General features: G+C 40.1%; 1 protein-coding gene across 1 annotated transcript; it reads right to left on the reverse strand.

The window, feature by feature from the left end:
• Nucleotides 1-4710: 4710 nt before the first annotated feature.
• Mtap (methylthioadenosine phosphorylase) lies at nt 4711-52203 on the reverse strand. Its single transcript, XM_020186510.2, has 8 exons — nt 52067-52203; nt 41580-41666; nt 40388-40446; nt 36754-36921; nt 17932-18034; nt 15111-15350; nt 10928-11050; nt 4711-6245 (listed from the first exon to the last, which is right to left on the reverse strand). The coding sequence occupies exons 1-8, from the start codon at nt 52097-52099 to the stop codon at nt 6207-6209; spliced, it is 852 nt and encodes a 283-aa protein (XP_020042099.1). The 5' UTR covers nt 52100-52203; the 3' UTR covers nt 4711-6206.
• Between the last annotated feature and the right edge of the window lie 19886 nt (nt 52204-72089).

Raw genomic sequence — 72089 nt, forward strand, 5'->3', positions numbered from 1 at the left:
CCCCAAGGCTCCTTCTCATGTCACTAGAGTTATGGTTGTTGACCCAGGGTTTTCCCATTCCGAAGAGGGCCCAGGACTTGGTCCAGCTGACCTCCGAAGCGCCTGGGCCAACTGAGCCCTGGTCCTTACACTCCTGGGACCTCCTTCCGGACTCGCCCGAGATGCTCACACCCCTGGCAAACCCGGGGGGGGGGGTTTGATTATCTGGGGTCATCTGCTCCCTCGCAGGTGCTCTCCCCACCTCACTTGTTGACTGACAGTTTGCTTCCTTTCCTGGACCGGGAATCTGCTAGGCAGCTGTCTCCAGAGCCAGATCAGTTTGCTGTTGCACACAAGGAGCTGCGTGACAAGCTAAATCTGCCTGAGAGACCCCCAGAAGCGGTGCCCATGCCCAGTGGGGAACAGAATCAGGCCCCAGCTCTGCCTCTTCTACTCAAAAGTAAGACTCAGACTGTCAGTCTAGATCAGGCTTCAGATCAAATATTTGATGTACTTGTTCCACTTCTTGATCATAAGAGATCAAAAAGAAAAAAGTTTATTGGTTTACCCTGGAAACTGAAAAAGTATGTAGCTCAGCATCACGGACTTGATGAGACTGTGGTTGGAACTCCATACCAATTTGCAAACCTTCAGCTTCAGACACAACCCTTGCAGGATGATGACACAGATCCAGGTCTGAGCACAGCTGATTCTGACAGCCCTCCTCTGAAACCTCAGAAGAGCACAGATGAGCCTCCAGAGCCCCTTGAGCAAGTTGAACCTTCTGCAGTCCAGCAAGAAGCCCCAGTTCAACAACTTGGTAGTGCGGAGGTAGAGCAATCAGTGCACTGTGAGGTAAATGCTCCATCTCCAAGTATGAATGAAGCTCAGCCCTCAGACTTGCCAAAAGTCACCGTGAAACATATCGATCTGGAGGTTACACTAACTCCAGAGCCTTCTCCAAGGCAGAAGCAGGCCTCAGAGAGTACTGAGGACGTAACACCCTCATCCACCCAACAAGAGGCTCCAGCTCAGACTTCAGAGCTCCCTGAAGACACTGAACCTTCTGGAAGCCAAATGGAAGCCCCAGTTCAGCCTGCAACTCCTCTAGAAGAAGTCAAACCTCCTGTTGAGCAAGATCCTACAGATGAAGCTCCAGAGTCCCCTATGGAGAACACAGCTCCAACTCTACCAAATCAGGAGGTGACAGTTCAACCTCCAGCTCAGGATGAAGCTCAACAAACTATCTTGCCCAGTGTTACAGGTAAGCCTGTGGATGTGGAAACCACCATGACATCAGAGCCTACCAAGAAGGCTGCATCTTCTCTAGCCCAGCCACAGACCCCAGCTGAGCCTTCTGAATCTCCTGGGGAGGCTGAAACTTCTGGAACCCATCTGCAGTCCCCAGTTCAGCCTCCAGACAATGGTGAGGAGCTTCAACCTTCTTTAACCCAGCAAGTGGTCCCACCTCAGCCTTCAGGCCCTCTTTCAGAGACTGAAACTTCTCCCAGTGAGCAAGAACAGCCAGCTCAACCTTCTGAGTCTTCTGAGGAATTGGAACCTTCTGGAAGCCAGATAGAAGCTCCAGTTCAGCCTGCAAAGCCATCTGAGGAAGTCAAGCCTTCAGCTGAGCAAGAGGTTCCAGTTCAAGCTCCAGAGGTGACAGTTCAAGCTCCCATTCAGAATCAAGCACAACAGGATAACTTGGCCAGAGAAACAAGTAAGCCTGTGGAGTGGCAATTACCATAACTCCAGAGCCAGCCCAGGAGGCTGCATCTGCTCTAACTCAGCCTTCAGAGTATGCTGAAGGGGCAGAACCTTCTCTCAGTGAGAAGGAACAAACAGTTCAGCCTTCTGTGTCTCCTGGGGAGGCTCAACCTTCTGGAATTCACATGGCTGCTCCAGTACAGGCCTCAGAGCATACTGAAGAGTTTGAACTTCCTCCACCCCAGCAGGAACAACCAGCTCAGTCCTCAGTGTCCTCTGAACAGTCTGAAGCTTTGAAAAACCAGCATGAGATTACAACTCAGATGCCAGAACCCTCGGAAAAGGATGAACTTTCTCCAGTCAATCAAGGGGCTACAACTCAGCCAGAAGAGCTTCCTGAGGAACCTTCTCCAAGCCAGCAGGAGAGCTCAGTTCCTCCTGTAATGCCCCTTGCGAATGCTGAACTTTCACCAATTCAGCCACAACTCCCAACTCCGTCTCCAGAATCCTCTGAGGAGGCTAGTGATCTTCCTTCATTGGCAGATAGCACATCACTTTCACCTCACGATCTGTTGTAAAGGATGGCTGTTTTCAAGTAAGAATCCAAGTTCATGTTGTTTTTGTTGTCCCACCACTGTACAACTGAAGCAGTTGTCTTCTTCTTTGGCTTTTTTGTTTTTTAGAAATCTTGGTTGCAATTTAATCACAGAATTGAACTTTGGAACATTTCAGGCATGGCATGGAATGCAGTTTTTACAGCAAGTGTAAGTGGAATAGAAGATAAGCATGTTTCAAAACTTAGTTATGTCTTTCATGTAGTCTCATAGATATTGAAAATGACCATTTAATTACATTGCATTTTTCAGAATTCTCAGTTGTAATCCTCTGACAACTGTCGAAGATTCCCATCTTTTTAAATTGCCAGCATTAATGTACCTGCATACAATGAATAGCCAAGCCTGGTCCTGTGTATAATTTCTTATGACATATATGGCATTTAAAATGCTTTGCTTTTTGGTGCTGTCTGAGAATTTTTTCATCATCAAAATCTCTATTACAATACCAGCACCATGGCTTCAGCTGCTTCTTTTTGCGACCCATAACTGCACTCTACCAACAAAGTAAAAAAGAAGAGAAAAAAGAAGGAACAAAAGCAAGAAGAAAAATCACCCGCTTTTCCGACCCAATGGCCACACCGCGTCCCACAGGAAGCTGATACAAAATGGCCGACCAAAGTTGATTTTTGAGCAGTAGTTCAGAGGAGGTGATGTAGTGAGCCATAAGGTTATCTAGGGAAATAGTTTTCCAAGTAGGGGATGCAAACCAAATACACTGGTGTAAAAGACAGGAGAGGGCCTGGCACAGTCTAGGAAAAGCAAGAAGGCCAGTGGGGCTAGAACACAGTGAATTAGAACAGAACTGAGAAAGGAAATCAGAGATAAGGGTGCAAGTGCAGATCATGTAGGGTCTCAAGAGCTATTGTGAGGATTTGGACTTTCAATGAGTGAAGTAGATTTTGAGCAGAGGAATGATGTATGTTTTCAAAGGATGATTTTGCATCCTGGGCTGTGTTAGGAAGCAAGAGTAGAAGCAGGAAGGCCTGATAGGCTATTGTAGTGTCCAGGTGCAAGGTAATACTGGCTCAGACTAGGCTGAAGGCAGTAGCTACAATGCAGTTTCTTGGAGGGTTGAAAGGAAGAGCCAAAGACTCCAAAGTTTCGATCTGAGGAGCTGGAAGGATGGAAACTGTCAATAACTGAGGTGGGACAGTGCTGAAAGAGGCAGAGGGGTAAGATGGAGTCCCAGGACAGGGAATATTAAAAGATCACAGAAAGCTGGGTGTGGTGGCGTATGCGAGTAATCCCAATTCTCAGAGCTAAGGCAGGAGGATTGAGAGTTCAAGGGCAGCCTGGGCTTCACAGTGAGACCCTGTTTCAAAAAACTTTAAAGAGGTCCAGGAAAGGACAAGCAACCAGCAAAGGAGACTGAGAAGCATCAACTGCTGAGGTAGAAGGCAAAGCAAGATGTAGTGACACTGGAAGCTAAGTGAGAACTTCTCAAGGAAGTAGGGATCCAGTATACCAAAATTAGAAAGGGTGAAGTCTAAAAACTGTCCATGAGTCTTAGTAACAAGGTGACCTTGAAAATAATTTTGGTGGTGCTGGAGATAGGACAGTGCCAAAATCTCAACTGGACTGAACTAAAGAAAAAAAGAGGAATCAGTGACAGTGACAACACGTAACTCTTCAAGGGGCAATGAAAGGCAAAAAAAAAAAAAAAAAAAAAATCACTTTTTCTTTTTGGTGGTAATGGGGTTTGAACTCATGCTTTCATGCTTGCTAGACAAGCACTCTACCACTTGAGCTACATCTTTAGCATAATAAGACAGAATTTTAATGGAGGATTGGTGATGCATACTTCGCATGCATGAGGCCCTAGGTTTCACCCCTAGCAAAACACACACACACACACACACCACACACACACACACACACAAATGGGGAAATAAAACATATTTGTGTGATGAAACAATCCAACAAATGGGGCAAAATAGATTATGAAAGGCGTGATAGCCAGAGTAAAACTGCAGAAAGAGTTATGATAGTGGTTTTCAAATTGGTGTTTCCAGACTAGCAGCATCACTTATAACTTTTTAGAAATGCAAACTATCAGGCCCCACCCCCAAGACCAGGAATAACTCCATTTATTTGACAAGTCTGCAAATGAAGCTGCTAGAACGTACTACTGAATCAAGAAAAGTACCTCTCCAAATTGAAGAGAAATCTATTTTGTAAAGACAGCAAGACAAATGCCAATGTTTTTGCCTTGACATTCTCACATACCTACTAAGAACGAGGGAAACTAAGGTACTGAGTGTATCACAGTATGGTGAAAACAATCATGGGTTAGACCTGGAGAACACTGGTTCACATTTCTCAGGTTCTCCACAGATCTCTAATAACCAGAGTTGAAACCACTGCTTCAGGGAGTCAAAGAGTCATAATTATATATAGTCCAAATGGCAACAGTAGCACAGGAGAGTAACTGTTTATTTGTTTACAAATAGCAGCCTATTATCTTGGAGTCAATCTCATAGACACAAACATGTGACCTCACAGACTCTTTAAACAAAACATCCTGTATTCTGATTGTTCATGTATACTGTAGACCAGAAAAGGGAGAAATAATTCTGAGGGGGAAAAAAAAAAATATATATATATATATATATACCTTCCCATGAAAGAAAATTTAAGAAAACAAAAGAATTCCTATAAAATCAATGATAAAAAGTTTAGGGAAAAAGCTTTCATTCTTTTTATTAAAAAACAAAAATTACCAGCTCATGTAAAGTAACCTGTAAACTCATAAAAAGCAGTAGAAACAAGTATTAATTTAAAAAATGTCTGATACATATGTATCTAATTTTTGAAGCAATTTGACTTTTACACTACTTCAGTAGTAAACACACAGCTTTTCTTAGGCAGCTGTTGCAAACCCAAGTATTGTTCTGACTCTCTGGTCACCAATAATCCTTCTTTTTAAGTGAATAAAAATGTTAACTTTCCTAAATGACGCTCTTCTTTATGCTGTCATCTAACTTTTCTTTCATTACCAAAACTGTTTTCAAGAACTTGATCTTGAGAAGTCCATTTTTATTTTGTAACTTGACTATTTTATTACACTCCTATAGAAAAATGTGAAGATACAGAAAGACTCAAAGAAAATAAAACTGACCTATTATCCCTCTCCCAAATATAATCAAACATTATATATATTCCCTTCCAGTCTTTTTGTACATTACCACAGCATTTTAAAATTAGCACTGAAAAAGGCTTATGTACTTTTTCCTTTCATATTATAAAGTAACCATTTCTTTTGGACGTTAAATATTATATGAAAATATGATATTCACAATCAAGTTATAATTAAACTATAATTTACTGTTGGGTATTCAGATTATTTTGAATATTTGCTATTATAAGCAACACTACTAAACATTCCTTATTTGTAATTCTTTGTATATGTCTCTGGTAACTTTTTAAAGAGACATTCCTAGGAGTACTCAACAAAGTGCCTAAGAACTTTTAAGCCTCTGAAGCATCTTACCAAATTGTCCTCCAGAAAGATTGTGCTACTTTATGGTCACACCAGTAAACAGCCAGAGTCCCATTTCTTTCTTATATATTCCTTGGCAACACAGAAAACTGGATATTCCCACAATCTTTATTGTTGCAAATTTAACTGGGGGAGGTGAGAATGGTATCTTCTTGTTTTTCTCTCTAAAATGTGAGATTTTCCCATGTGTACTGGCATTTGTTTTTCTTCTGTGTCCTGAAGCAGTCCAACTCTTTTGAATGGGAGTTTTTAATATAAGCAATATCTTGTCTTTCTTACCACATGTTCTTCTTTTGAAGGTAAGCACATGAAAGCTACACGTCTTTCCCATTTTATTTTTTCTCCAGGTTAAGCAAAATGACTAGAAGTAGAAAGTCTTCTTTTCTTGTTGGCAGCCATGCTATTTAATGTCTTGGTAACAAAACAGAAAACTGGGCCATATTCTGAAAGGAAGAAAGTAGGTAGAGATGACAAGTGCTGCAGGCACTAGTTATCTGGGTTGCTTGCTTTAACAGATGAAAAAACAACAAAAAACCTCCAGATTTTGATTTTTGTGGATTAGAGTGAGGACTGATGGACAAACTCTTTTTTTTCTTTTTGGGGTGGGGGTTATTTCAGGATGGTAATTGTGTCCTTTTGATATGCCCCATTGTTCTTTATGTACCTACTTGCCTTTGGGATGACAAGGTGTCCCCAGGTTCATCTTCTACTTTCCTGACCCAGTCCTGGAATCAATTATTTCTCCAAGAAGCCCTGGCTCATTTTAGTGAATAAGCATATTTAGAAATCAAGCACTGGGTATACAAGATATGCTTTTAGCTCTTAGATTATCATTGTTCCTGGGAGCTCTCAGTAGACTATGATAAGGAATATGTGAATATAGATCCATTGATCCAGAGGCTGATTTACATCTCTATTTTTGCTCTTCCACTTAGTCTATACCTACAGATACTACTTGATTCACGATGGTATTACATCACAACAAACCCATCATAAACTGTCATACTCCCAATCTCCAAATGTGCCTGCTAGGAACACAGTGCACTGTAAAGTGCAGTGATCTTGTGTCTGACTGGGAGCTTCATCTTACTGCTACTGTCCAGTCTGGCTTCAGAGAGTATTATACTGCCTATAATGAATCTGGGAAAAGATCAAATTAAAATTGAATGCCTATCACTTTTGTACTATCAAGCTGAAAAACCACAAGTTAGGGACAGTCTGTATACTAAAAACCGTGATTTCACACTGATACTTTAGATTTTTATCTTGGCTTCCTTCTAACTTTCCCTCCTGCCCTTCTGGTAACTCCTTTGTCCCTAAGGTGAGAAGCATTGATCCTATTATACTCAGTATATTTACATATTTGACTGTGCATAGTCAGTCTCTTTCCATTATTCCCACGAGGGTTCCTTGTCACCTCATCTGCCTGACTCACCATGGTAGCGACTCCCTGTCCAGCTTAGGGTCACTGTGGCATCCCCTGAACCTCTGGTGCAAATGCTAACCTTGCTTGGCCTGACCTAATAGTTTTTAGATGAAATTTTTCATAAAAGGAAGGAAAAAAAAAAAAAAAAAGAAAAGAGGCAGAGTGAAAAAACAAAACCCCACCTGAAACCCCTCACTTGCCTGTGATGGGAGGTCACCCTTCTTTCTTGCAGGCCTCAGGATATCAGACAGTTGAATGACCCTGCTGTGCTCAGCCTTCCTCCCTACTCCACTCTGCACCTTAGTCTCCTCAGTGAAGTGAAGATGACCACAGCATCTACCTCTCTCCTTTTACTCTCTGGCAGCACCCCCCAAGTCTTCCCAGTTCAGCATCCTGGGCACCCATTTCCAATCCCACTATATAGCTGTGAGAATCCTGATATGTTGGGCCTTGAATGGAGGGCAGAGCAGACCCTGGTCCTTGCTCCTGGCTATAGCAGATCTGAGCTGAGTCCATGGCTACCTGGTGCCCCACCTGCCAATGTGCCAGTGGAAGGACTGGGCTTTGCCTCAAAGGGATTTCCTACCTTCTTCAGATATGGGTAGAGTGGGGCCCTGGATGATTTTCTGGAGCAGGGTTGCACGCCTTCCTTCCTTCCACAGCCCTATCATCATAGGGAAGGATCTCAGGGTAGGAGGTCCCTGAGCATTTGGACTTCCCAGAGAGTAGCCCTTACCCTTTCTGCTGGCCTGAGTCCAGGTTCTGGCTGTGTAGAGGCCTGCAGCTCCAGGATAATTGTGAATCAGAAGACCAATTATGCTTGGTAAAATTTGCTCTGTGCTGCCTCCTCTGCCTGACATACCTAAGGATTAATAGTTGGCACTCAGTAAACTAACTATGAATATTCACCTTCATTTATGTTTCATGGCCTTTGCTCCTGGAGGCCTGAGGGACTGCTATAGCTCTAGCCCCATTATAGCTCTGACAGATTACACTCTTGGCTTGTGAGCTGCTGGAAGCACTCCCACCTATCCATAAACACTCACTGGGGGGCAGGACCCAGCAAGTCATGTGCTGCTAACTAGGGAGCTACTGGGGCATAGAGAGTGAGAGGATAGATTCTTTACATAGGACATGAAGCTTGCAGCATGGCTCATTTCAGAACTCAGGAGCCAATGATTCTGATGACAGTCCCAATCAGAGGGAGGGTGAGGAGTTGTGAGCAGCTGGGTTCCTGGCGGGACATACACCTTCAATAAATTCTCCAGATCAATTTTCATGTTTGCCAACATTTAAAAATCACTAACCAGATGTGAGACTTTAGGTACAACTTTTTTTTTTTTTAATACCAGTACTGGAGTTTGAACTCATGGTCTTGTGCTTGCTAGGCAGGTGCTCTACCATGAGTCACTCCTTCAGTTTTTTTTTTTTTTTAAATAGGGTCTCACACATTTATGCCTGGGCTAGCAGCGACTGTAATACTCCTATTTATACTTCCCTCCTAGCTGGGATAACATGCATGCACCACCATGTCCAACTTTCATTGGTTGAGATGGGGGTGGTGTCTCAAGAATTTCTTGACTGGGCCAGCCTTGAACTGCAAACCTCCTGATCTCCACCTTCCAAATAGGTAGGATTACAAGTGTGAGCTGCTGTACCTGGCAGGCACAACTCTTAATGCTTGGTTCATGACTTTCCTTTCCTATAAAATGAGGTTAAAAAGGCTTCTCAAAGGACTGTTCTGATAATCACTCACTTTCACCCACTTTACATGCTGGGTTCAGCCCTTATCATAATCTCCCTGTGGAAAAAAATATAATCAAAATTTTAATGTGTCTGAATGGGTCTTTATCATTATGGGAAGTCTTTGGGAAGCTAAACCAGAACTTGACATAGAAGGCATACAGTGTTTCTGAAGTGAACTAGTGAGTAATAAATGATGTACATTTCAGTGCTTAGAAGATGAAATACTATCCAGAATAAGGGATTATTAAGTGTTCCTTAATACTCCAGAATGGAGGCCACAATACTCAATTTTGTCTGTAGCAGCAATTCCTCATTTTTTAAGTGTCTTTGAAGAAAACTATACATACTAACTAACCCTCTTCACAATGCCACAATTTCATAAACTTCCCCAAAACAACATCGATTACTGTCATCCAAGCATTTTCACTTAGGAAATTATCTTCAAATTCGAGACCTTGGTAGAAGTGGGTTTAGCTGAAGAGCCAAAATCTCCCACCTCTATTCCACCCTGCAGGTAACACTGGCTCTGTAGCAGCAAACATGAGCGACACTTCCAGCAAACCACCATGTGATTCTTACACACTATAGTTGTGCTGCCCAACTGCTTTATACTCAGTGTACTCAGCTAAACGTAACTGGTTTTAAAGCCTGTTTTTCATTTAAACCAACGCTCAAAAATTTGCAGGATTTTTTTGTTTTCCTTTTCATCATAGAGAATAATAATAAGGGCTTCCTGTATTTCAACTAGGATAAAAATACTTCACAGGGGAAAGGGACTATCATTTATTCATTAAATACCATTTACGTGCTAGGTATACAGTGTTGAAACTAACAGATGTGTTTCCTCGAAGGGAAGGGAGATCATGAATTCTATCTTCCTGACTCTGCCAGGCGTGGGTGAGTAACTGTAGTCACAGTGGTGTGCTGGAGCCTGTTGCACTAGCTTGCAAGTGCTGCTTCCCACCTTCACAGTAACTTCTTGTTGGTAGTTTCAAATTAGCTATGCTAGAGCATTTATACCAAGTAAATCAGCAAGCATTATAAATCACTTATGACCACATAGTGTCCTCATCACACTAAAAATGTGGTTCTCATTCCTGAGCTCCATGGTGGTAATTCAGGTAAGGAGGGCCTCCATCAACCTTTCAAATCCTCTTTCATCTATTGTCATAAGACAGAATATAGGTATGCTCTAGCAGACTAAGATATACCCTGTTTTTTGGCAGTACAGGGCCTTGCATTTGCTAGGCAGGTGCTCTACCACATGAGACACATTCCCAGCCCTAATACATACCCCCTTTAGATACCAACAGAAGGTAGAAACCGAACAATGTTGTTAATCAAGAGAATCACAAAATGTCCGAATAAAAATCATGCACTTTAACCTTAGCTGCCAGCTTAAATTATATTCTGGGAATTAATACTAGACGTGGAAAGCTATCAATCTGCATCCTGCCTTATGATTATCAATTACTGTCTTAGTTTGATGCAACATTGACCATAAGCAGATATTCCCTGGCACCATTTTTGTGCTATGTTAAAGTTTTGGCCTTAATGGTTCACCACCATTTTGAATGAATTTACCAAAATAAAAATAGTTCTGAAAACAATGTAAGCAGTATGTAGAGGACACACTGTCAATCTTCTGCAGTAAAAGTAAGGATACATTCCAGTACAACTTCAAGAATATGGGACACTAGATGATACAACTAAATCTCCTGACCTCAGCCTCCAGTGGTCTTTCATCATCAGCCAGAAAATACGATTGCTCAATCTCACAAGTGGTTGGTAGAGTTGGTATAGCAGTAAAGGCATAAAAATTTCTTGAAATGCACAAAATACTTGAGCAGATAGACCAAAGGTAAAAATGCAAGTAAGAGGGAAAATAAAAAAAAAAAAAAGCAGCTGAGTTTTTATAGAAGTGTCTGCTTCGAGATGGCTGAGAACACTTACCTTCAGGTTATGGAGAGTTTCTGACCATTCCATTGACCCTATCTGAGGTATGGTAGTGAGCAGTAAACTTTTGGCTTTATTGGCATTTTCTTTCAGGGTCTTTAAAACCCGGTCCACTGAAACCTAGAGACATAACAGCACAGCATTTTACTAGAATTTAAAAGCCTATTGCTTTGCAAATAACATTTTCCTGAGTTCCAACCTTGCTATGGGATGAATGTATCTTTATCAAATTCATCTGTTGAAATCTAACCCTCAATGTGACAGATTTAGGAAATGGGACATTTGGGAGGTGATTCTGTCATAAAGACAGTGTCCTCATGAATGGGATCAGAGGTCACAGAGAGCTCCCTAACACCAGACGTCCGTAAAGAAGTGGGATCCCACTGGACACAGAATTGGCCAGTGGCTTGATCTTGGACTTTCCAATCTCTAGAACTGTGAAAAATAAACCTTTTTTGGTCTAGAAGCTATCTGGTCTGTGGGATTTTCTGCTAGAGCAGCCCAAAGAGACTAAGACAAATCTGACCTATAGAGTCTATTTATTCTAAATTCAATCCCTTGAGTTCAAACACTGCATTTATCAAGATGATTTTAGTCCTAGGGGAGAGGTCTTAGAGAAACCCAATGGTACCTCTGAAAAGTACTGACAGATTTCAATATGGTGTCTGAGAAAGTATATCCGACATACAATGGGTTAGCATGGTCTAAAAGTAAAGCTGTTCTCCCCATTCACAGTAGAATAAGTTCCAGTCTTAAAACTGTTGCTACATTGGATAACTAAATAAAAGCAGTACTTTCTCTCAAGAAAGGTATTCTAACTAATAAAGAAGAACCTCATGGAACCAATGTATCACCATTTTAATGAATCTTAAAAGCTAAATTAATGAATTAGCTACTAACATCACAAACTAATCAACCAGCCAACCAAACAAAAAAACTCCAAATAAAAAATCCCACTCATTTTGTGTATCCAGATGGAAAAACAAAACATTTATTTATGATACCTGAATTTTATCAACTATATATAGCTACCAACTTACAGAAACTAGAGGATAAAGAAACCCATTAAAACTATTTTTTAAGGAGCTTTCAATGATTCATACTGGGGGAACTCAATAGACCTTGGTTTTGTTTTTTTAGAAAATTTTGTCTTTTTTTTTTTTAAGACAGGTTTCACTACGTAGTCCAAGCTGACCTTGAACCCACAAAACTTCTGCCTCTGCCTTGTAAGTCCTGGGATTACGAGCAAGTGTACATTATACACATGCTAGAAAAGTTGCAGGAAAAAAGTCATTTATGACATTTAACTGGAAACTAGAATTTTGTTCGGATGTATGTATTAATTATTGTTAGAACATAATTTAGTACTGTTATTTTAGAACTCTCTGAAATGTTTCTGGATTAAAGTCATGGGAGGGAGGTTAGATGAAATGTGATCGGTCATAACTGACATCATCATGGTTAAGGCTGGATGTGGAGACACCTGGATGCTTATACTGTTGTCCACTTTTGTATATGACTGAAACTGCTTCATGAGGGAAAGCTGGAAACAAGTGAATATAAAACTGACCCCTGGGGCAGAATACTTGTCATGCTTCACTATGCTTAGAGGAAGTCTACTGTTAAGATGATTCTATCTTTCTAACTGCTTAAGTGTAAGTCCAGATGGTTCCCACAACATAGATGTGCTTAGACAAAAATAAGCCCCATCGCAGAGGGAAGTTCCTATTACTATGTGACACAAAGTGGTGGCCAGCTGGGCATTTGCCAAATACACGCAAAGGCATTGTTTCAGCTAAGTCATTAAATGCAGGGACATAAAGTGTCCAGGAGATTGACCTTATTTTTACTTATTCCCATATACTTTTCCTGTGACTGATATATCTGCATAGACCCTGACTTCTCTTTTCTTTGTTCTTGCCCTCTTGGGCTCCACCCAAAATGCCCTTCCTACTAACCTGTGACTCACAGCAGAAATTTAACGCTCTGTTCAAGGTCCAGCTCAAACCTTAAAAGTTATGTTCTTGGCAAACTTTGTTACTACTCCCTTTCCCCCCACTCCAGTGTGGTTACCATCTTCCTATGAGCTTACTGTTCTACATGTACTACTTACTTTAATTCTCCCAGAGATCCTTCAAGGTCGGAATAATAACTGAGTAACTCCTACCCTCAACTCCATTACCTGGCTTCATCCCACAGAAGAGTGAACAGGATAAGTACATTGCAGAGTGCCACAAAGAAATAGGGCAATTAAAATTGGGAGTGGGTTTAAGCAACTCTAGAAGCTTCTTGCCATGCGAGGCAGCACATTTGGTTTAAAGCACAGTGACACACATGGCTGGCTGAACTGATGTTATTTTCACGTGTGTCTTTCTTGTGGTATTTACCGTATTTGACTTCATGTCTTTCCTCTTACACAGAGCTGTTTTTCTGCTTTTGAATGAAGTAGCTCTGACTGACTGCTCTCCAACCTCTTCTGCAAAGAAGATGTATGTTTTGAGACCGAGCAGAAAGCTACAGGCAGGAAACAATTAGCTCTCAGGAAGTGGCAAGGGCTTAAGTTTCCTAAAAATTGGAAGCATCTTCTTAACATTATGAGGCTGGACTGTCCCTTAGGTTACAAAACTGCCAAACCAACTACCATGGTGTGACTTAAGTCGGTATTTGCAAATCTCTTACATAAAAGGTATCCTGGTACTTAGCAATAGTGTATCACCCCAAGGAATCAGGATAAAGCATTCATTAAAAACAAAAAATCTGGGTTCATCTATGTCCCAAAACACTGTACACATGGACAAAAGATGGCAAGAATATCTAACCTTGTTTTATGCGAAACTGGGTATGAAATAATCAACTCTTTGACACAATGGTTAGAGCCTCTTTGGAGAAAGAGTCACCTCCCCTAAATGTGCTCAATCACCCTTATATATCTTCCTTCAAAATTCTTTCACTGTAGTTTTGTACCTTTCTATATTTTAAAATGACAAATGATTTTGTTTAAACTTTTCTTCCCAAGTAAAACGTAAGAAATGAAGAGGGGAAGGAATATTAGATTAAAAGACTTTGGAGGCATATCATTAACATATAATGTATGGATTATAAGAGATCCTGATTTGAAAATTATGAGATCAGAAAGAAAATGTAAAAAGTCTGGATATCTGATTATAGTAAGAAAGTCATTTTCTTAGTACAATAATGGTGTGTGTCTATGTTTTGTTTTTGTTTGGTTTTAACTAAAAGAGGACTTTAATAAAAATATTTATTTCAAAATGAGGGCACGGGAGGGAGAAATAGGTAAGGGTATGGATAATTATAGAAGGTGGCTAATGGGTTTCATGATGTTTAAGGTTTTCCAAAATGAAAATGTTCACTTTGGAAGCCTCACCTCAGAGTTCCAGTGTCCTCAAATTCTAGCTGGACTTGCTAGAATTGTTTTCCCTGAATAACACCCTGAATTGACCTTGAACCTGAAATCTTTAACTGTAGTGCATGGCCCTGCTATAGCTCAGCCCCTGCCCCTATCTTTTAGTTACTCTCAACTCCTTTCAATCATGCCCTTCTTTCTCATCACACTTAAAAGAAGCACTTTCAGACTTCAAGTACTTGATTTGGTCAATTGGATAGGTACTTTTGTATCTCACAGTGTTTCTTCATATGCTTTAGTTTTCTTATACCAGTTTGTTTAACCTCTACTCTCCTTAAACACAATCTGGCTCTTTGAGGATTTTTTTATTTGTTGTTTCATTCTTATGCTGAGCACAGCATCCAGCTATGGTAGGCTAAACAGATAGGGACAGTCTTCTTCCCAGGAAGAGGCAATCTTTTTTCCCTCTTGAAAATAAGTGCAATAAATGTAACATAGTACAAGGAAATTATAATCAAAATATATCTTTATCCTTAAATTAAAGCTCAACTCTCAATGATTACTAATGCATCTACATGCCTAGAATGTACTCTTTCGCTATTGATTCTTGAACAAAAGAGTCCTTTTTTTTCTAAAAAGATCTTTGTTCTTATCTTCCAGTGGGATCTATAGACAATATGTGGTAATACCTAATGACAACCTAACTTTGCAGAAAGGCTCTATCAGAAACAAATGCAAAATAAATAGTTAAGAGCTCTCTTAATGGCTCAAGACACTCAAACCCACACCACATGCTCAGAAGAGAATTCCACCTACTGCTTCTTCATGCTCCTTCCAGCAATCATAATCTGTTGCCATGGCAATGCTTGCATAGCAAATTCCAGCCTCCTTAGCAAGAATCACCTCTGGAACAGTGGTCATATTAATAATATCCGCCCCCCAGGTGCGGAACATGAAGCTTTCTGCCCGGGAGCTAAAACGAGGCCCCTCAATTGTGACCACTGTCCCCTTTGAGTGGCAGCGAAGTCCTAGCTTCTTAGCAGTCTCTATGAGGACCTAAAAAAAGGAAAACCAAAAGCTCAAAACATACAAATATATGCAGAGTATGAAAATTTATTTTTTCCTAATGTTTAGTAAATTCATTGCATACTTTTTTGGTTTTTTTTGACTATATTGCCCTCAAGAGAGAACCCAGAAGACCACAGAAAAGTATTATCTAACCCTGTACATCTATACAATCCTTTCTTCTCCCAGACTTTGCACATAGAGCTCACAGCTACAAGAGCAAACATGAGACATCTCTGCACCAGATGTTCTACGTGCTTTACTACTATTCACTTTTTAACAACTTTAGGAGACTAAGATAGGCTATGAATTCTGATTTGAGCCTTAGCTCTTGATCTTTTAGGCTCAGTTAAGAGGCGTCTCATCACTCATGTCTCCTTAAAGAGTTGTGTTGCGTTTTATTCCCTAAGCTTCTGAGAAATTAATGTTGAATTCTGTTTTATATTGAAACTGTTCCCTTTGGGAAAGCTTTGTTTTGGTTAGAAAGTGATTTCTCTTGCCTGTTGTCACTCCAAGCACATAGGATGAAATTAGAATGAGTTTGTATATAATTTTTCTGTCCAAGAATAAATTTATCTTAGCATTTCTTTAATGTAAGGTCACACACAAGTTTTTAGGAAGTTTTACCATTTTGTCCACTGTTTTAATTAATAATGAACATCTATCTTCAGGTTATTAATTGTTTTCATTTTTTTCTTAGCCTTTGCTAAGATCCCTCCTCCCCCCTTGTTTTGAGTATTTTTTTTTTTTCTTGGTGGTACTGAGGTTTAAACTCATGGTTTCACACCATCTAGGTAAGCACTCTATGACTTGTATCACATTCCCATCTCTTTTTGCTTTAGCTTTATTTTTCAGAAACGGTCTCACACTTTTGCATGGGTCTGGGCTTGGAACATGATCCTCCTACAGCCTCCCATATAGCTGATATGTCCTACCATACCTAGCTTTTAACATCCCCTTTTAATTAATGGGAATAATAATACTGGGTAATTCAGAGTGTGAAGAGATTAAAGATTAACTAAGGTAAGGTATATAGTAGCACAGAATTGTGCTGGGACTATTATAGGCATTTATGTATATGCTAAACTGGTCCTTTAATGATTATTAGCACTGGCAGCTTCTACACATTTATCAAATAATTGGCAAAGGTCCCTGGGATATCAGATATATAAAATGAAATGACTCAAAGTCAAAAGAAGGTGCCAAAAGAGTCCTAAGTTTTACCTGCACGTGGTCTTAACCACATAAGCAAATTAACCTAACATTATTTCCTTACAAATAGGTCATACTATACCATGGCAACTGGAAAAAGAATTTTAACAAGAGACTTGGCAACCCCAAAGAACCATGACAAGCAGTGGAAAATGAGCGGTTCATTATACATCGTATTTATTATATAAATACTGAACGTAAGATCTCATTTAATTAAAACTTTTCCCTAAAGAGTTGGCTATAAATGCAAGGGTCCAAAATATCTATCTCCTCTCCCCTCTCTTTTTTTCAAAGTTAAAGCAACCAACCTAGTCCTGCCTTCATGAAGTGTCTTCAAAGAACAATGGAGCTATACATGTTTTGGATAAACTTCAAAGTGCTGCTAGACATGTGTAAAGAAAGATCATAGCCACTATGCACCACTGGCCTGTGACAGGTTAAATCTTCACCATCACCCTGGGAGGCAGATATCATAACTGTGAGGAGGAGGAAAATGAGACTTATGTGTTGACCCAAATGACAGACACTGGGGGGGCCTCACCAATTAAACCAGAACCTTGTACTCCCACTAGAATAGATAACAGCATCTTAAGGTATAAGAAAAAAAAAAAAAAAAAAACCAAAACAAAACAACAATAACAACAAACCACAGAGTAAGAATTCAGTTCTGAGGTTAAGATGATTTCACTTGCTTGTGTTGGGTAATCACAGATGTACTGAAGTCACCACAGTCCTCACAAAGGGACTAAGAGTACTAGATGACCAGGCTAAATCTATTTAATGTCTCAGGACTTTTAGATTATCTCCTGAAATGATCAGGTAACAGATGTACATTGTACAAAACATAAACAGTGCAAAAAGATGTTGTTTTGGAAAAGTATTTCTCCCATCTTTCATAGGAATCCAATTCATCTCTCCAAGCACTGTTACAAGGTTTTAGCTTTCTAGAAATACTCTATTTGCTTCTAAGTATTTATATACTTATCTCTATATACACACAGATTCGTAACACAAATGGTAGTATATGGTACAACCATTGTGCATCTTGCCTGCCACTTGACAATTCATTGTGACAATTCTTCTTCATGAGTATATGAAAGATATGCTGGTATTGAAAGCAAAAGTTATCCTGACAGCAAAACTGAAACATGAAAAAAAGATAGGTTGCAACTTTGAGTGCTCTGGCGTACAACGATGGAGAGTATTATTAGTAGAGGGAAAGAACTCTTCCTAAGACCTTTAATACAAAGCAAACTCGAGGGACAAAGAGGGCCCACTTTCTCAGCCAACTGATCTAACTGAGACACCACCTCAAGCCTTTATGCTGTATTCTGGTACACCTTCCAGAAAGACTACAAACCTCTCTCGTTTTAGGGCAAAATGGTTCAGCCATTGGAATATGGCACACTCCTCTGGAACAGGAGTGACTTCCATCATAGAAGGTCTGAGGCCTTATGGAGGTCCTACAAAAACAAAACAAAACAAAAGGTTTTTGATTTTTTTTCTTTTTTAAAGCCACTTCTCCATCCTCTGAAGACTGGTGAACTAGGTCTAGGCAACATCTTGGTCTTCATTCCAGAATCAATAGCAGCTGTGAATAAGATGAAGGCAATTGTTATAAAGTAGCTTCAAGATGCTATGCGATGGGGCTTTTCAGGCTCTGGACCTGTGGCAACGTGCTCCTCAGTAGGAATTAAAGTGTGACCATCTGGAATTGTGAATACAAGTCAACCATGGGCCCAGGGCGGGCAGGTAAACAGTTATGAAGTCAATATAAAAATATTTCACCAGCACAGATGCAGAAGATTACATATACCCATGGCGCAGATTCCCAAATTCCCAAAATTTTGTCAAACTTGCTTTGTTAGCTTTCTCATGGTTGCAAATCCTAAGCTTTAACTCAGACCATATCCAAATCTCTCTGATGTCATAAAAAACTTTGTTAGATTTAGGGTCCAAACAAGGTCTTTACCTTGCACTTGACTGCCATGTCTCTAAATTAAGAGTAATTTCTGCCTTTATTTTAATAGGCCATCGATCCATTTAAGAAGCTGTCCACATCTGGGAATTTGTCTCTTGCTGCATTGTTTAGCTTGTTCCTCTACTAGTTACCACTCTTAAGTCTTTTAGTTCAAGTTTTTTGGTAAACGCTTTTCTTTTTTTAGTTAATGGGGTTGAACTCAGAGCTTCATGCTTGCTAGGCAGGTGCTCTACCACTTGAGCCATGCCCCTAGCCCTTTTTGTTTTGGTTATTTTTAAGATAAGAGTCTCACTTTATGCACAGTCCAGCCTTGATTGTGATTCTACTATTCATGTTTTCCAGCATAGTTGGATGACAGGCACACACCCCCACATGCCCTGCTTTTTATTGGTTAAGATGAGGTCTCACAAACTTTTTGTCTGGGCTAGCCTTGAGCCAAAATCTTCCCAAGTAGCTAGGATTATGGGCTTGAGCCATGGCTGGTAAAACCAGCCAGGTTTTTTTGAACTTAGAATAGGGGCTAAAATTAACCCAGTGTCCAAGTAATTTAGAAATTCTTATCAGAAGTTTTCACAAGAAAGCTGTGGTTTTTTGAAACTTTTTACAAATATTAATTTTTTTTTTTGAACTTGAATTCATGGGTATATCAAGAAAGACCATCCCATCTTTTCTACAGAGGAGGACAGGGAGGGACAGGACAAGGGAAAGCCATCAGGCAAGGTAGATAATCTGATGTCATCTTCTGTGGTGGGAGCGTGGGGGACAGAATTGAGAATTCATTTTACTAGTCCCCTTTACACAGATGGTATGTCTACCAACCAAAATTAACTGGCTATTTTCACTCTACTACATACTACACAGTGACACTAGCTGGCACCAAAGTCACCTCACTTGGAGCTGAGACTTAATACTCTGGAATAATGAGAACCCTGTCCTTATCCTTCTAATTCATTAAGCCTATGTGTCTCTGGCAAAGGCCAAGTTAACCCAAAGCATTTCCAGATTTCCAGCTGGACACAAATAACAGGACAAATGACTGCTCCATCCTGTGTCAACAGATGCTTTTCTGTTTGAAAGAATGATCAAGAAAATGGTGTCACATCCTCACCTCCAACTCAGCCTTCATTTCAGTCTTCAGTGAGTCAGGTATTAGCAACATTTCAACTTGTGATTATGAAAGCAGGGTTACAAAGACATTCAGTGGCTATACCCCAAGGAGGTCCATGCAGTAACACTCTATCTACTACTGCTACTACTACTACCACCACCACTACTGCCTCTCCCCACACCTTTGCTTTGTTACTCTTATCTTTGTTTTGAACTTTTTAAAGTTAAGGAATAACATGTATTACATTTTGCTTTATGTTATATACATGTGATACTTGCTGACTACTGTCTTAATTCCTTCTTTCAAGTAGTGGATCATTTCACATTTTTCTCTGTAAACACAGGTTCCTGATCACTAGCTCTACGGCTCATGGTAAATGGCTCATCTTTTTGATTCTCCATTTTCCAATCATAAGACAAGTCCTTCTCTCATATATTTATAAAGGCGTAAGGAGGATGAAACTGAGATGTCCTTTATCTTGGCACATATCTTACTAAGTATAATAATTTACAATGTACAATTAATTCAGCCTGTCAAATGCAGCCTCTTCCCCCTGCTCCCCTCCCTTTTATTTGCCATCCTGAGTAAAGCCACAAAAGGATTTCTTCTATTTAAGAAATAGGTTACCATTATTTCTAGTAACACTTCACAAATCTAAGCTACCAATAAGAGCACGCTTCATGAAGTTTATTTGTATATTATTTGCATCATACATTTGCTTTGTGTATAAGTTATATAATTAGATGTATTAGCATGTATTATATGTTAACATATTACATATTAGTGTATGTAATAATGTATGTGTACTGAACTATCATATGTTAACTATACATGTTATACTTGAGAAATTAAAATACACATTGTGAGTTCAAAACAACAACAACAAAAAACCCAAGATGTTCTGATAACCCACAGCAGATTAGCCCTAAGGTCTGGGCCAGACACAAGGAGGTATCAGCACCAGTTTGAGGCTTCAGAGCATTAACCCTAGAGAGGAAGGGGCCCCAGGGAGGAAATGAGGGCATTCAAACCACTGTTTTGCTATCCTGTCAGGATACTGGAAAGGGAGCTACAAGTACGAAATGCTTCTTTACAGTCTGCCTACTTTTTTGTGGTGCTCTGTACCACTAATTTAAGTGTCAACACATTCAGTGAAATGTTTAATGACTGAAACCTAAATCCCTATAAACAGCAATCTATCTGTGCAGCATCTGTACAAAATAAGGCATTGTTAATGCTGAACGAAATTTTGACCAAGAGCAACAGAATTTATAATCACAGTTGGGGAGAGTGGATGACATCTCCAAAAGAAATTCCATAATGAAATGAGCCTAATTCTAGGAGCACCTGCTCTCCTCGAGGGTCTTTAATCAGAGAAACTGGAGCTTTACAACTGAGCCAGAAGCCTGGAATAAACTTGTCAGGTGCATCCCAAAAGTGAGGATCTGACTAAGCTGGCAGGTTCACTTTCAATTTCCAGCCAAAATAGCTTTTTTTATATTTAAAATTGTAGTTCAACCTTTGGCTGATTTCTGAATGACACAGAATTTAATTTTTGTCCCTGAATTTAATTTTACCACTGAATGTGTATCTTGGGCAAATTACTTACTTTCTCCAAGTTCTTTCTTTATATGGTATGAGCAACATTCTCATTGCTGGGGTCTGAAGGCTTATGTGCCCTCCCCAAGTCTTTCTATGTTGAAATCATAACCCCTAAGGTGATATTAGGAAAGTCATAAGGGAAGAGTCCCAATGATTGGTATTAGTGCCTTTATAAATGAGAACCCAGAAAGCTAGCTAGTACCTTATTCTATGTGAGGACATTAAGAAAGTACTAAGAAATCAAGTCTTCACTAGCCACCAGATCTGATGACAATTCTTCATGTACTTCTCAGCCTCCAGACTGAGAAATTTGTTGTTTAGCAGCAATCCATTCTATAATAGTCTATTATGTAGTCTCAACAAACTGTTTTCATTTGAAAATGAAAAGAAAGCTGTAAAAACCTCCAGTGATTGTATTTCAAAAGACTGTGATGCGGTAATATCTCTCCAAAACGTCCATATGCTAATCTCCAGAACCTGATTATTTTACCTTATATAGCAAAGGGAAACTGAGGTATCAGACAGAATTAAGGCTGTTATGAAACTGACTTTAAAACAGGAAGATTATTCTGGATTAACTATGTGGGACCAATGTCATCACAAAAGTTTTTACGTGTGGAAGAAGGAAGGACAAGAGTGAACATCAGTGTGATGAGGGAAGAACTTTATCTATTATTGTTGGCTTTGAAGCTGGATGGAGGCCATGAGCCAAGGAATGCTAGGAACAAGGGGCAAGGAAATGGATTCTACCCTAAGCCTCTAGAAAAAAAAAAATCTATCCCTGCCTTCAATTTTTTTTCTTCTTAGACAAGTGAGACTCCTAATCTATAGAATCATAAGATACAAATTTGTATTTTTTAAGCCACTAAGTTTGTAAATGTTTTTTTATAGCAGCAATAGGGAGCTGATATATATGCTTCTGTGGCTTTAGATAAGATCAACCCAGTGATGGCTTATATAGTAGTAAAGAACTGCTGGAGGTCTGCCCCCTACTCTTGCTTCAATCAGTAAATCCTTTAGAGCAAAGCTAAGAGACTAATTTTACCTTCCAATTACCTTAGGATTCCAATGTAAAAAATGGTTTCAGGGACTGACTGATCAGGTCACTGGAAAAGTCATTCTGATTTCTCTGCATTTCAGTTATATCAGCTTCCTTAAATTCAAAATAGGAATAAAGTCAATTACTTCGTATGGTCTATGTAAGGACATGGAATGAGAACATGGTACAAGTGCTTAGCATTAGTAACTACTGCTCATGGAAAATCTTGCTTTGTACATCTCTTCTGCCAACCCAGGAGTATGAGACTTTGATGGGCTTCAAGTCAGGGATATCCCCAAAATTGCTTGAGGTTACCAAGTAGGGAAGTATGTTTTAAAAAAAGTTAATGCATGAACAAATGGAGAACTGCCCATGGAAAAGTGAAGGATGAATACATTGTGTACTGACAAGAGAAATGAATTCAAGGCCATTAAGGAGAGAACACTGGGCAGGAGAAAAGCCCTAAGACTTACTGGTAGGCTGTTTCTTAAATTGAGACCACTGAATCAGCTTGAAGGCAGCCAGCCACTTGTTAATATTTTTGCCTTAGGAAAATGTGGAGTTGCAACAAGTTAAAGGAAACCACCTGTCTACAAGCAGACATAAACACAGTCACATACCTGAGGTGGTTTCCAAATGTAGCCTGGGTTCACAAGACCCAGCATGCAGGCATGAGTCAAATAATTTACTGACTAGGCAAAATGACTACGCTCACAAGGAGGATAGTTTGGGGTAAGTGATTCTACCAGCATCATTGAAAAGATATCAAATAGTAAAGCAATAAATGTACATACACAGAGATAGAGGGAATTGTGAGATGAGTAGCACCAGATTAAGAAGTAGATTGGTTCTGTTCTATTAACCAGAAGAAACTGAAAAGTTATGAATTTGGAACAAGATCATTATGATCGTTCCATTGTTCTCAGCATTGTTCAGCATTCTCAGGAATGCTAATTGTTTATGGTGCTGAAAAAAAAATATAAAAGAAAAGAAGAACCCATTGGATGTTTATATCCCAACGATGAGACTGCTCAATAAACAGGTTAGAGTTTTCCCTTTTTATTTTCTATCTTATTTTTTATGACGTCTTGTTAAACATCATATATGTATAAAAATCTTGCTGGGTAAGGCAGTGCATAGCTGTAATCCTAGATACTTGGGAGGTAGAGGCAGGAGGATTGTGGTTCCTGGCCAACCTGGGAAAAGTTAGTACAAGAACCTATATGAAGAAAACAAAAAAGTTGAAAACAAAAGGACCGGAGGTCATGAGGTCCTGAGTTCAATTCCCAGTGCTGCTAAAAAAAAAAAGCAAATCCTAACTTCAACACAGCTGGCAATAACAATCTCTGTGGGTCTCAATTTGCTCACCTGTAAGAGAGAATATTAAGGCATCGTGAGTGCTTCCTCATGTGTGGTAATTGGCAGTAAGGAACATTTACCAATGTGACAGAGCAGCTTCGAAAGCACCCTCGACACTGACAAAGATCTACATATATGACTTTCAGGTCCTGAGAGTGTGTCACCACTGCTTTAGGCTGCTCACTCAGGAACCAACATACACACATCCTGGTAAACATACCTAGAAACATGTACTCAGTGGAAATTGAAAGAAGAAGGCTGGCTGGAAAGACTTGAACATTTTTACCTTTACTAATGTGTCAGACTACCTTTTAAAAAATGTCCCAAATACTTCCAACAGCAAATTATACAAGTTGTTATTTCCAGGACCTAATAACATCTGACATGTGATAAGACCATAGTATTTTCTTTCACTTTGGAATTATCCAAAAGTTGATGACCAGGTGTGATCAGATAATAAGCATGAATATTCCATTGAGGTAGGGAAATGAGCAGGGATCCTGGGCTTTCTAAGTATAAAAGCTATAGAAGAAACCATTTTTACGAAGTTGACAAGAAATTTGAAAGCATATATCAAAGATCTTCACATCAAAGATGAAGGAAATTAGGAGCAAGTCACATCAGCAGGAGGGCTGAGGTATTCTATGTAGACAGCTTGTGAGGACATTTCTCCCAGGACTCTGCTGTTAATTCAGAAACCTGGTGTACTGCAGCTGATCAATTCCCTGCCCTGCAGATTAGATCCCAGAGGGTAGCAGACACAGGGTTTCCAGAACTTTTGTGATTATCTCTTGGCTTATGTCACATTTCCAGGGAGGCATGGAAACCAAGTATGAGGGAAGTAAAGCTGAAGAGGAATGTCTGGAAAAAGCTGACACTGAGGATGGTGGATGTAAGAAAGACAAGGTAGGCTCAAGCATGCACAGGTGATAAGACGGCACAATGTGGTGACTTCTGGACACAAGGAGGACAGAGTTCCCAGCAGAGAACATTGACGGGGCAGCACCACCAGCATTACCAATGTAGCAAGCTGAGAAGTGGGGCAGAGAGGATGGGTGTGGGGTCGGAAGACAACCAAGGAGAGAATTTAATCATGAACGAAAAAGTATAAAATATTTCTGGACCTCACATAGTATTGGAGTGGCCAGCGTGAATCTTGAGGAGGGCAGAGCTATAAAGCACCTGTATGATGGGCAGCTGAGCTAATGCAGTGCTTTGGATATAACCTGAGTTCAAATCCCAAAGGGCACAATTCCTACCAAATGATAGCATGTTGGGGCCTAAGTTTCCTCAACTATTAAAAAGGGAAACGACTGCTACATGCAATCAATGGGATTATTGCACCCAGCAGGAACTCAAATTTGGGAGTTTAGTATTCTTAGTAACAGAAAATGTGGTTATAATACTGTGAGGAGAGAATAAAACTAGGTTTCAAAGCAGAACATAAGAATGGGCCTCATACAGGGGAGTAGTTCACACTACTTCAAGGACAGCCACAGCAGGAAGATGAAAAACAGCTGGATGAGTCACTAGTGAAAGGGAGAGCAAAAGCAGGTGAGTGCACAACCCTGACCATGTTTTCTGTATGAAGTTGAAAGTGACATTCTCAGCTAAGGGTATGGAAAATAGGCAGGAAGCATGACACAACAGTAAGGGTAACATTAGCTTCTGACAGGAATGGGAGAAAGAACAAGGGGAAGACTCCTTGTGCAATTCTTTACCATGAATCTCCATTTCTTTCTGTATCCCAGGTTGGCCTCAAACTCATAGTCCTTCTGCTTCAGTCTCCTAAGTGCTAGGATTCATGCTTAGCTCATGAATCTCCATTTCTCATCACATGCCCAACAGGTGGAGAGAGACCGGTAAGACATCCGACATCAGAGTACGCCCCACTCAGGGCCAGTGCTTTACGCAATGACATCATGGGGAAGCCCAAGGGAGGGCTGTGTCTGGAAAGGGGAAATAAACAAGACATAAATCCAACATTCAGCACTGTGTGTTTATGGTGGGACTTTCCTGGTGAGTCAGAATACATCACAAAAGAATACCCAGTTCTCTTCCAATTCTTCTTATAAGAAGGTAAGTTGAAAAAAAACAACAACAAAAAAACCTACAGAGGGAAAACACCAGACCTCTAAGGAGTTAATCAAATACCCTCACTTAGCAGATGAGGACATGAAGTGACAAAGGAATTTGGAGACAGAGTCAGGAAAGAAGTTGTATGTTATCACTTCCACTGTATTCTTTAAGCAGAACATAACCAGGGTCTGCAGATACAAGAGGCCAACATGCTAACCACACTTTACAGAAATCACTGGCACCAGGAATCACACATTGTTTTCTTTAATCTTCATTTTTTGGTCATATTTTTCTCATTGTAAAAAAAAAACAACAAAAACTTGGCTGAGTGCCAGTGGCTCATGCCTATAATCCCAGCTACTTGGGAGTCTGAAATCAGGAGGACTACAGTTCAAGGCCAGCCAGGCAAATAGTTTGGAAGATCCCATCTCCAGAATAAACAGAGTAAAATGGACTGAAGGCATGGCTCAAGTGGTAAAGTGCCTGCAAGTGAAAAGCCCTGAATTCAAACCCTGGTCCCACAAGGGAAAAAAAAACCCTTGTCTGCAAAATATTCCTGATAAAGTCCATTATTAAAAAAATAAGAAATCTATGGGCTAGAGGTGTGACTCAAGCAGTAGACAGCATGTTTTGCAAGGAGAAAGCCCTGAGTTCAAAACCAGCCCTGCAAAAAAAATAAAAAAAGAAAGAAATCTAAGCTAGGTGTGGTGGTCTATACCTGTAATCCCAGCTACTTGGGAGGTGGAGGCAGAAGGATCTCAAAGAGTTCAAGACCAGTCTGAGCAAATTTTCTCAAAAACAACATAAAACAAAAGGGCTGGAAGAGTAGCCCCAGCCACTTTGTACTAGCATGTACAAAGCTGCAAGAAAACTAAAAAAATCTCATCTTCCTCCTTTCTGGTATGTTTGCAAGTTTCACCTTGAGGTCTTTTTAAGAGTGACAGAACAGATTCTACTAGTCCACTTGCTTTTATAAGCATAATACAATGTGGACACTTTTCCAAATAGTTTGCAGATCTTGTTCCTTTTTTTATACTTGCATAACAAATATGGTAAGTTGAATCCATAAAATAATGAAGACTGATAGCACAAAGGAGAAAGTATGTGTAGAAATTGCTGGAGGTTCCTGTCTATGTGTCTCACATGGCATGGACAGTCAGCACTTTGGGGTGAAAGAAAGCCCTTTCACTAGTCCCTCTACACAAACAAAAGAATCTGTAGCAATATCTAACAATAATCAAGTTTGAAAATGGAGGGTCCATGTGCCATAGGGAACACAGAAAGAGAACAAAAACACCTCACATTTTTTTATTTATTTTATTATTCATATGTGCATACAAGGCTTGGGTCATTTCTCCTCCCTTACCAACCACCCCGCCCCCTCCCGCTCCGCCCCCCCTCAATACCCAGCAGAAACTATTTTGCCCTTATTTCTAATTTTGTAGAGAAAAGTATAAGCAATAATAGGAAGGAACAAGGGTTTTTGCTGGTTGAGATAAGGATAGCTATACAGGGAGTTGACTCACATTGATTTCCTGTGCATGGGTGTTACCTTCTAGGTTAATTCTTTTTGATCTAACCTTTTCTCTAGTTCCTGGTCCCCTTTTCCTATTGGCCTCAGTTGCTTTTAAGGTATCTGCTTTAGTTTCTCTGCGTTAAGGACAACAAATGCTAGCTAGTTTTTTAGGTGTCTTACCTATCCTCACCCCTCCCTTGTGTGCTCTCGCTTTTATCATGTGCTCAAAGTCCAATCCCATTGTTGTGTTTGCCCTTGATCTAATGTCCACATATGAGGGAGAACATACGATTTTTGGTCTTTTGGGCCAGGCTAACCACACTCAGAATGATGTTCTCTAATTCCATCCATTTACCAGCGAATGATAACATTTCACATAAAATTCCATTGTGTATAGATACCACATTTTCTTAATCCATTCGTCGGTGGTGGGGCATCTTGGCTGTTTCCATAACTTGGCTATTGTGACTAGTGCTGCAATAAACATGGGTGTGCAGGTGCCTCTGGAGTAACCTGTGTCACAGTCTTTTGGGTATATCCCCAAGAGTAACACCTCACTAGTAGCTAGTAGGGGAAATTCTCACTTTGCGCCAATGGCAAATATCTCAGTAGAAACCACTCCTACGCAAAATTTCCTCATGCACTGTTAAGTTCAAGCTTTAAAAATAGGGTGTATATGGGAAGCCTCTATCTGCAAGGCTGATAAAGCAAAACCAGAACAAAAGCCAAGCAAATGCACAGTCATGCTTCTAAATTTGTCAAAGTTTCACCTTAGAATTTGGTTAGGCTTATACAGGGCCCTTGCCAAGTCACAACAGGGAGGAGGCGTCACAAGTATCTGGCTTCGTAATATGCCTATCATTGCTGGGCAAAGAGGAAGCTACACCTTTAAAGACCCTTTGTAGAAAGTACTGCTACAACCTGGAGAGGAAGTCACTGCAGACTCAATCAGCAAATAACCGACAAGGCAGTTCATGCAACTGTTCCCTGGGCAGTGAGGGGCAAAGAGACACTGTGAAGACTAGAAGATGCCAGATAAAAGCACAAGTAAAGCACGAGGGACAAATGATCTGAAAGGCTCAAGTGGAGACTGAGAGCAGCTGGGCTTTCAGAACGCCATCTTTATTCACATGGCAAAGCCAGTCTGGAGAAGGGAATCTATTTTGACTCTTTCATGAGGTATATTTTTCTCCCCTTTCAGAACACGATGCTTCAATTCCTCACAGGTGACTTGGTGATAGCCAGATGTCCCTCGCATATATAAGGGTATATACCACAGGAGAGAAACTCCAAAATTAAGAATTTTGGGATGTATGCCCTGCTAGAGCTTTTTAAAACATAAATGGCCTGACAAGACTCTCTTAGGACAGATACAAGGTCTAATTTCCCCCCTGTCCAAATGGAATGCTTAAAGATCACCAAGAAGTAGAACAAGTCCCAGTCCTAATTATGTTCTATCTCCAATGACTAAATAACTATAGCTCTTACAATGGGGACCTTCTACAGCAGGCAGCAGGAGGCATAGGTATCAAAGAAACCTACTGTGGACAAATTTCCTACTTTTGTACTTGATGTGAATTCCTATTTTCTTGTTTTTAATATTTGCTTTGTGAAGAACATTTCACATGGAGCTCAGAACCTAGAGGAAGGGAAGAGTCAGGAAATCCCATCACTGAACAAAATGGAAAAATGGAAAGAATACATTGTTTTAGTGTTTTCAGTTCTAAACTAAGACATATTTTGCTCTCCACAGCCATCCTAATCACAAAGGAAAGATGATTACTTTCCCTTTAAACACCAGGCATTTCCCTGCATGTTTGGAAAGATGTGGGAACTGAATCCACACTCCCAATTACACGTGGACCCAACTGCCCTCTCCCTCTGGTGTTTGCTTTCTTCAGGACAGTCACACTCAGGACCCCCTTCCTCATATCCAGACCTTTGACTTTTTACTGTCTGGAATGTAACATGAGAGGATAAAAAGATTTTCAGGAAAGAATGACCTTATTTTCTGACAAAAGCATCTAACCTTGTTAGATTCCTTCAGAGCATATATTTCTAAAAAGAGCTCAAAATCAGACCCACTTCTCACTCTTCAATCTTAATGCCCTCTAAAGTATGTATGGTATGACTGATATGCAAGGTTGACTCTCCACCCCATGCTGGGCACTGAGAGAAGATAAAGTGACGTTGTGCTCTGTTATGCCATCCATAAAAATAGAATAGTCACACTACTCCACTCCAAATCCTTGTTATAAACTTATAGTAGAAAGAGTAAAACAATCCCTTTCCATTGGAGACCAGTTTAAGATGAGGACTTTTTTTTTTTCTGAGATAATGTGCTAGCAAAGTTGTGGCTAGGGCAATGTGTGTGTTTCTCCATCAGCCCCTGAGATGATACGCAAGCAGTACAGGGAAAAAAAATCCTGAAAGGAGACTGTACCGTTCAACCCTTCATGTTGAGGACAGAGCAGACATCAAGGTAGATGAGCGATCTGTCCGAGGTCAAACAGAGGCAAGATGAAACCTCCTGATGGAATGTTCACTGCCCTCACAGAAGGTTCTAGAATCCACTAGGCTCTGTGCAGAAGGTTCCAGTTATGTGAAACAAACGGAGACTACGGTGTAGCGCTAAAATAGGTTAAACCTCCCCAATCACTCTTGAGGACAGCACCAAGTTAGTAATCTCAGGCACCTGCCTTAACACACATACATGCACACCAAAATCCACTTTAAGAAATGTGCTTTTAGTACTGCACACACAGGGCATTAACCACAAGGCAAAAAGTTCTCAATCTATTTTCCTCATGAGATGTTCAAACATACAAGCCCAACCCTAATTGACTGGAAGTTACAAGGCTCAACTGAGGGCTTCTAAACTGTCATTTAGAAGACGCTGGCTGGTAGAAATAAGATGCAAGTCACATATGTAACTTTGAAATTTCTAGTAGACACATTAAAAAAGTAAAAAAGAAACCAGTAAATTTAGCTTTACAGTCTTATTAAACTTAATGTATCCAAAAATTTAATCACTGTAACATATAATCAATATAAAAGTTGCGATTTCATGACAAATTATATTTCCTGATGTTAACTATTGGAGTCTCCCAGACAACAGGCCCATACTCTCAATAATAGCACACAGAGAAGACTGGAAGATGGTAGATTAAAAAGACACTTAGCACTTTCCTGCATCTCTGTGTGACTGAAACAAAACAACAGATGTGTGGCTGCAGCAAGGAGGTTGTTATGGAAGGCACAGGAGTGCAACAGTAGATAGTCAGAGACCAGGTAAAACCCAGAAATACTGGACTTTAGAATTGTAAGAGAAACAGGGAGCCCTAATGTAGTGTGTGGTGGGGCAGTAGGGAAAGAAGACCTCCTGCAGTGGGGGGTTATAAACAAAAGAGTGGGAAAGGTTCAGGAAAGCTACACCAATGCAGAATTCACACCAAGCCGCTGCTGAAGGTACTGACGGATGGCTCCTATCATCTTATTGCTGGGAGGATCAGAAGCCCCTGCACCTGTAGCTCAAGTCTCAATGGCCTCTCCTCCTTATTAGCTTGGTAGATGGCCACCCCGACAGCCAGTGTAGGCTGGCTTGTACACAAGTTCGCAAATACAAGTGTATGTAGTGGAAAGCATGCACTGTGGTACAGAGGGAAGTGGAAGGTGTTTCCATTCAAAAGCAGTGGTCTGACCTCGGAGAGAAGAGCTGTGAAAGGAATTGGGTGGAGGAGTCTCAGTGAAAAGCATCACCAACAAACAATATTAAGCAGAAGAAAGAATATTAAGGCTTGAAGACAAGGTTGATAAATTATTACATTCAGACAGTTATTAAGAAGAAAAACACAACCACTATTTTTAGGACCTCTAAGACATAATTAAGAGAACAAACATGAATTTTTGGCATTGAAGAGGGAACAGAGATACAGACTAAATGCATAGACTGGGACAGAGAATGGCCTGGCCAGGGCTGGTAAGATCACTCAGTGCTACAGCCTGCCCACCCAGTGTATATTGCTTTGCTTGCCATTTCTACACACAGAAGCTCAGAGACATTACAGGACAAGTTGTTACTGCTTGGGCATTTCCCACACGCATGGGTGCACTAATGGACACCTTAGTTGTGAGGGGGGCACTCAAACAAGTGGCTCTCAGCAGGCAAGATTTCCTTCCCGGGTCAACATACAGAGCTTACTGGCATGAACACAGTCATGCAACAGTCATTGTGTTAGCTCAGGTTGGCTGGCAGACAAGGCCTAGCAGGCAAGCAAGGAGGTACTCAGCCTCCACAGGTCACCATCTGGTTTGACTTGTTTCACTAGATCTGAGAAGGAATACCACACACTGCCCCACCTATGCCCGAGCCTGGGAAAAATGTGCCTCCGTCTGCTCAGCAAGGAGGAATTTTTGTCTGTTTTGTTTCAGCTTGCTTTATTGTGTCTCCCTATTTTTCCTTGTATCTTCATCTGATAATCTTTTTATTTCTTATCTTTTTGTATTAATTTATTACTGGCTTTACCTTTATTAATTTTTAACTTCTTAGAATATTTTACATTACTTTTGCTGCTTTTTTTCCCCTGTTATTATTGGGGGTGTAATTGTTTTTATTTATACATCTGATTTGTTTTTGTGTTGTTACTGTGGATTGTTTTCTCCCAACTGAGTCATATTTGGGATTTAGCCCTCAAAAGAAGGCTTTTCACTTGGAAGACCTACATTTAAAAGGAAAGAGAGATCCACCCCAAGAGATAAGCAAATTTCAGCAAATACTTAAAATATGAAAAAATAAGGTGATGTGGCTTCTCCAAAAAATTTTAATTCTTCAATAACTGAATCCAAAGATACAGAAGCAGATGAGATGCTGGACAAGGAATTCAAATGCCCAATTTCAGAAATGACCCATGACTTCAAAGAGAACATATATGAACAGTTGAATGATGTAAGGAAGACAATGTAGGATATGGATAATAAATTTAGCAGAGATGGAGATTGTGGAAAATCAAACACAAAAAAATCGAAAAACAAACAGAAATATTGCAAATGGAAAAACTCAATAAAGCAAATAAAGCACTCAGTGGAAAGCATCACCAATAGATCAAGCAGAAGAAAGACTATCAGGGTCTGAAGACAGGATGATGAGCTATTACATTCAGACAGCAATAAAAACTATGATCAGAACTTTGAGGACCCTGAGAAATGATTAAGCAATTAAGCATGATATTTTGGCATCAAAGTAGGAGCAGAGATAGAAATCTATTCAGTGAAGTCATTGCAGAAAATTTCCCAAATATAGGGAAAGATGAATATCCAGATTATTTAGAACCCTAAATACATATGACCAGAAAAGAACTTTTCCACATATTCTTATAATGACAAGAATATATAACAAAGAAAGAATTCTGAAAGCTTCAAGAAAGAGCTAAGTCACACAGGCAAACTTATCAGAATAACACACTTCTTAGCAGAAACCCTAAACATCAAGGAGGGAATGGAACAATACATCCCAAGCCCTGAAAGACAATAACTGCCAGCCAAGATTACTATATCCAACAAAGTTACACTTTAAAATTGAAGGAAAAATGAAAGACTTTCTATGATAAGCATAAGGTAAAGCAATTCATGACCACCAGCACTGCAGAAGACACTCAAAGGAAACAGCATTAAAGACTAATCAAGCATCTTTATTTTCTATCACATCTGCTGACCAAAGACCAACAAAGGCAATTATGTTTTTGAGTGTATATTTTTATATGAAATGAATAAAAACTCATATTCTACTAAATTCTGAAGGAAAAAAAAAAAGAAAAAAATGCCAACAAATACATGAAAAAGTGTTCAACATCTTTAGCCATCAGGGAAATGAAAATCACAACTATGCTGAGATTCCAGCTCACCCCAATGAGAATGGCTATCATCATATAAACAAAAACAAATGCTATACAAACTACACTGCAATCTAGCCACACCACTTCTGGAGATACACACACACATATACATGTGCACGTATATGTATTTATACCTGAAAGGATCAAAGTCAGCATACATAAGCAATACCTGCGTACCCACATGTATTGTAGCACTATCACAATAGGTAAGTTATAGACTCATGGTAGATTAAGACAAAATACCTGAGCAAAACAACTTAAGGGAGGAAAGATTTAATTTGGCTTATGGTGTCACAGGTTTTAGTCCATCATGGTGGGTAGGGTGTGGCAAAAGTGAGCAGCTCAAATGTTAGCCAGGAAGTCAAGGGAGAGAAAATGTCTCTCATAGCAGGCCTTCTCCTTTTCCCCCTTTTGTTCTGTCAGGATGTTCTGTAAGGACGGTGCAACTCACATTCAGAGTGGGTCTCCCCGCTTAGTTACTCCTTTCTGGAAACATCCACATATACACTCAGAAGAGTTCTTATCAAGACAACAATCAAGATTAACCATCACAAATGGATGAAGAAAGTGTTGTATACACATGGAGTATTCAGTCACAAAGAAGACATTTTTTTTACTTTTAAGAAAATGGACAGAACTAGAGATACTTATGTTAAGTAAGCTAGACTTAGAAAGACAACTACTGAAATGTTTTCTCTCATATGTGAAATGCAGATTAAAAAAAAGATGAAAGTAGAACGGGGACATTAGAATGGAGGAAGGGGATGGGGAGGGGTATAAGGGAATGAATATGATCAATGTACACTATATGCATCCAAGAAAATGTCACAATGAAACCCATTACTTTGTACAATTAATACACACTAAAAAAAATAATATCACCCAGTTATAGAGCAGGCAACACATTCTAGATTCTGTCAAAGGCACTTGTTAGAGATTTTGAACTTTCAAGGAAACATCAAGGTGGAGTGGCTGAAGTGTTAAAAGTGCCTTCCTAGCAAGTGTGAGGCCCCAAGTTCAAACCCCAGTGCTGCCAAAAAAAAAAGGGAAACATCAAAGAGGCAGATTATCCACACAGCTCATAAAATAAAAAAAGACACCAGAAGACTGTAAGGTTACATGGCTAAGTATTGCCAAGATAGAATGAAACCAGATCTGATGGAAACACCTTTTCTCTTTCTAGTTTCTGGCTAACTGCATTCTTTAAAGTGTCACTATATAAAGCACCTACATTTTACTACATGTGACAGAAAGGACTGGGAAATGCAACAGTGCACAGTTATACCACTTAAGTAACAAATTAATCCCAAATTCAGTGCCCAATTCAGACTTTTCTTTTCATACTGATTTATAACTTTGTAAATCTGGATCATCCTGAATGTGGAGACATAAATTGTTCTTATTGATTATATCACAATCATTTTCTGAAGTTATTACTTCCAAACACTTGGACTTTGACATCCTTAGAGATTTTGATTAAGATGTCTTCTAAAAATGCCATCCTGTCCCTCCTTTCAAATGAAATTCTGACCAAACAGCTATGGGCCAGGCACTCCTGTGGGTGCATGAACATTTTCATACGGTTTCATTCCACCAGGAAAGTTAAGAATGCTTCTAATGGAATAAAAATTATAATGAATCCCTAAGGGATGACAGCAGTGGATTAGATAACCCACCTCAATGCAGGAGATGCCTTTAGATGTGGTAAGCTCAGAGGTAACAGCTAGGAAGGACAGGGTGGAGTGACTGAAAAGGGCTGTAAAAGGAAACACCAAATGGGACACCTCCTGCCCCATTCTGGTCCCCTCTGACCCAAGAGATTCCTGTCTCTACCCAGGGCACTCTGGGAGGTGGTTATTTCCACCAGGAATAGGATAAGGAGTGGTCCTAGGAGACTACCTTGTGATTTAAAAAAAATATTTGTTTATTTACTTTTTTGGTGCTAGGGACTAGATCCAGGGTTTCACACATTAGGCAAACACTCTACCATTGAGCTACACTCCTAGCCCCTCAATTACTTCTACATGCAGAAAAGGCCCTGAAACTTGGCAGCCATTGTTGTTTGATTTTTTTTTTTTTTTTGACTCTGGAACATTATATAATAGTAGTGCAATGAAGTAACAAAAACAACTCTAGGCACCTGATCGATCTTAACTCTGTAAGAATTAGACATCATTAGGCCCTGATAGGATACAGAAGGTAGGATTCTTGCCAAGAATTCGCAATTGGTTTCAATCAGGCCTCCACAGTTAGATTTTAGTTTGCAGCAAACACAAGGGACAGGGAAGATAATAAATGACTCAATAATACAATCAGTAAAATCCAGAATGTGGGACAATACAAGACAAAAGGGAAAATGAAGATGGAGACCTCTAGACAAGAAGGCACATGTGTGTAATGAGTGGACATTCTCTGGGCCCTTTCTGAAAAAACTCAACTATGCAAAAAAGAAGTTTGTAAGATAAAAGTGAAAAGGAGAGCATGGTCTAGATAAGAAAGTATTAATGTATGATCTTTTTAAAAAAGTGGTATACAAGCTTAAAAATTCCTGCAAAATAAAGGGATGATCTATGGATTAGAAAAAAGTATTTGCAAACTATATATCTGGCTAATATCTGAAATATATAGGGAATGCAACAGCAATAGCCCAATTAAAAATAATAGCAAAAAAAAAAGGTCCCTCAAAAGATATTCTTCAAGATACAACCAGCCAAAACACATTAAAAATGGTCATTCTCTTAGCCATCAGGGAAATGCAAATTAAAGTTAAAATTAGACAGTATCTTACATCTGTTAGAATGACTTATGAAAAAGAGAAGAGATAGTTCTAGTGAGGATATGGAGAAAAGGGAGCTCCTGCACACTCTTGGTGGGAATGTAAATTAGTATAGTCATTCTGGAAAACTGTAGAGAAGTTCCTCAGAAAACTTAAAATATAACATACCGTATGATTCAGCAACCCTACTTATGGGCCTATTCCAAAGGAAATGAAATGAGCATGTTGAAACATACCCACATGTATGGTGGCACTATTCACAATAGTGAACATACGAAATTAATGTAGGTGTCATCAGGGATGAATGGATAGAGAAATGTGTATATAGACAAAATGGAATACTATTCAACCATAAAAAGACAACTGTCATTGTGACTAAATGAATTGTGACAAAATGGAGGACATTTTGCTAAGTGCGATAAGCTAGACACAGAAAGACAAATAGTGCATGACCTCACTTATGTGTGGAATCTGACAGTCAAAGAAGTATTGTGATTATAGGAAATAATAATATAGTATATATTTCAAAATTGCTAAAAAAGTAAAAATCAATTGTTCTCATCACCAAAATTATTAAGTATCTGAGGTCTTTATGTTAATTAGCTGAATTGTTAATCATTGTGCAATGCATATATACATCAAAATACCAAACTGTACTCACTGATGTATAAAACTATTATTTGTCAATTAAATGTAAAAAGTAAAAGTCCCATAATAAAAGGTTTAAAGGGAGTTTGTGCCCTGCCCTCCCCTTCTCCCTGGGGTTCCCACACGTTGTCCATCTGAGCTGGGAGATGGACAGAGCCTAACACACTTTAAGTGACTGCTCACCTGTCAATGAACTGATCAATAATGACGATGTCACCAGGCTGGATCTCCTCCCTCAGAGAGCCGCAAGCTGTGGTCACTATGACATGTGTACAGCCCTCTTCCTTCAAAGCCCAGATGTTTGCCTGGTAGTTGACTTTTGAAGGCATGATGGTGTGCTGCCTTCCATGTCTAAGGAGAAGAGAATGAAATGGTAGAAAAGCGTTCAGGGCATTTTAATATTGTTAGAAAAGAAAGCTAATCTATAGCCATGTTTCCCAACTTTTTCCATCAAAAGCATTTTTACTATCAGAGGAAGAATGAGAAGAGGTCAGGCAATAACCAATCAAGCATTTCATCTTAAAATGTAGGTCAGTTTTACATTCCACCTATGTATTTTCCTATCAAGTGAAGGCAATACTTCACTGAGAAGTCACACTCCAGAAAGACATACTGTGTTTGTCTTATGGGACACAAACACCTCAGAGTAAAACATTTGGTTTCATATATTCCATTATACAAGAAACAAAAGGCAGCAATGAAACAAAGTAGAAATAGAAAATCAAGTTCCCCAATAAATCTCTTCATTCCTTTCTGCTGACCATCTGAATAAGCTAATGAAAACATCTAAAATATGAATTTCCAGTTATTAGGGTGACAGCCACAGTTTTGTCCAAGAACCACTATTATGGGCTAAACTATGGCTCATAAGGATTCATATGTTGATGTGATCTCCACCTGTACCTCAGAATATGACTGTATTTGCAGTCAGGGTTTTTCCAGAGGCAATTAAGCTAAAATGAGGTTATTACCATGGACTGGTATGCTTGTAAGAAGGGGAAAATTGGACAAAGACATGTACAGAAGGAAGAGGATGTGAAAACAGAGAGTACAAGCTAAGAGAGGCATGGAATTGACCCCTCACTACTCTCAGAAGGAACCACTTCTACCAACACCTTAATTTCAGAATTCTAGCCAGAATGGTGAGAAAACTGTATTTCTGATATTTAGGCAGCCAGTCTGTGGCACTGTTAGGGTAGCTCCGCAAACTAATACAGCCATTTAAAATACTTAAAGTACTTAAAATAAAATCCAACTGTGGACCTAATATCATTTGGGCCCAGCTTATGAATGCAACCCTGACTCTTACCTTTATTTATTCCAATTAGTGTTCACTGGCCTTGCTGCTCTTCCATGCTCATTCTTGAGCAGGCTTCTGACCCTCTTTAGGTCTCAGTTCCTAGAGATGCCTTCCACAACCACTGCCTCTAAGTCATGTCATTATCCCTCGAATTTATTTTTATTTCTAGCACTTCTCAGAAACTTAAACTATGTATGTTCTTTTGGTGGTCACCTTTCCACCAAGAATAAATTCTGAGGGTGATGTCCTTGGTCAGTCTTTCTCACTGGCACCTAGAATAGGACACTTGCCATGTAAGAGATTAGATCTGTAGGACAAACAAACATGTTTGCTTAAAACTCTTTCTTCACTTGGAACACACAAGTGCACACACACACACACCCAGAAAAACTCCAGTGAAGAGCCAATGAAGGGAACTAAATTTCCAAAATAATTTTTGAAATGCACATGTGTTACATGGCATTCTTATACACAAATGGGCAGTATTTTATAACCTGTGGTGCTTGAAAAACTAACACATGTGATGTGCTACCACAGAAAAGCAGTGTCAAGAGTCCTGCTTCCCTTACATGTGGACTGGAGGCATGGCTTGAACAGCAGAGCACCTGTCTAGCAAGTGTGGGAGCTAAATTCAAACCTCAGTACTGCAAAGCAACCCCCACCACCCAAAACCTTTCCTTTACATGCAGAAACATGTATAGAAGCAAAAAACAACACACCAAACTTTACCTTATCCAATGGTGAGTAAGTGTGGGCTTTGTTTGGCCTTATATATTTATTTATTTTTGGAGAAAACATTTAGGATCTGTTATTCATAAGTATAAATTTGAGTATCTACACATTTATATATTTAATATTAATACTCTGCAGCCATATTTAGAAAAAAAAAGACTAGAAGTAAATATATCCAAACATTAAAAAGAAAAAAAGAGAATTTTGGGATTTGGATTATAACTGGTTTCAAAGCTCTGCCATGTGCTAGCTCTAAGGCCTTACCAAAGTCACTCAACTCTCTGAGTCCAGTTTTTTTCATCTGTAAAATAGATAATGAAATATATCTCTTTATATAAGGTTAGTAAATGTCTCTTGTTTATATTTTTGAAGACTTTAGTAGACTTTTCTGAACAGAAGTATTGAATGCATCAGCATAACTGCAGACAAACAGAGTTTGTCAGATGATCTCTCAAAAGGTGGGGGAACCAACAATGACAAAATGGCACATATGTTTTTCTGAGGCTAGTCTCCAAAACTCTGATTAGATTTTCCAAAAGAAATTAAACAACCAAAAGCAGTTCAAGGGCTGGGTGTGTGGCTGAAGTGACAGAGCACCTGCCTAGCAATCATGAGGCTTTGAGTTCAAACCCCAGTATTGTCACCGGGAGGAAAAAATAGCTCAGAAACACTACATTAACAGGTCAAATATCTCAGTCTGACCTTTCATTTCAGTAGTATAAATCTTCAGCACTGAGCCAAATCACCGTTTCCTCCTATAGTTTGGAAAAAATTAAGTGATACTACTCTAGCAATGACTACAGACTAACAAATCTACCCTGGGTGAAGATCTAAAATGAAAATTTAGTTGTGTTAGCTCCCAAGAATCCACTCCTATTTTAAAAAATGTAGAGGCAAGCAGACTTTTCTAAGATCCTTGTTTTCATGCCCTCCATAACTCCTTCCTCTTCAGTGTGGATGGACCTGAAACTCACACTCAGTCATCAGCTTGGGATGCTCAGAGAGTCTCCTAGCCTTCTAGGGGCAAGCTGTTATGGCACCACCTGCTGCTGTGATGTTGCAGGGAACGTGGACAGTTTCTAGAACTGACTTTCCTTTTACAACTGCCAGGAACTGAATTCTGAAAACAACCACAGGGCTCCAAAAAACTCTTCATGTGTGACCTTGTGAGTCCCAAGCAGATAACCCACCAGTCTTCTGACTCACAGTAACTGAAATGTGTGCTGTTTTAAGCTGCTATACTTGGCTAATTTGTGACACAATGTAAAACTAATGCATGTAGTGTAATTTCTAACCATGTGATAAAAATAATGCTGCTTCCTATATAATAAGGGAGCAGCACTAGCCCTGTCCAGGGGACAAGGGTATAGGAACAACAAGTAACCCAGTGCCCCCTCGTCACAAATACTACTACTGCTACACAAGAAGTGGTAAATGAAGCATTGTTTTTGTTTATCTTGGTAATTTGAAGGAAAAAAATGAACAAAAAAGGTAATTTCTTCTTGCAGTTAGAAACAAAACTTTAATTTTAGTCAAACTGATTATCTGAGGCAGTGGCGGGGGGAAGGGGGAGCAGGGGAGGAGACAGGAGGTAGGCATGAGATCTTTCATTTCCTAAGTCATTACAGCTTACCCCAAATCAATATAAGTCACAAAAGTGATTAAGATGTTCTGATGGCTCTAACACATAAAAACTCATACCTCCGTCATTACTCTTTCTAGAATTTAAGTTAAAATTCAAATTTCCTTTTAGTAGACACATTTAAAAAACTTAAAATACTTTACCTTGCAAGGAGAACACAATCGACATTTTTTATCTTCCCCAAAATTAAGGCATCAGATGGCTGCATGCAATGAAAAACAGTTACAACTCAGTGATTTTAAAAACATGTGTATAAACAACTAAAAAAAGCTATCATTTCAATGATTACTACAATTGATTCATGGAAACTTGGGAGTTCAAAGATACAGCTTAGAGTTTAGATTTTATTGATCAATATAATTATCAACAAATATTTATTGATCTCTCTACTGGTTCCGAAGGTTGTGTGTAATAAGTACTATCTAGTAAGGTCTATTTGTAGCAAGTATCCCAGGGGACTCTGACAGTAGACTAATTAAATTTAGATGTGTCAAGGGCACTTAGCAGGTTCAAGAACAGGTGTGACAGTGAAAAGCCAATAGGCTAGCTGGCCACTGTTGTGGCATGAAGAACTCAGCACAGGAACTATCTGCTTGTGTTAACCAGGTCTCAGGTGACCATGGGATGACTTGAGGCAATGACGGGAAATGCCCTTAGAACAGAGATAGCTAAGAAATCATGAGGCTAAGAAGTGGGCCAAGATGAGAACAGGATTTGGATGACCCGAGGTTAATCAGGGCTGAAAAGGAGGGTTTAGTTGGAATGGCCAGGTGTAGAGATCTTCATGGAGAATCAGGGGAACTACAATGTTTGGAAGTGCAGTGTGGAATTAGGAGTAGGCACATGACTCTCCCTGGCTCAGGTTTTTGACACGGGCTTATAGAATAAGCAGCCTGTCCTAGGAAAGGAAGAGTTTTATTTCCAGTGTCACTAATTACTGACTGTGTTCTGGATCCCCAAGACAATTCTCCTCTGGGACAGGGTTCACCCAGAAAATGCCACTTCATCCTATTAGTCAGTACCTGTACCCTAAATCACTGTTGTGTGACCTACAGGCCCCAAAGGAGAAGCAGAAGCCGATTTGAATGCAGATTTGAAGAGTACAGTTGCTATGTCTGAAATGAGTGCCTAGCTTCTAACAACATATATTGAGAAGTTACTTGAAAACAGCAAAGTCTAAGGCACCCTTACAGATAACCTTCTCAGCTGATGGAAACTGATTGTGAGAGCCACTCTGGGCTGTTAAAGTCAAAAGCAAATATTTGTCTTAACGTAAAATCAAGCTAGTAAGGAGAAATGGAAACACTAACATGTCTCTACTAACTGGATATTAACCTTGCCAAATGGAGTATCCACATATTTTTCAGTTCTTCCTTCTAAAATTTCTGGATCATCCAGGCCTGTTCCACCAATTATTCCAATCTAAAGGAGAAAAAAAGATCATTACTTTTCATTAGAAACAAAGTATTTATTTTAAGAAAATTCATTTATCCATACTCATACTCTTCTCTATTCCTACTAAGATTCATTTTTAAAAAATTGAAAATTACTAAAAACTTAGTCAACAAACATTTGAAGGACTTCATAAAAAATAAATGAACAAACATTAAGATCTTCTCTTTCTAAAAATAACCAAATGTAGGTCACTTTTTTGGACTCTATCACATTTATTTTTGAGTTACAAATAAGCACAGAAAGGTACTTTTAGGTTAGAAAACACGTCATAAAAGTAAGCAAATGTGGTTGTAGAAAGTTCTTTCTAACCAATTTTATTCTCTACCGAATGGATTATGGAATAAACAATGTTCAGAAAACTGCCAGGACATGAAATTTTCATTATGTCCACTGGATGGTGACTTTCCCTCATTAGGACATTTGATAAAGAAATGAGAGGTTTTTCTTTCCTATGTCATGAGAGTCACAGAACTGCAGGGAATGCAGACAAAAGAGACTAGAGTAGGAGTGGATAAAAAGTCAGCTTCAGATATACTTATGGAATCAAACGCACCCGTGCCTGTGTGTAACTTCACATTTACATACGGTAAATAAACATATGGTATTTCACATACAATGTGTACTATACATATGCTAAATTCATCTATTAATAGAACAGTAATCCAAAGGTAGTTCTAATTTTAAGTTCAATCATTGTATTGAAGTTTTCAGAGATGATCTGATAGCCCCTGTCCTCAGATAAGGTAGAAAAACATGATTCTACCCTCTAAGAGTTAACACAAAAATAACAATTACAAAGACAAATATTAAAACTAACAACCAAGTAACTAAAATCACTAGGAGTCTTTCTGGACTGACAATATTTAAAAAGTGAGTGACAGGCTGAAGATACAACACTTTACTAGAAACCTCACAGAAAGGGTCCAGAGCATTTTTCAATAAAAGGTTTTAATCTATTATCAATTGAGTAAGATTTTTACTAAATAAAATGAAACGTCCACAATTAAGAATAAATTTGACATCCGAATTAAATAATTTTCAGGTCAAGGTACATAAGTTGATTTAAGTCAACATGTAGGAAAATGGTTCTCTAAGTTTACTGGGGGGGAAAAAATATCAACAACTTGTGCTGGCAGAGTGGCTCAAGTGGTAGAGCACCTGCCTAGCAAGCGTGAGGCCTTGAGTTCAAACCCAGAATCTCAGGGAAAAAAAAAAAAATCAAGAAAACAAGGACAATTTAGCAAGCTTTTACTTACTGAACTGTTCAAGTTTACTCATTTCCTTAAAGGTTAAACCAGTTTTGACGTTGGTGCCACCTTGTGGCACACTATTGAAACAACAGCAGGTTACATCTTTTGTATCAAGTAAACATTACAAGTGAAAAGTAGTCAATATTAAAGTTTTTAAACCAATAGTAGTGTTCACCTAATTCTACACATTTAAATCATCCAATCCAATGGAAATATTTTTTCAAGAATATCGTACTGTTTTATGCAATTCTAGCCCTTGCTCTGGTGTGGTTTTTTCATCACTCATTTCATGTTACTTCCAAATAAAAGATAATGGAAGGGTCCTCATCCTACACCACAAAAATAAATTGCTGACTCTTCAATTATTCTCCGCCTACTCTTTGGAAATTCAGCTACTCGTAGAAACTTAGGTATTTCCTTCCCTTCCTTCCACTTTATCTTGATTGTTTCTGGATGTCCCCTGGGTCATAGCTTCTCAGATTCTGGAATCAACACTGGGCCCTCAGCTTGTATATACACAACAAATCTAATTGTTTTGGAACCAATCTCTTAGTTTAGACAAGCTAGTGCAGCATGGAAGAAGTAATGAATAAATTAGTCAAGTGTTCTGCTGAAGGTCAGAGGCCTTGAGCTCACTGGCAGCATCCCCAAGCTTGAGTCCACACCACTCTGGCTGTATTATGGCCCTGCATTAGTCAGTCAGCAACTCAGACCTCAGCAAAGAACATATAGTACTTGACCTGAAAGCAAGTGGTCACTGCTCTCCAGTTAGGTCGTAAAGGACTCTGGCATTGGAATGATCTGCAGACAAGCCCATCCGGTCATTCAACAGGTTTTAGTTGTTAATGGAAACCCACATCTTGCAAAGCACATGATAATAGAGTGGTGACTGCATACTGTCCTGCCACACTAGAGAACTGGACCTCCAAGATGGAGGCCAGCAATATCAAGATTTAGCCAATGTCGCCACCTGCTGGCTTTATAGCGACTGCTAGATGAAGCACGCACACACACACACACACGCACGCACGCACGCACGCACACGCACGCGCGATAGCTCAATTCGATAAACTCCCTTGGGCCTCTGAATTCAATAAGTGACTGTGTCTGAGCATTTACATGTCACAGGTACTGTGTAAATGCTTCAGAGGGCTTATTTATCACAGCCTCTCTGTAACTCAGGCCCTATGGTATTTTACAAATGGGAAAAGAGAACAAAAAAATGAAGAAATTTGTCGAAGAGCAAATTATAAGGAGCAATGCTAAACCGGAGCCCAGGTCTTTGAGGCTTAACCATTATGATGTGGAGTCACTCATGATCTCATATTCTCAGGAAATAATGAAAAGATCATGCCAAACCCCTGGGACTAGAGCACTAGTCATCAGTCTATAAGAAAAATGATCTTTTCTATCAAAGTATTTGTTACTCTTTTAGATTACTTAAAAATTCCTCAGGTCGCCATCTTAGGTGACTTGCATGTTTATAGGGTCCTTGCTTCTTCTTCTGGATTCCTGTATAACTCCATTGCCTGCCAAACTGCATACCCTAACCCATCCCCCAAGCCTTTTAGCCAATTGAGGGAGATTGTTAATCTTTGACCTGGAAAAATCCCAAGTGAGGGGCAGGTAGGACTGCGTCAGGGATATAAGGAGGAGCCACTGTCAGCCATTTTGTGCTTTCGTGTTTGCTTAGCTGGAGTGAGCACACGCTTGCATCCTCTTGATCAAGAGAAAATTGCCTTGTCAAGATTTTCTGTCTCATGTGTGTCTGTTTTTGGCACTGGAGGGTTATCAATTCCAACAATTCCAGGCAACTCTAGACTGCCTAAGAAATGGGTGCAAGACCTGATACAGAATTTCTGAGTCAATTATGAGCAACTAGGAGTTCATTACACAAGACAAAGTTCTGAAATAGGAACCATCTGGTCAACCAGATTTTAACAGCTGTGGTTCCTCCCAGTTTTCCATTGATAAAACCACCAAGCTAACCTCCTCTATAGGAAGGGTGATGGTCTGTGAAAGCATTTTATCCAAACAGTGGCATACCTGGCCAGAATGCTTACTTACAACAAGTCTGAAAGGGTGCATACTAATCCCTACTGTATGTCCACTTTCCCTGGTACCAGGCCCCAAGAGACTTCATCACTCTGAAACTTGGACAGTGCTCTAATGGTATTTCAAAAGACCACAACCTTGAGCAGCTGAGATCAGCTCATGCCAGGGAGGTGGGCTACTTTTGAGTGCTTCAGGCTCATGATGAGATAAGAGAGCTGGAGTTGGAGCCGGCACAGACCCGGATCTGAACATTTCAGTCCTTCAGCTCTGGTTGCTGCTGACAAGCTTGGCAAGTACAGTAGGCAGAAGTCCTCATTACTGGGCCAACCTAGCTTTAAAGCCTCTCAGAATCTTGCAGAATTCAAGAAACCTAGCTACATGGGGACAGAGTGACCAAATACCCCAGCATGGGAGGCCTGTTTAAAATCTGTAATATGGTCCAAAAGACAGCTGATAGCTCTATCTCTGACAAGACACCTGCTCTGGAAACCTTTGCAGAGAAGGATTATGGGCCAAATGGTGCTCCTTCTCCATTCATATGTTACTTTCAAACTCCTGGTGTTTTATAATGTGACTATAATCGGAGAGAGGGTCTTTTAAAGTGGTGATTAAGGTCAAATAGATCACTGGGAGGGGCCTAATCCAATAACCTGGTGTGCTTGTAAGGAGAGACTGGGGCTCAGATACATACAGAAGGAAAATCATGGGGAGACATGTAGAGAAGCTGGCCATCCGAGAGCCAAGAAGAGACCAGCCCGTAACACCTTGATCTTGACCTTTAGCCTCCAGAACTCTGAAGTACTAAGTTTCTGTTTCTTAAGCCACACAGTTAGTAGTGCTGTTATGGCAGTCCTGGTAAACCAATACAATGGCATTATATTTTAGTCAGAGAAGCATAGATGGCCAGGGGGATCATAACATACAAGGCTCTCTTTGCAACATCAAGATATAAGTCTAAGGGGCAGACACCCTCTTGAAGATACACTTCATTCCTCAAAAGGCCAACTGGCTTGAGAAGAAATCTCGAAGCTCATTGTGTTCTCTACAGCCCTCCTTTGCTGGTGGAACAATGGCAAGATCTGGCACAGAGTTCCTCTTGAGTCAGCAGAAGGATACCAGAATCCCCTGGGAAGATTTCAATGCTAAAGCCTAGGTCTCAGACTGCAATTCTGATAAATGGGCAAGGCATAGTTTGTTTTATTCAAAGCTCAGCAGGTGGCTCTAATGTGCAGCCAGAATTGAGCACCCCGTTCTATGGCTTAAACCACAAGTTTCTAAAACGTGGGCTAGCTGAGTGCAGTAAGCTAAATAATGACCTCTATGTTAATCAGCTTTCTGAGTGACAAAATACCTGAGAAAATCAACTGAAGGAAGAAAACTTTATTTTGGCTCATGTTTTCAGTCCATGGTCACTTGGAATGGTGGACTGTGAGCCTGTGGCAAGGTAGAATGCTGTGGCGAGACGTACATAGTGGAGCAAAGCTGTTCATCTCATGGAAGCCAAGTAGCAAAAAGAAAGGGAGGAAGGGGCTGGGGTTCCAATATCTTCTTTCTCTATCTTTATTCCAATAGGCCTCGCCTCCTAAAGTTTCCATCATTTGCCAATAGCACCACAGGCTGGTGACAAAGCCTTTAGCATATGGGTCTTTGGGGGACATTTAATATACAAACCATAACAGACCCCCAGAGAGATCTTATTTATATCCCAATTCCCAGAACCTATGAATATTACCTTATGTGATTAAATGAAAGCCCGTGATATAGGGAGATGATCCTGATTTCCTGGGTGGGCCCTAAATGAAATCACAAGGGTCCTTATAAAAAGAGAGGCAAGAAGGTCAGAGGAAGGTGATGTGATAGAAAAGGAATGTGATTGTGGGGCTGTGAGCCAAGGAATGCTGGTCTCTGCAGAAGCTGGAAAAGGCAAGGAGATGGACTCCCCTTAGATCCTCCAAGAAGAATCAGCCGTACCAACACCTTATCTTCACCTCCTAAGGTTCATTTTGGACTTCTGGCCTCCAGAACTGTGAAACTACACTGGTGTGGTTTGAAGACCCTAAGTTTGAGGTAGCTGTTACAGTAGCCACAGGAAACAACACACCAGTAAGAATCACTTGGAGAGTCTGTTAGAAGGCAAAGACTCATTCTTTACAAACACCCTAGTTCAGCAACTCCAAAGTCAGTGAGCATCTAATATCCTACAGCTTGTTAAAGCCCAGATTGCTGAGCTCACCCCCTGAATTTCTGGTTCAGCAGGATTGAGTTGGAGCCTAAGGAATTACCAGGTGAGGCAGATGAACGTACTAACTGGCTTAGATGCCTTTGAGGTACAGGTTAGAATGCTATGATTACAATCACAGTTAAGGATTCAGAGTCCACTGCATACTATATTTGCATTATCTGTTTTCTCATCTTCCTTGCCTATGAGGGTCATGTTTTTACTTAATTTGTAGAACTACCATGAGAATCAAATGAAACATTGAAGTAGTATCCCTGTTTCTGTATACACTTACCAGGTGTGTTGTGCCCAAAGACACCTAAAATCAAAATTAATTTTGTCAAGGAAACCAAACCCTATTATCTCCCCATTTTACTTTGCTGTTCAGTACACAGACCTGGCTGCTCCTGCCTCTCCTCACCAGTCAGTCTCTCAGGGATGTAGCCCATGGATCCTCAACTGAGTGGGCAGTAGCTCTCTTGGCTGGGGAGAGTGCTGCTGGCATTTTATGGAAAAGGGCCAAGGACAAACTTTATGTGCTGCAATGCTCAGGACAGTTCTACAAAAAAACTGTCCTGTCCTTCCCCAAATGCCATTGTGTCCCAAGGCAAAAAAAATGAAAGTGCTGGTCATTTGATTTTCAACTGGTCCCTGAGTGCTGCTTCCCAGTTTCAGAGTATGATGTAAGGACTTCCAGTTTGAAGCCATCTGCCAGTCACACACAAGGCAGCCAAAAGGAGAGCTTTATAGACTCACTCTCCACAAATACTCTTAATACCATTGTATTTGCAGCCCACTACCCATCTTAGTGGGATCATATCCCCTCTTTGTCACAGCAAACAATCAACAAATTATTGTTTAGTCCTTCAGAGTGAAAGCTGAGAGGAGTTATAGCCCATAAAAGAGCCCTCCAGAATGCCCTCTCCCTGCCAAAGACTTGTTTAGCCTTCTGCATCGTCACACATGTCACCCTCCCATGGATAACTGGAGGACTATATCTCCCTGAGGTCCTCCCGGACAATGCCATGTTAACAATGTTAGGTGTTGATCTATGGCCTCTGATTCCAGCCACCTCCATCCATGGCTACCCAACATGTGATATCTTTACCCCCACCCCAACCACTTCTACCTGAAGTGAACCATGACTGTCTCAATTACTCTTACTCTAGGTGGCTGCACCCTCCTCAATCTACCACCTACTCTGCATCCATTCCATTACTATAGTACAGAGTTCTTTCAGCATAGGAATCCTGTATTTATACTCTTCACTCCAAAGAGTCACTCATGGTTCCTTAGCTCCTATTTGGAAATGATTCATCACTACTGTCTCTTGGGGTCCACAGATCAGACACAGAAACCATCCTCTCCTTTGTCCTCCACTCCTTCCTGCAGATTTTCACTACCTCTAGAGCTACCAGCCGAGCCTTGGGCACCAGTGCCATGGCTTCTGCCCAAACTTAGCCTTCCCCTGGCAGGCGATTCTATGTTCAGCAGCCAAACAATCACTTAAAAATGTAAGTCAGACACTACCTCAGTTTAGAACCCTTTAATAGCTTCCAAAAGATTTTGAACCAAATGCAAATTCTTTACAATGGTTTTTACTTGAGGATCCATCAGCTGTACCCACCTAATTCTCACCATATACCAGCACTGATATTCCTAGGACATCAGCTCACTTCTTGCTCAAACCTTGGTGCTAGCTATCTTGACTATGATCTTGCCTCAGGTTTTTTTTTTTTTTTTTATCCTCATTTCAGCTATCAGGTTGCCTTGAAGCTGCTCAAGTGGCTGTAACAAAATAACAGACTTATAAACAACAGAAATTTATTTATTTCTCACAATCAGCAGGCCAATAAGTCCAAGATCAAGGCAAATGCAGTGTCTGGGAGAGCCTGCTCTTTGGTCCATAGATGATGCCTTCTCATGGAAAGGGACAATAAAGATGTCTGGAGCATCTTTATTAAGGGCACTACTTCCATTCATGAAGGCTCTATCCTCATGACCTAATCACCCTCCAAAGGACTCCATCCCTCCTAATACCACCACATTGGTGATTCGCTTTCAACACAGCTTAAAACTCAACTCACTAGGGTCCTTTTCTGACCCCTACGACTCTCATTGTTTCACTCTCATGATGGTTGGTCTTCCACCCTCACTAGAAGATAAACTTGATAGGGACCTTGTCTTACTCAAAGATGCATCATTCGTATACAGCAGGTACTCAACAAATATTTTTGAATAGGATTCTGCTAGTAGAAAGCCAGATTTGAATGATATACCAAATACTATACTGCTAAGCCAAAACTCAATGTTTTTCACCTAACCAATGTAATTGATCTCCTCTTAAACTGAGGAGGTTAGAGTTTCAGTTCCAACCTTGCTAATAATTGTATTATATCAAGGAAGGTAGTAGGGTTGGCATTAATGAAGTGTCTAGGACTGAGCTCTGTGTGTGACAGGTTACTGTATCTAAATCCCAAAAGTTCCCAAAGTAGGTGTGACCAGTGCTCATCTTATACAGCAGAGGATCTTCAGGCTCAGGGGGTAGGTAAGTTGCTGACAAGTGGTAATGCTGGGACAGGAGCCTGGGCCTCTTATCTCCCACAGCTCCTTCTTCACCTCACCACACTGATCTCAGCTACAGCACCTCTACCCCCAACATCTCCAACCAAACTATTGCTTCTAAATGCACAGATGAAATGGTGCAGTTGAGTTAGGTCAAACACCACCTTGGAGCTCAGACACACAAATGTGCTTTCTACACCCATGTAACTGGACAGTGTCCAGTGGGTCTGGGTAGGTAGCCTGCTTTATCCATGCAATTCCACTCTCTCTTCTCTAAGGACGGATGGCTTCATACCCACACAATAAAATGGCATAGAGATCACATTTTAGATTTCAGAAATGCCTCACAACTCATTGGTGGAATGCCAAGCTCTAGGCCCATTCTGTCATCTGAACCTTGCTTTTTATAACACAGGACACTTTAGTTGACCTTTCAGGGTCTAGCTTTACATCTGCAGAAAGGGGTTTGTGTGGTTATATGGTCTTGAATGAATGAGTCACCTCTACCGTTCTATGACATAAGGATGACGTATGGTTTTCTATTAACCTAGTTTGCTCTGGACACTGACATCTTGTATCTTCTATATAGGATGTTTTCTTAGCAGTCTGGGGATACAGTATTAGCATCAAAAGCAAAGGTCTAGCCTCAAAGAAAGAAATCAGCAGGCAGTCTTAGCACCATTTGTACCTCTTAATTTTATATTCAGAAGCTTGCCAAGACCAGAAATATACATCATTCAATATTTACACCAGGGCTTAAATCACATTGTCCACTCTGCTCTTAAATGCATTGCATTAATTTTACAGGGAGACTGTGTGTCAGGAAGACTGCTAATCAGATTAAAGTGAGATTGTTTAAATACCATTCCTATTTTTGAAGGCAATTTAATGCATTCCTGTAAGAGAAAGGAGAAAAGCTGTAGCATAATGATACCAAGTATAACACTTTAATTGTTGGAGAAAAGAAAATTCAAAGTTAATTTCCCCTACTTATAGGGGAAGCTACTTATAGAAGTTCCCCTCCTTATAACCACTACCATAATAAGCTATACCTATGTGCAACACTGACCATACAATTCTAACCTTCCCAGGAAATTCTGCAGTAAAATCCCCACTTTAAGGGAACGCATATACTTTTCATGAAAACCCTTTCTGCCTTGTTCTCCCTGAAATATTCTTTTCAAAATGGCAAAAGAAGTTCCACATCTAAGTCTGACTGCAGCACCCTCACCCCTTCCTGTCACTGTAAGTGGCTCATGCTAACCCCTACTGCGTACTACAGATATTTGCCTGCTCACAGGAAAACTGCACACAGGTGCAGGGAATCAAGAGATGCTTGGAGAAGACCGCGGTCCTTCTGTCCCATGGGCCGGAAATTTCTAAAAGTGAACCAAGTTAACTACGATCTTGGCCAATAAAAACAGCCTAGAAAAGGTTTTAAGTTTTATCATCAGTTTTTCCTGTGTAATGTAATTCTAATCTCTCCACCAACCAGGACAGAAATGTTTAAAACCCCCAGGGAAGCTCACTGCAACTCTCAGAACTCATAACCTGCTCTGGCCAGACATTCCCAACGCACAATGATCCCTTGTGCCTCCGAGACCTCTGAGGGTTCAAGGCCCAAGAAAACCGAGCTCTTTAACTTTCAAGACTGCAAACAAGGCAGTTTCAAGTTAGAGGCCTCCAAACTGGGAGCGGCCCTTTTGCAGGGACGCCTGTACTCCTTTTCCATACTTACCAAAAAAAAAAAAAAAGTCTCAGAAGTCCCTCAGCATTGCGTAGCAGGGAAAAACCTCAGCAAGGAGGAGAAATCTAAGTTTGCAGGAAAAAGAAGCCGGAAGCTTGCAAAAGAGCAAGTACGCACTGCTCCCACGTGGGTTGAGCCAAGAGAGCGGAAGCGCCAGTCCCACAAGGCATGAGGGGGACAGTTGCAGCAGCTGCAGGCGCCGGACCACCTGGGCCTCCCGCTGACAGCAGCCAGGAGCATCTCCCTTGAAAGAAGTGGTACTAGAAAGGGGTAGCAGCACTGGCGCAGTTCCCGACCACTTACTGCCCCTCACCAACCCTTCCTAACGCGCTAGGGGAGCGGGTGCACCACAAAGGTTGGGGCAGGTCTGCTGGCACTCTGCGGGGAGTGCCGCGCGCCCGTCTCTCCACTGCCTCGCCGGATAGGGGAGCACGGGCAGGGCGCACGACCCCAAGGCGCAGTCCCCAGGGTGGGCGGCGGCGAGAGGGTAACGTGCGGGGCGGACCCGCAGCCCTGGGAGCGCTGATCTCACCTTCACGGCCGTGCCCGCGGCGCTCAAAGCCATGTCTGAACTAGGAGGAAGCTGCGGGGCCGAGCTCACTGGGCCGGCGATTGGCGCGGGAGTGAGCAGTGCGGAGTCCAGGGGCCGGCCCTGGCTCCGCCTCTTCCTCCCCGGGACGGCTGGATTGGCTGTTTGCGTGGGGCTCCCCGCCACCCCCTCCTCAAATCCAGATTCCCGCGTCCCGCCCCTTTTGCAGACCTTTCCGGTTCTCCCGGTTTCTTTTTGCATCCCGCGTTATAACGGGCTCCTGCGAGTGATAATAACGGAGAGCATTCATGGGGCGCTCCTATTTTGCTAGATTCTGGTTTTGCACTTTAATTAGCCTATTAACTTTCATCAAAGCCCCGGACGGAAAAGCAGGATTCCCAGCCTGGCCGGGTATTAGGTGCTCTCGGTGGCCTCAGCTGCACAATTTAGGCCGACTGCGCCCCAGAAGTTCTCGCCAGAGGCGAGTCTGAGGCGGCAGGTTGTGGGGATCCCCTTCCGCGGCTCGGCTGGGGCGGGGGCGGGGATGAGGTTTGCGCTTCCTCCGGGCGGCTTTGCTCTGTTGCAGGGTTGGGGTTGACCCCAGACACGTGGATGATAAAGGAGAAATAATCAGAGCAGCGGACCATGGAATTAACCGTTCTGATTTACACGGGTTTGCTCCTCTTCAGATTGAGGGGAGACTTTTAAGAGGGCACCCTGGCCACCGCCCACTCTGGCTCCTACCAACCAAAGGCGGCCCCAGTTCACTTAGATTCAGATTCCAGACCCCTGGCTCCATCACTCAACACCAGACAGTCATCAGCTTGTCCCTTAACTCCGGGATAATTCAGTACAGCCTCCTTTGATGGAGTAAACCCTTCCAAACAAAACGGGTGTGTGAGGGGGAAGCGGGGGGCAGCGATCTTAGGGGTTGTCTCCGAGATACAGAAATGTCGCAGATTATGTTGAGGGTAGATGGGAGCAAGCAAAGAACTACTGTCCTTTTCCCTACAACAGCAAAACGCAGAAACAAGACAAGTACAATTTCATTCAAAATATCACTGTCTTAGTTAGCCTGCCTGGGCTGATCAATATAACCGGTTTCCTTGAACAGTATAGACTCCTGCTTTCTCATGATTTGCTTTAGGTCTAAGTTTTCTCATAATGTAAAGTTCCTTTTCCTTCCTTCCTTCCTTCCTCCCTCCATACTGGGGTTTGAACTCAGGGTCCCACACTTGCTAAGCAGGTGCTCTACCACTTGAGCCATACATTTTTTTGGTTTTTGCTTCAGTTAATTTTTAGATAAGGCCTTGCATTTTTTCCGGAACTGGCCTTGGATCATGTGATCCTCCTATTTAAGGCCTCCGGAGCATCAGCGACCCACCACACCAAGCTTGTTGGTTGAGGTAGGGTCTTATTAACTTTTTGCCCAGGACTAGCCTTCAAACCGCGATCCTTCCGAGCTGCTCCTCCCAAGAATTCTTTATTCTGCCACTGGCTATTTTAGGTCATAAACAAATGACAAAAGGAGTAAAAGCAGATTTGATGCTCCTTTGAAAGAGCAGGAAGCTGACAGTACTTCTTTCTCCTCCTTTTCCTTCTCCTTGGGTGGAACTGGAGTTTGAATTCAGGGCCGCATGTTTTAGCCCCTGATCCTCTTGATCTCTACCTCTGAGTAGCTGGGGTTACAGGTGTGAGCCTGTATTACAGGAATTATATGTTGTGCCAGGAAAGCTATGTTTTGTTTGTTTTTTTGATGTAACCAGCAAGTCCAGTTTCTACACATCACTGTCTCTGCCAGAATTTAGACATGTAAATAAGTTAATCCTAGATGGAGAAGGAGCTACATGCTTGGGGGTAGGAGGAGGATGACACCAGACTGGACTTCCAGACCTTTCTACTGTATTTGTAGGTCAGAGCTCAAGCGTTTGCTCTTCAGTGTGTGAAGTCTGTGAAGATAAAATTGTCCCTAGTCTGGTCTGGTTTTCTAAGTCATATGATTTGTAGGCCATTTCTGGGAAGAAATTAGTCTTTCTAGATAAAAACCTAAGCAAATTTCTGTCCTCTTCTAAGAAATCAGGCACCACCCACAATTTGTCAGGCATGGTTTTGTTCTTTGTGTGGGGGGACATGCAGTTCAGGAAAGATCAGTCTACCTTCCAAGCAGACCTCCAGCAGTTTTTCCTCATTGTGCAGTAGGAAAAAAAAATACTGATCAGGTATAAGTGATTTGAAATTACAATGACTACTACAGGATTCTTTTAATAAAGTATTCCATTTTAGAAGAGTATATAAAAATAAATTTTCAGAAAGTTAAAAATATAGTATTCAAATAAAAACGAAGTCCTTGTATGTAAGTGATAGACTTGGACCCATCAAGGTGATAAAGCTGGTGCCTCAAAAGTAGATATAATAAGCTGAAACAGTGAGCAGGAGAGAGAATGCTAGAATAAGATGAAAAATTGGCTTTCTATTTTACAAGGCAATAAAAGTGTATCTGATGGATACACTATGGAATTCTTTTCTACAAATACAATTTGCATCTCTGAGGGAAAAATTTGTGACATCACTTTTCTAAAGAATAACATCTAACACCACAGAGCCTGAATCCTGACCAATAAGAAGCAATGAAACAAATTTCATCCCTTCAGAAAGGAGCTGGCAAGTCATGCAGCTCAAAACCATAGGCAATACTTGATGGAGTAAGCCAAATGTTTTCCAATGCAACTTTATTTATGGACGTTAAAATATGAATTCCACATAAATTTTATGTATGATAAAATATTCTTCTGATTCTTTTCCCTAGCCACTTAAGATTCTAAAGACCATTCTTGGCTTGCAGCACTGGATTTGGCTGAGGTCTCAGGCCACCTGAATCAGGTAGCACTTGGGCAGGTTTGTTGGGCAGTACATTAGTGTGACTATTTGAAAACATAGTAACATTTTTGACTTATTTTCAAGTTTTGGATTTTCTTTTTTCTTAATGAGCCCAGAATAAAAGGAAGACAAAATTTCAAAGAGTAAGTGGTCTCCCTTTTTGGTTGGTATGGGGACTACTCGTGAGACAAGGGAAGTTATTAGGGTCTATGAAAGTAATCTTTCATCGTAACTACCCTTTGGTGTCCTATAACTTCCCCTCTATTATTTTTCTGAGGATAGCCGTAAAGAAGTACCCAGGTCTCCTTATAATAATGCTGATTAGAAGCTGTACAACTATTTCAGTGGCTTCCCTCTTTTTTGATAACCTTTTATACATGCCTACCCAGCTTCTAGCTGCTTACCAACAAGGGGTCATAATGTCAGGATGAGATGATGTCTCCAGTAGTGTCTGTATCAAATCTTAAGCAATGGTTCTTAAGGGTCCCATAGTTCCCTCCCAAGGGGAGAAGCTACAACACCATTTCTTTAAACACGACTCAACTGTATACTTTTTTTTTTTTTAGAGGCAGAGTCTTTCAACATCGCTCAGGCTTGACTCAAACTCACAGTCCTCCTATCTTAGCCTCCTTATGCTGGGTTTATAGGCATGCACCAACACAGGAGGCTATTATATGAAAACTGATGGCTTTTCCTAATTTTTATTTTTGGTAGTACTGGGGATTAAAAAATTAATTATAATTTTACTTTTGGTCCTGTGGATTAAGACCAGGGCCTTATGCATACTAGGCAAGTGCTCTACTACTTAAGCCATGCCCCAAATCTTGTGTTTGTATTTTGTTTTTGAGATAGAATCTCTAACTTTGCCCAGGCTGGCCTCAAACCATGACCTTTTTGCCTCAGTCTCCTGGGTAGCTGGAATTACAGGCATGAGCCACTATGCCTGTCTACAAAGAATTTATTGAGAGCTGTATATTCTTTTTAAAATTAGCATGTATTAATTTCACAAAGGGGTTTCATTGTGATGTTTCCATATATTCATATAGTGTACTTTGAGTAAACTCACCCCCTCTATTTTTTCTTATCCCTCCTTTCCCCTTTCAAAACAGTTTTAATGGACTTCATTATTCTTTTTGCATATTTGCACATAAAGTGCTTTGATCATATTTAACACCCCATCTCCCTCTCCTTTCATCCTCTTCCCTCCTGTTGAATGTCCCCACCAAACAGTCCCTGCTTAATACTCATGTCATTCTTTTTGTTTGTTGTTTTTTAGGTCTAGTTTCTGCATGAGAAAGAGAACATTTGATACTTGTTTTTTGGTTTTTTTTTTAATCTGGCTTATTTTACTTAACACAATGTTCTCCAGTTCCATTTACTTACAAACAACACAATTTCATTCTTCTTTATGGCTGAATAATAAGCCATTGTGAATATATACCACATTTACTTTATCCATTCCTCTGTTCATGGGCAGTTAGGCTGATTCTATAGCTTGGCTGCTGTGACTAGTGCTGCTATAAACATGGGTGTGCAGGTGCCTCTATTGTATGCAGAGTTACATTCATTTGGATATACGCCCAGGAGTGTTATAGCTGTAGCATATGATAGTTCTATTTTTAGTTTCTTGAGGGAACTTCATTCTGATTTCCACAGGAGCCTGGAATAATTTACGTACCTACCAACAGTGCATAAGGGTTCTTTTTTTAGGCATCTTCACCAGAATTTCTTGTAATTTTCTTCCTTCCTTCCTTCCTTCTTTCCTCCCTCCCCCTCTCCCTCCTCCTTCTTTCCCCCTTTTCTTCTCTCCCTCCCTTCCTCCTTTCCTCCTTTCTTCCAGTGGAATTGGAGTTTGAATTCAGAGCTTAATGCTTGCTAGGAGTAGCTCTACTAATTGAGCCACACTTCTAACCTTTTTTTACTTTATTTTTTGAATAAGGTCTTGTGTGTTTGCTGGGATAGGCCTTGAACTACAATCCTCCTATACATGCCTCCTGCATAGCTGGGATTATATTCCTGAACCACCATGCCCAACTTGTTTTGTTGAGGTCAGAGTTTTGCTAACTTTTTGTCCAGGATAACTTTGAATCATGATCCTCCTGATCGCCTCTTTCCAAGTAAGTAGAATACAGGCATAAACCATCATGGGTCCCTAACATAACTTTTTTCTTTTTCTCAACAGCAATAGGGTTTGAGCTCTGGTCCTTGTGCTTGCTAAGTAAGTGCTCTATTACTTGAGCCATGCCTTCAACCCATTTGTTTTCTTGATGATAGTCATTCTGACTGGGGTGACATGAAATCTCAATGTTGTTTTGATTTTCATTTCCTTTATGGTTAAGGATATTGAACAGTCCTTCATGTATTTCTTGGCCATTTGTCATTCTTCTGAGAACTGTCTATTCAACTCATTTTGCCCATTTGCCCATTAGCTGGATTATTTGTTCTTCTGGTGTTTAATTTTTTGAGCTCTTATATATTCTGAATTTTAACCCTTTATCCAATGAATAGTTGGCAAAGCTTTTCTCCCCTTCTGTAGGATGTCTCTTGCTTCTGGTAAGTTTTTCCTTTGCTGTGCAGAAGCTTTTAATTTGATGTAATACTATCTGTCCATTCTTGGTCTTAATTCCTGAGGAATTGGAGTCTTGTGGAACCCATTTTTCATTTAATCCTTGTAGCTGATGATATAGATGCTATTATAATGCATCTATAAGAGATTGAGAGAAGTCAAATCATTCTCTTCTCATCTTTCCCGCTTATTTGCCTCTTCTACAAGCTTTTTAGGAAAGCTTTTATTTGTGACCTTTAGACTTTCCCTTTCTCCCCCTACCAAAATATGAAGCAGACTTATCAGTCCTGTTAAAGTATTTATCTCCAATAAGCAGCTGAAATTTTGCCTTACCCAGAGGCCTATGGATTTTATAGGGACTAAACCTTAAACTAACAAAACTCTAGGTAGAATATGATATTTGAGAAAATATAAGAGTAGGTGTGATTATCACTATTATTGAGGCAGGCTAAATTAGGGACTCAGAAAAAAACAAAAAACATTACATCTTAGATTAACCATGCTTTGGCTCAGGAACCACCCTCACCTGGCTGGGAACCCTTGCCCCTCCCCACTCATTGATTATTGGCTGGGAATGTCCTCGTTCTCCCCTTCCCACAGGTTATCATAGGTTTTAAAAGCACCTGAAAGGCAGAAACACACTCTCTCAGCTTCCAGCTTCCACCTGGGTGTTACCATGCTTCCCTTTGTATTTCCCTTCCCTAACTTTTAATAAACTCCATTTATACCCATGTGTCCTGCCATGGATTCTTCCTAATGGGATACAAAGAATTTTCTTCTTTTTTTAAAATTTTTTTTATTATTCATATGTGCATACAATGCTTGGGTCATTTCTCCCCCCTGCCTCCACCCCGTCCCTTACCATCCACCCCACCCCCTCCCTCTCCCCCAATCCCCTCGATACCCGGCAGAAACTATTTTGCCCTTATTTCTAATTTTGTTGAAGAGAGAGTATAAGCAATAATAAGAAGGAACAAGGGTTTTTGCTGGTTGAGATAAGGATAGCTATACAGGGAGTTGACTCACATTAATTTCCTGTGCATGTGTGTTACCTTCTAGGTTAATTCTTCTTGATCTAACCTTTTCTCTAGTTCCTTGTCCCCTTCTCCTATTGGCCTCAGTAGCTTTTAAGGTATCTGCTTTAGTTTCTCTGCGTTGAGGGCAACAAATGCTAACCAATTTTTTAGGTGTCTTACCTATCCTCATATCTCCCTTGTGTGCTCTCGCTTTTATCTTGTGAGCAAAGTTCAATCCCATTGTTGTGTTTGCCCTTGATCTAATGTCTGCATATGAGGGAGAACATATGATTTTTGGTCTTTTGGGCCAGGCTAACCTCACTCAGAATGATGTTCTCCAATTCCATCCATTTACCAGTGAATGATAACATTTTGTTCTTCTTCAAGGCTGCGTAAAATTCCATTGTGTATAGATACCACATTTTCTTGATCCATTCATCAATAGTGGGGCATCTTGGCTGTTTCCATCACTTGGCTATTGTGAATAGTGCTGCAGTAAACATGGGTGTGCAGGTGCCTCTAGAGTAACCTGTGTCACAGTCTTTTGGGTATATCCCCAAGAGTGGTATTGCTCTGATCCAAGAGTGGATCAAATGGTAGATCAATGTTTAGCTTTTTAAGTAGCCTCCAAATTTTTTTCCAGAGTGGTTGTACTAGTTTACATTCCCACTAACAGTGTAAGAGGGTTCCTTTCTCCCGGCATCCTCTCCAACACCTGTTGTTCGTGGTGTTGCTAATGATGGCTATTCTAACAGGGGTGAGGTGGAATCTTAGTGTGGTTTTAATTTGCATTTCCTTTATTGCTAGAGATAGTGAGCATTTTTTCATGTGTTTTTTGGCCATTTGAATTTCTTCTTTTGAGAAAGTTCTGTTTAGTTCATGTGCCCATTTCTTTATTGGTTCATTAGTTTTGGGAGAATTTAGTTTTTTAAGTTCCCGATATATTCTAATTATCAGTCCTTTGTCTGATGTGTAGCTGGCAAATATTTTCTCCCACTCTGTGGTGTTCTCTTCAGTTTAGAGACCATTTCTTTTGTTGAGCAAGAATTTTCTTCTGATCACAGACTACACCAGTGCATTTTTGGTGAGTTAGCCAGGAGTTAAAAAGGTAAAATGCTTTGTTTATTGATTTTTTTCTTTTAAGCCATTCCTCCCTGCCCCTTATGCATCAGCGTCTTGCCCAGAGCATATTGCTGGGAGATGCTGGGATGTGTTTTATTAGCCCAGCCCCATGTGGTATGAGGCACATGGGGCCTACAAGCAACCACAAGCTGCTGTAGCCGTGTCCTGATAGACACACAGCCAGGAAGGGCAGAATTACAGAAGTGGCCAGTGTTGCAGGGTGCAAGTTTGCCATTTGGTCCAGGTGGAGAGGGTGGTAAGGACTGCCCATGAGGCCTTAAGTTATCGTCCTTGGTAGCTGCTGTCTCTTTCCTGTGGCTGCTATGAGTCTGTACCCTTCTCCTCCCCCTTCTCCCTTGTCTCTGCCCCCTTTCTAATCCCAGGCCCAGGCAGCCAAGAGTCCCAGGAAGCATGCTAGCCTCAGTCATGGTAGCTGTGCAGGCAAGTGAGAGGGCTTGCCCCACCTGCCCAGCTTCAGGCCTCGTCTCTAAAGTTAGAACAATGAGGTCAGATTTTAAGGTTAAAATATTTCCTAAGAAACTCTCAGCTTTTAATTCTTTTGGCCCTGGGGTGGTTTTCTGAGTTTAGGTCATAGTTTTGTTAAGAGAGACATTGAGTAATCTACTGGTTCCTGCTGTAATGGATGTAGAATTTCTGTTTGAAATTCCTACCTTTTGCTCTGCCTAGCTCCTGTGTTTGTTTGTTTGGTTTTTTTAAACTCATTTGTAAAAACCTCCCTGCTCTGAACATAGTTATTTAAGATATGAATTGCTCTTGGCTAAAAAAGTAAATTAGGCTTTAGAGTGAATTTAGGCTAACTTTAGAATTTCCTTTGATGACCTTGGGGCTCTGTCTACCTAATCATAAACAGAGACTAGTGGAGTTGGAAAGTGATTCCTGTGGCCACCATTTACCTGCTGCTTATCAGAGGAACCAGGGATGCACCTGTGCCCAAGTGTCTAGCCCTGCCTAATGGTGCCAGCTTGGGAGCTTCAGCTCAGAGGCCGGGAGGTGTCTCTAGGAGCTAGCCCTGCTTCTCAGCACTGGCTGACACTCCAGCCCTGCTTTGGCCTAAGAAGACCCACCTATCCAACCTATGCAGCCTGCTGCTGCCCTGGCACCTCAGGCTGTACAGCTGTTTGTTGCTGTAAACATACTTAAATTCTCTAAGTGAAAACAGTGCCATTTAATTAAGAATTGGACATTGGTCACCTATAAAATATAATTCATTTGTTCTAAAGACAAAATTATTCTATTAATAAGATGTCATTTTTTTACACTATAATATGAGTTTTAAATATATACTTGAGATAAGAAGAACTTAAAGGTACTAATTAATCATTGGTTTTGTTTTGTATTTCTTTACAAAACTTTAACTGTTTGTGTTAATATTTTACAAATTACAACATAAATAATATGCTTTTTTAAAAAGCCCCATTACCCACAGAGAAAAAATTAGGGTTACTTACAGCCAAGAGTTTTTTAAAAAATGCATCCTTATGTGTGGGTATTTTAAAGAGGCAATTTATTTGGTCTTTTCATTAGCATACCTAACTCATGGACACCTGTCTCTCAGTGGAAAATGTCTTTTATTCCTATGACACATTGCTATTTTGAGCCTGTATGTTGCATGTAACATGTCTTTGTGTTCCATTTGAAAGACCCTTTGAAGAAAGCATGTGGTCACAGGGAATGCTGCCACCATGTTGAAGCCACTACATGTCCAGTGCCATCTTGCCAGTCCCCAGGAATAGGAAACTCATGGGTGACAACATCTTTCCATTCTCTAGAAAAATTACAACTAACTTGTGGTTAAAATTCTCTAAATTAATATAGTTTATATGCATTTTTTGATGTATTAATCTGGTAAGGATTGGGCCAAGAATAGAGTATTTATGTTAAAAATCTGTTATAAACTACTTAGGAATCTAGCTGACTAATCTTCAAACCAAAGAAATGGTTTAAGAGTGTATTCTGAATTAATGTGATTGTTTTGTGTATCATTGTGTGTGTTTTCTGAATATGTCTTTGTCTCCTACAAATTGAGGCCACTTAATTTTTCTTTTTTTGAGCTCATTATGTGTGCTTATATTCTTTGGCATCTTAGGTCATAATATCTGTGTTTCTGTGTGTGTGGGGGTGTGTGTGTGTGCTGATGTCTTTAGGATGGTTCCAAACTACTTGTATAAAGTTAATGTGTACAACTGTCTCAAAAGTTATCTAAAGCTCTAATCCCAACTAGTCCTAACAATTCTCTGCCTTAGGACTAAAGGAAATTTATGGACAGTGATCTCAATTTGTTTCATTCTATTGTGAGTGTAATTTACATTTAACTCTTTTATAATTAGGTTTATTGACCCAAGTGTTCTTGTAGATTGCTATTATTAAAAATGGTTTAATTTTCTTCCTAAGTCTTTTAAGGTGTAAGGTTACTAAGAGTTTTATTTAAAATCGTGTTATCTAAATTCAGGTTTTTACAAAGGTTATTTCAAATACAAATTAAGGTCTTAAACCTTGTAAGTTCATAATTTAAAGTTTGCCTAAAAGTTTTCTAAGGTCAAAATTTAAGATAGCAATTTGTATTTAAAAATGGGTTTCATTCTGGAAGAAAATTTGAAGGCTTCTTAAAAATCTAAACATAGATCTGCCATATGATCCAGCAATCCCACTCCTGAGGATTTACCCAAAGGAATGTGACACAGGTTACCCCAGAGGCACCTGCACACACATGTTTATTGCAGCACTATTCACAATAGCCAAGTTATGGAAACAGCCAAGATGCCCCACTACTGACGAATGGATTAAGAAAATGTGGTATCTATACACAGTGGAATTCTACTCAGCCATGAACAAGAATGAAATTTTATCATTCACAAGTAAATGGGTGAAAATGGAGAACATCATTCTGAGTGAGGTTAGCCAGGCTCAGACGACCAATAATCCTATGTTCTCCCTCATATGTGGACTGTAAATCAAGGGCAAATACAGCAAGGTGATTGGACTTTTGTCACATGATAAGGCAAGAGCACACAAGGGAGGTATGAGGATAGGTAAGACATCCAAAACACATGATAGTATTTGATGTCCTCAGTGCAAAGGAACTAATGCAGAAACTTTAAAGCAACAGAGGCCAATAGGAGAAGGGGACCAGGAACTAGAGAAAAGGTCAGTTTGAGAAGAATCAACTTAGAATGTAACACATATGTATATAGAAGCAATGTGAGGAACCTCCCTGTATAGCTATCCTTATCTCAACTAGCAAAAGCCCTTTGTCCTTCTTATTGTTTATACTCTGTCTTCAACAAAAGTTCACCCTCCAATTGGAATATTGGTGTTTAATTCCTATTAATATCCAAGTCACAACTCTCAGTCATTGGGTTTTCTAATTTTATTCTTACTCCCTTATTGCTGTTTCTGTATTTAATCACTTGAGACATTAATCTTGTTGGCTTATTGTCTTTTTCCTTAAGTACTGGGCAGTGCTTTGATCCTGCTAGCCAAAAATAGGTGACTAGTTCTCTTCATAGCCCATTTAAGATTATTTACTAGTCTTTACATCCTGCTTAAATTAGTCTTTTGCTGGACACAAAAACCCTAAAATATTTTTCTGATAACACTAAAGGAACTAAGTTTTAACTAAGTAAAATTCTTTTAAATGATTCTAATACTGCTAGTGCCTTATACATGTAAATGTTTATACATGTAAACAGCTATAGTTCTTTTATCTAAGTTACATTCTATCTAATTAGGTCTTTGACATTTCTGCCCTTCATGACAAATGCTAAAAGGTTTGCCATTTAGGCCTAACATCTGTCTGTCAGATAAACATTGGTTTGTCTGACATCTGTTCACTGGATAAACATTGGTTTTTCTGGCATTGGCTAGATGATATGTAATTAAGCATCAAAGAAGGGACTATTTGAAATTATTGACACTGCCTTCCATTAACCATTGGAAAATTTAGGGTTTTTAATCGTCAGTATTGTATTGACAATACTGACAACCCCTAACTTGTTACTTAACTAAAATTCAAGATTAAAAATGTGATGCTTCTTTATATGTTATATAAAGAAGTATACAAGCCTTCTAAAATAGTTATAAAAAGATATCACCAAGTTGGTGTCTTAGCTTCTTTTACAAGTTTGTACATATGTTCCCAATTGTAGTAAGAGAGGTTAGTAGTACTATACCATTACATTAATTGCTAAACTATTAACCATGGTTACTTTAAGTTTAGTCATTACAGTTCTAATCCTATTGGGACATTTACAGACTACCAATGGAAAATTACTCTGACAAGTTCTTAGCTATCAACCATGTCAGACATTTTTAAGTATTGGGGTCATTTTGTGTTTTCCTTGCAAAGCTTTATAACTGTTGTCTGCCTACACTTTACAGCAATTTAAAGGTGTCAGTACATCCCCTGTGGGGCAGATAATTAGAATTAATTAAGCCCAGCCTAAGAGCCATTTTTAAATAATCTCTTTGTTGCTTAATTTGCCCAAAAAGATTGCATTGGCACTGACTTCTGATCTGTTCAACTCCCCCTCCTCCGTGGGACAAAATATGACTTTCTGGACTTTCCAGGGGTAGTCACTCCTGCATCTAGGGACAGAACTGCCAAATGGGCCAAATCTTCAGAGACAACTCTTCAGAGAAACAGTTTAACAGCACATGACCCCTGAGTGGTCAGCATCCCCCAACTTTTCAGAGAAACAAGTGGCATTCATCTGTCTGAGACAGTTCAAAAGGACTGCACAAATGCAGGGACTTCTCCAGATGCAGATGGAGTCAATTATGCCAGACCTCTAAAAGTAACCAAAGCTGAGAGATTTTAAAAGGGTGCTGTTACACATGTGCTCTAATATATAAGCCTTCTAAGCTTTTGGCAAAAGGCAAAGTCATGTCTTTAGCCAAAGCCTTCTGTTTAAGCAAAGGCAATATAACTTTCAATGATATCCAACTTCTGCCTAGGACACTGTGTGTCTCCTTTCTGTACGGAACTGACTCATGGATGTTTACTCTAATTGGACTGACACCTGCCTCCCGGTACACCTGACCCATAATGTAGTCAGCCCTTAACTGCCTACTACATTGACAGTCCAAAATAGAGGGACATCTAAGAGTTAAAAATAGCTACAGATATAAACACCTGTAGACAAAGTAACCACAAGACTCTCTGTCACTTTTCAATATGAGAGGTTAGATTCCTTATCCTTCCTGTTGCACCTGGCAAGGCCCCTTCTGATGCTCCTATCATTGTTGATGTTCAGGTCATGTCTTCTAAATCAGATTTATCTTTTCCAGAATGAAAACCTTTAGGACCCACATCATGAGGCAACAAGGCTATTGGTCTCTACAAATTCATGAGATCTCCACGAGAAACCTTAATTGTAATGAACAATAATTCAGACACTTTGTGTCCAAAGGAAAAATAGGAGAGATCATTTCCCCTAGGATTCTTCCTGGTGGGATACAGAGAATTTGTAAGTCTTCTCATCACAGACTGCACCAGTGCTATTAACGTTATCACATGAAGAACATGAGGCAGAGAGCATTTTAAAAAGTCTTCTCAAACTTATAAAAATAGGGTATTTTGGAATCAGCCCTAAATCCATCTTAATGACAAAGTCTGAAATCTTGCTATGTCATTTTTTTCCAGCATGTGCTGGCCTTAAAATAAGTGCTGAAGAGAGAGAGACATATGACTCATGCACTCCCGTCCCTCCACAAACATCTTATCTATTGACAGGAGTCAGAAAGAGAAGTCAGATATAGTGTCTGACAGTGTGGTAAGGATGAGGCTAGAGATTGCAGAAGTACAAACCAGGTAGCTTTTCAAATAGATCTAGAAAAAGCCATATGCATACCTGAATGAAGTCATAAGGAATGGGCTAAGAAATTAGGAAGGTGAGAGAAAGGTGTGGATTGTGTGTGTGTGAGGGGGGGGCAGGAAGAGGATTGAAGTGCTGATGACTCTCATTAGATAATTAACCATATAGTCCATTAAGATTAGTAATAGAAATGATTATATTGATTATTAGGAATTTGTTGGTGCTCTTTATTCTTAGGATTAACAAACATTTGCTGTTTTGAGCCAAAACAAAAAAGGATGAAGAAAATGCCAAAGCCAATGAGATGAAATCAAAATGCCTTTAGAAAGGATCCAAGATGGTGAAGGAGACAGAGCTGTAGACCTCGTGAGCTGACCCAGGGATCCTGTGGAGAACCTGGAGACACACCTGACTGAGGTAAAGCTCCAGGGACAGCCAAAAACACGGCCCTCTAAAGACTTAGATCGTGGAAGGCTTCACCACACCACGATCTAATATAAGAACAGCCAGCCTGCCAAATCCCTGCCCCATAGGTCTGTAGAGCCGCTGCTCCATTCTGCCGGGCTCTCCGCCCCTCAGGCTGTGCCAGGCCACAGCTCTGTGCCAGACCCACACACAGCGGGATACCTGTCCCTCAGCCATGCCAGCCTCCAGCCCCCAGATTTACACCAAACCAGAATACCCGCCCCTAGGCTGTGCCACCGGACCACGATCACTGGGATCACTGCCACCATTCTGCGCTGGACCCCAGCCTGGAACCAGTCCCATAGCTCGCCGGCATACCTGCCCTCCCCCAAGCCCACAGCCCTTCGGGCCCTGCTGAGCTCCACTCATGCGTAGGATGAACAGAACCCACCCCACCCATCAGGCCCTGCCTGGCTCCAGCTCCATGTGGAACAACTGGGGACCCGCCCTGCTGGGACAAGCGCCATCCTGGTGTGAGACAGCCACACCCACCAGCCTACCAGGAACCCCAACCCTGTGTGGAGCCCACCCCAGCTCTAAAGGCTTCCCAGATAACCACTCCACCAGGCTCCCACTCGGCCACCACTAGAGGACTCCAAACCTGCCTAAGAGACACTCAGAGACTGGGCTGGACACTAGAGAACTAAAAACAACTAAGCCTGCAAACCTACTGTTCCAGAACTGGTGATTTTTTTTTTCTCCCTTCTTTAAGGGTTTGCCAGCCTGGTTTGCTGTTTGATCACCCACCATCTCTCCCATTTATTTTTTCTGTATTTCTTTCCTTTTTTTCTTTTTTCTCTCTTCCTTTTATCTTCCCTTCTCTTTCTCTTTTTTATCCTTCTCTAACAATTTTGTTATTATTAATATTGTAACCCAGCTAATACCAAATTACACATAGTCCAGGGACAAAAATGGTACCTAGTGGATATATGGGAAGAAGAAAAAGGGATGGAAACCATTCTTCCCCCAAAATTAAAGTAGTACAGGATTTAGAGCAAAATGAAGAAAATGGATACCCAGACCCAGACTCCAACAAAACAAAGATAAACTATACCAAGGAACCCAATGAAGAACACAAGAACACCCTGAAAGAAGAAATTCTACAAGTAATTAATGAGAATTTGATAAAGATACTACTAGATATGGTCAACCAAAACGTACAGGAGGCACTCAAGAAATTCCAAGACAACAAAACTCAAGAATATCACAAAACACAGAAACAAATAAATGAAATAATAGAAGCCCTAAACAAACACCAAATTGAGACAAAGATCACCATAAGCAGAGAGATAAATGAATTAAGGGCAAAAATTGACAATATTAAAGAAGAAGTAACCCATGGTATGGAAAAAGAATGAAACAAAAATACAAAACAAAATCAAAGGCCATTCAAGCAATAGAACAAACAGAAGACAGAATCTCAGAACTTGAAGATGAAATGGCAATTGAAGGAAAAACTGAAGAACTATTAATTAAACTACTCAAGACCTGTGAAAAGAAAATGCAGGAACTCACTGACTCCATCAAAAGACCAAACCTGAGAATCATGGGCATTGAAGAAGGAGAAGAGGTGCAAGCAAAAGGAATGTGTAATATATTCAACAACATAATAACAGAAAATTTCCCAAATCTAGGGAAAACTATACCCATTCAGGTACAGGAATCCTCCAGAATACCAAATAGACCTGACCAAAATAGAGCTACCCCACAACATATCATCATTAAAACAACAAATACAGAGACTAAAGAAAGATATTGAAGGCTGTAAGAGTGAAAAATAACATACAAAGGTAAACCCATCAAAATCACAGCAGACTTCTCAACAGAAATATTAAAAGCAAGAAGAGCATGGGGTGAGATCTTCCAAGCACTGAATGAAAATAACTTCAGTCCTAGGATACTTTACCCAGCAAAACTGTCATTCAAAAATAGATGGAACAGTAAAAGTCTTCCATGATAAGCAGAAATTAAAACAATATATGACCACCAAGCCACAACTACAAAAGATTCTCTAAGGAATTCTGCACACAGATAATGAAAGCAAAAAAAACCATAAAAGGGGAAATACACCAAAAGGAAATAACAGTTATCAATCTATATGCACCCAATGTCAATGCACCCAATTTCATCAAACATACTCTGAAGGACCTAAAAACATATATAAACTACCACACAGTGATAGCGGGAGACCTTAATACTCCCCTATCACCAGTATATAAGTCATCCAAACAAAAAAATCAATAAAGAAATTCTAGAACTAAACCACACTATAGATCAAATGGACCTAACTGATGTCTATAGAACATTTCATCCAACTTCTGCACAATACACATTCTTCTCAGCAGCCCATGGAACCTTCTCAAAAATTGATCATATTTTAGGGCACAAAGCAAGCCTTCGCAAATATAAGAAAATAGAAATAATCCCATGCATTCTATCTGATCACAACACATTAAAACTAGAAATCAACAACAAAAACAGCAGTAAAAAACATGTAAAGAATTGGAAGCTGAACAACACATTGCTCAATGATGAATGGGTCATTGATTAAATAAAAGAGGAAATTGAAAGTTTCCTGGAAGCTAATGAAAATGAAAACACGACCTACCAGAACCTATGGGACACAGCAAAGGCAGTCCTGAGAGGAAAGTTTATAGCCATGAGTGCATATATTAAAAGGACAGAAAGATCTCAAATCAATGACCTAATACTACAGCTCAAACTCCTAGAAAAACAAGAAGAAACAAATCCCAAAACAATTAGAAGGAAAGAAATAATTAAAATAAGAGCTGAAATCAATGAAATAGATATCAAAAAAACCATTAAAAGAATCAATAAAACAAAAAGCTGGTTCTTTGAAAAAATAAATAAGATTGACAGACCCCTGGCAAATCTGACTAAAATGAGGAGAGAAAAAAACCCAAATCAGTAAAATCAGAAACGCAAAAAGGGGAGATAATAACAAACACCATGGAAATCCAGGAAATCATCACAGACTACTTTGAGAACCTATACTCTAATAAATTTGAAAATCTTGAGGAAATGGACAGATTTCTAGAAACTTACAACCACCCAAAACTGAACCAAGAAGATATTAATCACCTGAATAGATCTATAACACAAAAAGAAATTGAAGCAGCAATCAAGAGTCTCCCAAAAAAAAGAAAAGTCCAGGACCTGATGGATTCATTGCTGAATTCTATCAGATGTTTAAAGAAGAACTAATATCACTCTCCTTAAACTGTTCCACGAAATAGAAAGGGAAGGAACACTGCCTAACTCATTCTATGAAGCCAATCTTACTCTCATCTCAAAACCAGAAAAAGACACCTCCAAAAAGGAGAATTATAGGCTGAGTTCCTCAATGAATATCGATGCAAAAATCCTTAATAAAATAATGGCAAACAGAATCTAACAACACATCAGAAAGATCATACACCAGGACCAAGTCGGCTTCATCCCAGGGATTCAGGGATGGTTCAACATATGCAAATCTATAAATGTAATACAGCACATCAATAGAAGCAAAGACAAAAACCACTTGATTATCTCAATAGACACAGAAAAAGCCTTCAACAAGATCCAAAACCACTTCATGATAAAAGCTCTAAGAAAACTAGAAATAGAAGGAGTATACCTCAACATTGTAAAGGCTATTTGTGACAAACCTACAGCCAACATCATACTTAATGGTGAAAAACTGAAACCATTCCCCTTAAACCCAAGAACAAGACAAGGATGCCCACTATCCCCACTCCTATTCAACATAGTACTGGAATTCCTAGCCAGAGCAATTAGGCAAGAAGAAGGAATAAAAGGAATACAAATAGGTAAAGAAACTGTCAAAATATCCCTATTTGCAGACGACATGATCCTATACTTTAAAAACCCAAAAAACTCCACCCAAAAACTCTTAGACACCATAAACAGCTACAGTAAGGTGGCAGAATACAAAATCAACCTACAAAAATTATTAGCTTTTCTATACACCAACAATGAACAAACTGAGAAGGAATATATGGAAACAATTCCATTCACAATAGCCCCCCCCCCCAAATCAAATACCTAGGAGTAAATTTAACAAAGATGTGAATGAACTCTACAAGGAGAATTACAAACTCCTGAAGAAAGAGATCGAGGAAGATTACAGAAGATGGAAAGATCTCTCATGCTCATCTATCGGTCGAATCAACATAGTAAAAATGGCTATACTACCAAAAGCAATCTACATGTTTAATGCAATTCTTATCAAAATCCCAATGACTTTCACCACAGAGATAGAAAAATCTACTCTAAAGTTCATTTGGAAACATAAGAGACCACAGATAGCCAAGGCAATACTCAGCAAAAAAACAATGCTGGAGGTATCACAATTCCCGACTTCAAACTACATTACAAAGCAGTAGCAATAAAAACAGCATGGTATTGGCACAAAAACAGACATGAAGACCAGTGGAACAGAATAGATGATCCAGATATGAATCACACAACTATACCCACCTCATTTTTGACAAAGGTGCCAAAAACATACAATGGAGAAAAGACAGCCATCTGGGAAATGTTACTGGGAAAAGTGGTTATCCATCTGCAAGAAACTGAAACTAGATCCATGTCTATCACCCAGTACTAGTATCAACTCAAAATGGATCAAGGACCTAAATATCAGACCTGAAACTCTGAAGTTACTAAAGGAGGGAGCAGGGAGCATTCTGGAACTAATAGGTATAGGCAAGGACTTCCTCAATAGAACCCCAGCAGCCCAGCAACTAAGAGAAAGGATGGACAAATGGGACTTCATAAAATTAAAAAGCTTCTGCACAACAAAAGTAATGGTCTCTAAACTGAAGAGACCACCCACAGAGTGGGAGAAAATATTTGCCAGCTATACATCAGACAAGGGACTGATAACCAGAATATACAGGGAACTTAAGAAACTAAACTCTCCTAAAATCAATGAACCAATTAAGAAATGGGCAACTGAACTTAATAGAACTTTTTCAAAAGAAGAAATTCAAATGGCCAAATAACACATGAAAAAATGCTCACCATCTCTAGCCATAAAGGAAATGCAAATCAAAACCACATTAAGATTCCACCTCACCCCTGTTAGGATAGCCATCATCAAAAACACCACCAGCAATATGTGTTGGCGAGGATGTAGGGAAAAAGGAACCCTAATCCACTGCTGGTGGGAATGCAAGCTGGTACAACCACTCTGGAAAAAAATTTGGATACTCCTTAAAAATCTAAACATAGACCTGCCATATAATTCAGCAATCCCACTCCTGGGGATATACCCAAAGAAATACAACACAGATTACTCCAGAGGCACTGCACACCCATGTTTATTGCGGTGCTACTCACAATAGACAAGTTATGGAAACAACCAAGATGCCCCACTATTGATGAATGGGTCAAGAAAATGTGGTAATTGTACACAGTGGAATTTTACTCAGCTATGAAGAAGAATGAAATCTTATAATTTGCAGGTAAATGGATGGAACTAGAGAACGTCATTATGAGTGAGATCAGCCAAACTCAGAAGACCAAAAATCGTATGTTCTCCCTCATATGCGGACTTTAGATCTAGGGCAAATGCAGCAATGTTGTTGGACTTGGGTCACATGATAAGGGGAGAGCACATTTGGGTGATAATAGAAATAGGCAGAAAACCCAAAACATGAAAGTGTTTGATGTCCCCACACCAGAGGAGCTAATACAGAAACCTTAAAGCAACAGAGGTTATCATGAGAAGGGGATCGTAACCAGGGTAAAGATCAGTTAGAGATGAATTAACATGGATCGTAACACGTGTACAGAAAGCAATGCTAGGAATATTTCTGGATAGCTATCCTCAACTCAACTAACAAAAATGCTTTATCTTCCTAATTAGGCTTGTCTCTTTTCTTCAACAAAACTAGTGATAAAGGCAGAACAGGACCTGCTTGGAACTGAGGGAGGAAGGGGAAGAGAGTGGGGGAGGGGAGCAGGGGGTAGAAATTACCCAAACAATGTATGCACATGTGAATAAAAGAATAATAATAATTTTAAAAAGACCCTATCTAGAAAAAACCCATCATAAAATAGGGCTGGTGGAGTGGCTCAAGGTGTAGGCCCTGAGTTCAAGCCCTAGTACGCCAATTAAA

This window comes from Castor canadensis, chromosome 13 (genome assembly GCF_047511655.1).
Source record: "Castor canadensis chromosome 13, mCasCan1.hap1v2, whole genome shotgun sequence".
Lineage (NCBI taxonomy): Eukaryota > Metazoa > Chordata > Mammalia > Rodentia > Castoridae > Castor > Castor canadensis.

Bases quoted from the DNA above. Each gene is read 5' to 3' on its own strand.
- Mtap (XM_020186510.2), bottom strand. From the start codon at position 52,099: ATGGCTTTGAGCGCCGCGGGCACGGCCGTGAAG. The intron at 40,447-41,579 runs GTTAATATCCAG...CATTGCATGCAG, and splicing joins TGGATACTCCATTTGGCAAG to CCATCTGATGCCTTAATTTT. The intron at 18,035-36,753 runs GTGAGCAGTCAC...TTGTTTTTGTAG, and splicing joins ATTGATCAGTTCATTGACAG to GACCTCCATAAGGCCTCAGA.